Source organism: Nicotiana tabacum, chromosome 20 (genome assembly GCF_000715075.1).
Source record: "Nicotiana tabacum cultivar K326 chromosome 20, ASM71507v2, whole genome shotgun sequence".
NCBI classification, from domain to species: Eukaryota; Viridiplantae; Streptophyta; class Magnoliopsida; order Solanales; family Solanaceae; genus Nicotiana; species Nicotiana tabacum.
In genome coordinates, this window is record NC_134099.1 from 41,806,454 (window position 1) to 41,878,542 (window position 72,089).

Sequence of the window (72,089 nt, forward strand, 5' to 3'; positions counted from 1 at the left end):
TATGAATTGTTCCATGGAATACCACCTCCTCTCACCTACCTGAAGATATTTGGATACTTGTGTTATGCCACCAAGCCCAGTTGTTCTGATAAATTCTTTTCCAAATTATCCCAGCAGTTTTTATGGGTTATTCAGAAACTCAGAAAGGGTACAAACTGTACAACATTGCAACAGGCGCCTTCTTTGTGAATAGGTTTGTCATCTGTAGGGACTTAGTGTTTCCCTTCAAACATCCTAAATCCACTTTTCTTGAACCACAAGCATCCCCTTCTACGCCATTTGTTTCACCTTCCTCTATGGATGACATCTTTCCTGCTGCAGGATCTAGTCCTGCTCTTATTGATCAGGTCATTCCTTCATCCTCAACCAATGAATCCCTAACTTCTTCTCCTATTCCTCATCCTTTATTTGCTCCTTCTCTTCCATCTACCTTGTTATCTCCTTTTGTATCTTTCATTGATCCTTCCCTTCCTCTAAGAAAATCCACTAGAACATGCAAATCTCCTTTGTGGTTAACAGACTATGTTTACTCTTCTTCCACTACTTCATTCCCTTTATCAAACTCCTTGTACTATTCCTTTGTCTCCTTTTCTTACCATGTTTATCTAGCTGCCTTCTCTGCTATTTTTGAACCTACTTCATTTGCCAAAGTTGTCTACGATCCTGGCTAGATTCAGGCTATGAAATTAGAAATTACTGCCCTTTCCTAATAATCATACCTGAGATGTAATTGATCTACCTGTAGGTAAGACATATATTGGGTGCAAACGGGTGTACAAGGTGAAGTATAAAGTTAATGGTAATGTAGAAAGGTATAAATCTAGACTAGTGGCCAAGGATTTCACTCAATAAATGGGATTAGACTATCATGATACCTTCTCCCCAGTGGTCAAAATGGTCACTGTTAGGTGTATTTTTTCTCTAGCTGCTCAGTTTGGCTGGCCTCTCTACCAAATGGATGTCTACAATGCCTTCCTCCAGGGGAACTTATTTAAAAAGGTCTATATATCTCTACCTCAAGGATTTGGTGGCCAGGGGGAGAACAAAGTGTGTAGGTTCCTCAAATCCTTGTATGGGCTGAAACAAGCTAGCAGGCAATAGAATCTTAAACTTACTACAGCTTTAATGCAATCAGATTTCACACAGAGTAAGCTGGACTATTTCTTGTTCACAAAAAGCCAAAATGCTAATCTTGTGATCATTTTAGTATATGTGGATGAATTATTAATCACTGGCAATGACACCAAACTAATAGAAAAAGCTAAGGACATTATGAATAGCAATATTAAAATGAAAGACTTAGGAGAATTGAGATATCTTTTGGGGGTTGAATTTGCAAGATCATCTAAGGGTATACTTATGAATCAAAGAAAGTATGCCTTAGAGTTGCTTTAACAATGTGGCCTCGGGGGAGCAAGGCCACTTGCAACACCTCTAGAACAAAATCAGAAGTTCACTAGTCTTGAATATGACAAGTTGTTTGAATCTAATAAAGGTGCAAGTCCAGAATTAGAAGATAGAAGGCCATATCAAATACTGTTGGGAAGGTTGCTATATTTGGCTATCACTAGGCCAGATATTTCTTTTGTAGTCCAAACATTGATTCAATACATGCATGCTCCAACATAGTTGCATTATGAAGCAGCTTTAAGAGTGGTTAGATATATAAAAGACCAACCAGGATTGAGGGTCATTGATGAGTAGCAGAAAATCTGGAAGGATCACTGCCTTTTGTGATGCAGACTGGGCATCATATGTGGTGTCCAGGAAGTCTGTGACATGGTATTGTATTCAGCTGGGTGATTAACTAATCTCCTGGAAATCAAAAAATAGAGTACATTCTCAAGGAGCTTAGCTGAAGCTGAGTACAGGAGTATGACAACTACAGTGGTAGAACTTGTTTGGCTATAGGGACTGTTGCAGGAATTAGGCATGAAGATTGAACGGCCCATGGAGTTGTTTTGTGACAGCAAGGCAGCATTGCAGAAATCAATTGCTCCACATTATCCTACTTTCTAAAATTGTCAACCCTACAATAGCGAGAGGCTTTATAGACCTATTGACTGCTGTATACTGTTTTAGAAATTAATTTCTAAAGTCCTTGCTTCTAAGAATGCAGAGGATAATGCATTATATTATATCTGAGTCTCAAACTGGATTTATAGAAATGTTAAGTCCTAGTAGTAGTGATACATTGTGTATATAATGAAGTACATTAGTTGTAACTATAGTTAGTTAGTTAGACACAAGTTAGTATTGGCTCAAAAAGAAAATATCTGAGAGACAGTTGCTCTTACAATTCTTTTTAGTTTAATAAGAAAATATCTGAGAGACAGTTGCTCTCACAACTGACCTTCTCTCTCTTTAGCTCTCCTTCACTCTCCAGCTCTTATTCTTCTCTCAATAGGATTTGTTCCTGGAAGAAAATTTTCTGATAATGTTATTCTATGACATGAGTTTGTCAAAGCTTATACTTCCTCCGTTCCAATTTATGTGAACTTGTTTGATTGGGCACGGAGTTTAAGAACAAATAAAGACTTTTAGAATTTGTGGTCTTAAACAAGTGAAAAAGGGGCCCAAAGTATTTGTGTGGTTATAAAAGCTTCTCAGTAAGGATAAAAATGTAAGTTTAAGCCAAATTGTTTCCAAATTTAGAAAGAGGTCATTCTTTTTTGAACGGACCAAAAAAAAAATAGGTTCACATAAACTGGAACAGAAGGAGTAGCAGTTATGTTCTCCCTTTATCAAATAACCCCTTTTAGAAATTCTTGCAGAATCGATTATGGAAGTGCTCTAACACCCTCCCGCTAGTGTAACTCGATTCTTGAATAAATTTGTGGCTCGATGGGCTGAATTGAAAAGAAGAAGCCCAACAATAGACGATTGTGAACAGACTTGTCAAATGTTGGCTTTAACATCATGTAAAATAATTTGTCGAACCCAAAACCTTAAGGCAATGAATGAAATAGCCTACATTCATTTAAACCCTGTTTAAAATTATGCTCCAACAAAATATATCAAAATAGCAAATAATAACAAGAAATTGAAACTATTCAAACAATTCTTCCTTAAACAACAGTAACTTTGCAAATTAAGAACACCTAATCAAAATCCAAGGGGAGGAGAATAACATTAATCAATATTCTGAAGTTCAAATATGTGTTTTTAAATTTTTTTTCACTTTTATTAGCTTTTACTATAAGAAAAAACAAGAAAAATACCATTTATTGGAAAAGAAAAAGAAATTATATTTTACTTTTGTTTGATATTTAGGTCTTTCCATAAGGTTAATTGTAAGTATGTTATTTCCTCTCGTCCTTCTTAATTATCTTGTTTAAGCTTTTGATACATCCGTTTAAAGAATTATTTATTAACATTAATTATAAAAGGTATCTGACTAAATTACTCTTTCCAATCGCGTGGTGTATTCAATTATATTTACTCCTAGAAACTATCAAAACGTGTCATGTTCATGTCCAAACAAATAAAATGATAAATTTTTTTACTACATGAAGATTCAACTTGTTTTGAACATTTCTCCCATTCCTCTAATCTTAATAAAACAAATTTAACTCGTTCTTGTCCATGTTTTTCTCCGGCAAGCGCCTCGTGATATATGTTTCATAGGTAGAACTGCATTGAGAATCAATTAGGAATATTTTCAAATTAGTTGAGATCAGCTACACGAAGCATTTATAGTCATTTCGTTTTATTAAGATCCATTTGCTCGAAGATATTCTATAGTATTGTTGAAATGAAGGGCGTAAAATGGGACGAGGCAAAATTGGAGGAAATAGAGGCAAACAAACCCGAGAGAATGAAGATAACTGAGCCAAAGACACCATTTCATCATGTCAAGATTGATGATGAGAACAATTTTGATGAGGATGGCAATGGTAGCGATGTGGATGATGAGATGGCATCATGTTCAAGTAAAAGTAGTAAATCTCCTAATTATAAGGATGATCATGAATATCATGTCATGGATCATAATGATGACGACGACGACGACGATGATGATGAGGAATCAGAAAGGAAAAGGAGTTTCATAGAGCATAGGAGAGGGCACTATGATGAATATAAGAGAATCAAAGAGCTACAACGAAATGGTTCATTTCTTGCAGAACCTTCTGATGATGAAGAGGATGATTTATTATTGGAAGATGGTGTTAAGGGCATAGAAATTGAGAAAGAAAAAGCAGACACTTCTGCATAGTGATCATCTAATCTTGATTCAATGAATGTTGTCGTCTTTCTCTTTTTCTGGTTTAACCATTCAATATAGACAGCCCACATGATCTAAATTTGTGCTAGGTAGGACTAATGTTTGGTAGAATGCGATTTATCGTCTTAGTCGCCTACTGGTGCGAAGATCTTAAGCTCATTCTGGTCGGATTAATCTAGATTTGTGACAGATAAGTCCACAAAGAAGGTAAAATGCTTTCTACCGAAACGTTTTCCATTCTCAAATTTCGATCCCAAAGACATGAGTGTTGATGAACATGACACCGTTGTTGGTGAAACTGCTGTTTTCGTGTTTTGTTTTTCTTTTTTCCTTTTCATGTGTATATTTTTCTTGCAAGTTGTATGGCATAGATGTCAATGGCTGCCATCACTTTTTGCTAGAGAAATGAATTATTAATGTTATGAGATCACTATAGTGCAAAATGATGTGTCAAGTTCTTTCATTAGATGATTTTTCATAGTTTGGCATTGTTGTTTCAGTGACAGATTATACTGTTTGGAATTGTGATACGTTTTCCCTGGTTTCAGCTTTAATCTTAGGACAAATGATGAGAAGCTACTTCATTCCTATATTTTCTCGGGAGAATGACACAGTTACCCTCAAAAACAAAATTATTTATCCGTGTCTATCCATCAAACTAATTACATTTTTTACTCATTGTAGTTTTTGTGGGGAATTTTCTCTTTTTTTTTTCAATTTTTTTTATTTCTATGCTTCTTTTCTTTTTTCCCTTTTTTTCTTTCTTTTCTCCTTTTCTTTTTTCTCGTTTTCTTCTTATTTATTTTCTTTTTTCCTTCTCTAATTTCATTTAACTTCTTTTTTTCATATTCTTTTTCTCTTCGTAATCTAATTTCATTTACTGTTTTCACTATTTTTTATTTTTTTTATATAATAAGAAAAAATAACTATATAGTAAATATTTCTTCACCTTTTTTTTAAATATAACTAGTATAATATACCTTTTGTCTTTTTTTTCTTTTTTAAATATTCAATTATTAAACTGAAATAATATGAGTTGTCACTTGATCTAATTCACTAAATATCAGTAAAAATGATAATAAAATATTAAAAAATGCAATAAAAGTATAAGTAACAAAAAAGACTTCTAGTACCATATGATACCAATATGGTATACACGTATACCAATATGGTATACATGATTGCTTTAGAATATTGCTACAATTATCTGCGATTATACTACTGTACCAAAACATTAAAGGATGCAATAAAAGTATGAGAAAATTACATGCTGGCATTGCAAGCTAAATATTCACAAAGCAACTTGCTCATTCCGTATACTAACAGGGTATATAGTTGTATGAAGTTATTCCAACAATTGCCTATAACTATAGAAACTATAACATAATACACGTAATCTATATCCATCGGCACAAAAAAATTCCAGCACTACAAATCATGTTCATATAAATAATTTCAGAATAGTAATCACTTAAAAATGCAGCTAAAACAACCAAAAAAAATATTTAAACTACAATATGATACCAATATGGCATATAACTATACCAACATGGTGTACAACTTTACTGGTTAATTTCCGGCAACTATATAACTATACTACTATTACATAATACGCATGCATAAAGAAAAAAAATAAAGTGTACCACATATTAATATAATAAAGTTTTCAAGATATTGTATTATATACTATTATTAAAAGAAAATCAAATAGTGTACCAATTAAATACAGGTAATACAACCAAAAAATGATTCAACTAGCATATGATATCAATATAGTATATAACTATACTAATAGGGTATATAGTTGTACGGGTTCGTTCCAACAACTGCATATACCTATAAAAACTATTACATAATATACAAAATATATATCCATAGGTAAAAAAAAATCCAACACAGCAAAACATGATCATATAAGTAATTTCATTATAGAATTCACTTAAAAATGTAGCTAAATTAACCAAAAAAATATTTTAACTACCATATGATATCAATATGACATATAATTATACCAATAGGGTATACAATTCTACTAAATAATTTCAGGCAACTATATATGACTATACTACTATTACATAATACACATGCATAAAGAGAAAAATCAAAAAATAGTATACCACATATTAATATAAGAAAGTATTTCAAGATATTATCGTAGTGAGCATATTTCACTTCAAAAACTATGTAACTTTTCGCAATTCACATAAAAAATAATATACAAACATACTCAAAAATATGCCTTTTTCATCATTTATCACTGATATAACAATTAGTCTTTGGTATATCAAACGTGAAAAGAGCAAGGCTGGTGACATCAAGGACCTCCAAAGAACGAATTCATATAAGTATGGTTGTCGAAAAACGTGTGCACCTGATTACTAGTTGGGAGTCCAAAAAGAAGCACATTAGGATTGGGGTGTTTAAAAGTTAAAATTAGGAAGGAAAAGCCATTCGAATTGATGAAAAAACGTCTATAGCTGTCGTTTATAGCGACTTAGCGAGTGTAGGCCGGATAATTATTTTGAACAAAATGGGTAGAAATTGAAATAATTTTCAAATGGGTACAATGCGGGTAATTAATTTGATTCTCATAGGTATATCGCATAAATTTCCCTATTTTCTTTAGTTTGTTATTAGTAACTATATTGTTATTTCTGTCTTTCTTTTTAAATTTTTCTTAGGATCTGGTTCTTAATTTGCTTCTATGTTTCCTTTAATTACATGACTCTCAAAAGTTACGTGCCTTTGAGAGAAAGCTAGAAAGGGTTGTGTTCGAATGGTTATATCTATCTATATTATTATAAAAGTGGGAAGCCCTTAGTTAAAAAGTTAAATTATTTAAATATTCTAAATATTCTTACTTATAATTTTTTTTTAAAACCCCTCATCCGAAAAGGCGCCTTTTCCTTCCAAAACAGGCGTCATTTAAGAAATGACTGTGGCTTTTTAAAAATGAAACAAAGGAAAAAAATGGAAAAAAGGCTGAAAATTTGAGAAAAGGATAACTGTGGTATATGGCCGAAGAGAGGACGTGCCACTTCACCTTCTTAATTTCCAGATTTTATATTTTTTAAAGTTTTTGAAAGGTACAAACATGCGGCTAAAAACCAATGATGAAGGCTAAATTCATTTGCAAGTCTGTGTATTATTCTAACCAAACAAATAATGGTCCTATGAGATTGTGGTATTCTTTGAGGCTTAGAAGTTTTGAAAATCATATTGCTTCCATACAATATGACAAATGGTATAGAGATCCAAAATTAGGATGAATAATTTTTTGAAGAAAGCTAAGTCAACAAGCATATGTGTGCAGTAATATCTTTAATTTAGATTTTCCTTTTCTTCTTTTTCACTCCTTGATCTTTTGGTTCCTTCTCTTAAAATATGGAGATAAAAAAGCAAATAAATGGAGGAGTCCATCACACATCAAATATTTTTCTTCGATCGGTAAGTTAATGCCCTCCGTATAAAACTCTTATTTTCTTGTACCTTACATATATATTGATTTTGTTTAGTATCTATTACCATAATATTAAGTTTTTGGTTTAGTTTATTTCCTTGATTTATATTAGAGATTAAAAAAGAGAAACTATAATAATTTATGTGGGGTATTTTTTTTCATGCATTTGTTAAAGATCAAAATTATTGTTTTGTATTAAATATATTTACGAATGAAAATTTACAAACTATAAAAAGGCAATATGAAAAAGTTACAAACTTTAGAAAGATATGCTCAACTTGCATTGTTTATTAAGGGTAAAGGCATGATAAAACACCTTAATAAATAGTATGTAGCATATCTTTATTAAGCAATTCTTCCTGCAAGAGAGTTTATGTAACTATATTTGTTTATTATTCTACAAATGTACTTTATTAAAAGATAAAGCTAAGTTATTACGAAGAAAGGAACTGAATGTATAGTTTTACGAAGGTGCTTATAAGTGACTGAAATTTAGAATATATGAGTGATCCTCAAGTAAAGAAACCGTAATAAAAATTTAAAAATAATTTAAAAGTGAATTGATTAGCAAGCTATTATATTATATTTTAGTGCAGAAATCTAAATAATATTAAAGCACTTGCTATTTTAAGTGAAAATAAAATAGTAAAAGAAATATAATATGAAAGAAAAAATAAAAAAGAGATAGGCAGAGTATTTTTGTAATATATTTCTCTTTAAAATATCTATAGAAAATATAAACACTTAAAATATTTTTTTGCATCGAACTAAGCTTATTTTTAAAAAGTCCAAATTTAAATAATAATTAATTGTATATAGACACACACGAAAACTTAAACATTTATATTGTAATATGATATTAACATGTTTTTCATATTTTCACTGTTTCTCGGATAATATTAACAATCATAGACTCTTGCCTTCATAAAAAACAATATTCAGATGCATGGTTGTGTGTATCGACGGAGAAAGAATATTCTCCTCAAAATGTAAAAAGAGTAAACTAATCAAGATGTAACAGTTAGACTTTATTTTGCAATAATGCTTTATTCTTCAATATATTGGAAATAACTTTTTATAGATTAAAAAAAAGGACAATTTGTATTTTATGTATTTTGCTTGTGAGAAAGAAAAAAAAGACTATCTTTCAGTTAGCTGACCATTTGTGTATGTAACGACCCGAACCGTTGTTTCCTGTATTTTCGTCTCGTATTCCCCGTTAAATGCTTATTCATGTTTCAATATGTGTACTTGGTGAATTTGAGTCAATTCGGATTGAGTTTGGTATGAAATGGGACAATTAGTCTCTTTAAGGAAGAATTAGTTTAGAAAAGTCAACCGAACGTTGACTTGTGAGTTAGAGGGCTCGGAATTGAATTCCGATGATTCGGTTAGTTTCGGGGGATGATTTAAGGCCTAGGAGCGCAATCGAAATTAATTTTGGAGGTCCGGTGAAGAAATTAGCTCATTTTGGCGAAGTTAGTATTTTGGCGATTTCCGGTTGATAGGTGAAATTTTGATCCGACGGTCAGAATGTAATTCCGAGAATTTATGTAGCTTCGTTATGCCATTTTGGATATGTGTGCAAAATTTCAAGTTATTCGGACATATTTTGGTCGAGTTTTTGATCGAATGCTCGTTTTGGAAGTTTTAAAGGAACTTAGACTTGAATTCGATGTAATTCGATAATTTTGGTGTTAGTCGAAGTGTTTTGATAATTGGAACAAGTTTGAATAATATTATAAGATGTATTGGTATTTTTGGTTGAGGTCCCGAGGACCTCGGGGTGATTTCGGATGGCTAATGGGAACTTTTGAAGTGTGCACAAGACCTCACTTTAAACGACCATATCTCTAGTTATATAAAGATTTGTGTGAGGATCTACCTATCATATTAAAGTCCTTTGAGTCTAGTTTCCAACGCAACAAACCATTCATAATTTGGAGTTGTATACAGAAAGTTATGATTATTTTACTAGGCATGTGTCAGTAGCGCGGCCTTAGCGCGGGAGCGCGTAGCCAGCACTAATTGAGTTTTCTTCTACCTCACTAGCGCGGGATTAGCGCGGGCGCGCTAGTGTCAGGCCTCTAAATACACCTAAGGACGGGAAATGACGGACTTTGAGTCATTTCTCAAGCCTAGGGCTTCCTCAACACCCCCAATTCAACCAAGGCACCCAATTGCACTCCTAAGGTAAGATTTTTGGAGTATTTTGAGTTGATTACTACTCCCAAACACTTATATTAACATGGATTGATCTTAAAAATCCTTAGATTTTCAAGAAATTCCTTCAAGAACTCAAAAGAGGGTTTTGCAAGATTTCTTCCAAAAGGTAATCCTACACCCTTAGACTCACATATATGAATATATTATGGGAATATGAGTATGAATCAAGTATTACAACTTATTGTATGTTGGTTGGAAGCCATAAATTCCCAATTTAAATACATGAACATGGTAGGGATTTAAAGGTGTTTATTTGATGGAATTTTTGTTGGTTTGGGTGTGAATGGTTGATCACACATGTGATGTTAGGAGTATAAATTGTTAAAGAATAATAGTGGGATGAATTGTTGGTTAATGGTGGTTAGAGGAAACAATGCTATAGTTAAGAGGTGAAAATATTTATGCCTACAAGATGTTTGATAATATGCCTAAATGGCATAATTTATGGGATCTAGTACTAATATTGGCCCTATTGAGTGTTGTATTATAGATTGAAGTTACATAACTGTATGGGATCATTATAGTATCATTAAGGGGAGAATTTCAGATATGTATGGTTAAAACCCCGTCTTTTAGAAATCGAACTTCATCGATGTTTGTGTGATTTTTGGCAGATTCGTCACACGAGGAGGCCAATTAGAGAGGCAGGGGCATAGCGAGCTAGAGGTGAGTAATGATTTTAAATGATGCACTGAGGGTTTGAAACCTCGGATTGCACAACATACTGCTATGTTGAGATGAGACACGCGTTGTATGACGAGCGCGAGGTCATTTACTATTGGGGATTGTGACTTGGTCCATCTCAGTTGATATTTTTACCGCGTAATTGATAAAGATTTATTGTTTTTCACTGTGATTGGGCTTATTGCCATATTTGGGCTTCGTGCCAATTATCTGAAATCTTTTGTGAATTTACATCACTATTTTCCTCACGAATTGAAATATTATTTGAACTCAGTCCAATTGAATTATATTATTTTGTTAACTCAGCTACATTTATACTCAACTCGAGATCTAATGATATTTATAATGCTGTTGAGCTGAGCACTATTGTTTTACTGATACCCAAGAGGCTTATGATTATTTTCTAGACTGATTGAGGCCGAGGGCCATACGTGAGGATATGTCGAGTGTTATATGAGGAGGCTTTCGGGCCTCGAGTGTTATATGAGGAGGCTTTCAGCCTCGAGTGTTATATGAGGAGGCTTTCAGGCCTCGAGTGTTATATGAGGAGGCTTTCAGGCCTCGTGTGTGATGTGTGAAGGCTTTCAGTCCTATTGATATTGCGCTTGGGCTGTAGGAGCCCCTCCGGAGTCTGTACACACCCCCAGTGAGCGCAGGGTACCCAGGTGAGTTGGGAGTGGGCCCGAGAGGCCGATGTTTGTGTTCTAGTGAGTTGGGAGTGAGCCCGGGGGGCTGATATTGTGTGCTGGTGAGTTGGGAGTGAGCCCGCGGGGCTGATTCTGTATTAAGAATTTGATATTGAGCCCGAGGGGCAAGTTTCTAATTATTCCTTACTTGTTGAAATTTAATTGTCTTCACTGTTTTAAAAGAGAATTATCTGATATTCCACGATTTTATTGTATAATTGATTTTACTGCTTGAGATAGCATTATATTGTGCCTTTATGAGATTTCATGCTTTCAGTAGTTATTTATTTTGATTACTCACTGAGTTGGAGTACTCACATTACTCCCTACACCATGTGTGCAGGTACAGGTATTCCTGAGGCGTAGAGCGAGTTTTCTACTGTTCAGTTTTCATCGGAGTTATCGAGGTAGCTGCATAGCATTCGTAGCCCCGTTTTCTCCCTTATCTTTGTTATTTATAATAATTCCAGACTTTGTAAAATATTAGTAAACTCTGTAGTAGCTCATAACTTGTGACACCCCGATTTCGGGCTGAGTTGGGAGGGTTTTCCTTGTTCTATCACGTTTATTTCGCATTTAAGATTATATTGCCCATGATTTAGACTTATTCCTGCTAAGTAATTATAAAGAGATGTATTGTTTTGTTGATTGAACTGGCCTTGTCCTCACGAGAGATGCCATCATGACCGGGTTGGGATTTTGGGTCGTGACAAGTTGGTATCAGAGCCTAGGTTACTAGGTCTCGCGAGTCATGAGAAGGTTTAGTAGAGTCTCGCGGATCGGTACGGAGACGTCTGTATTTTTCCTCGAGAGGCTATAGAACCTTTAGGAAAAACTTCATATTCTTGAATTCTTATCGTGCGTCCTTGATTCAGCTTGAAAAAGTAACTTTTACAATTCCTTCCACGTATTCGTATGCGCAAACGAATGCTCAGTATTAAATGTGCCTTGATGGCTTGTAATTCCCCGATCGAAGGGCGAGACGTGGTCGTTTTGAGTTTGATGTTAGGCCAGTCTGGAGGACTTGAGGCCGGATCTGTGCCAATGGCTTTAACACCGAGGTGCTTATTGTGTGAGCAAGTATTTTGAACTTATATGTTCGGTATTGCCTCTATTAGTGGGAATCATGGCTGGATAGCTACGTGAGGAGTATGATAGTACTGCGATATGTATCTATATGACTTGGAAGTGACGAGGAAGGTCTACTGGATGATAGATGAACTATTGAGTGTATGATTTCCATTGTGATAGGATGTGTAGTCCCAAGTTATGGGTGCGTGAAGGATCTTTTTATGTCTCCTATTTGAAGTGAAGTAAATTTCATGTTACGGTATGAGTTTAGACTCAGGAAGATTAAGTGATGGTGTAATGTGTATGGCAGTGGAGGTATACAAAAATATTAACTAAAGGTAAAGCTAGTGGGTAATTGGCTTATGAGGGGAAGCTATTTGTCATACTAGTTAGATAAGTCTGGGAGCTGAGATCGCTTCTGTAAATGTATTATGACGAAATCATTAAGTCAAGGAGACCACCTTGAAGGTCTAAAACATTAAAGAAAGAATATGTTCTTACTTGGTTGAATAGCCCAATAATGGAGGATTGAAAGGTATTTTCTATGTGTTATGATTCAAATAGGTGCAACACATGTCCATGTATCAATTTTGATAGTATAATACATGTAATATTGATATTAATGTAATTTGATATACGTTGTGATGCTTTGTCAAGTTGTGGATGTGTTGTTAGGATGGTTTTGGTGATTCTCTGGCAGGTGGATAGGCCCAATTACAAAGGAGACTCTGCCGAAATTTTTGAAAAATTTGGGACTTAGTAAAAATTTGGTCCCCTAGAGAGTAGGCTAAACTATTATGTGAGTGAATGCAAGAAAACGCGGAAGAGTTAAAATTTCAGATGAATTGTGTTTCCACAAGCTTATGAAGGAGTGAGTTTAATCTCACTATGGTATTATCTCAGTCTGCCACACAGATGCCTCTGTCTTATTTGATCCGGGATCCACCTATTCTTATGTGTCTTCATATTTTTCCCGTCATTTGAGTATGCCCCGGGAGTCTCTTACTTTACCTGTTCATGTGTCTACCCCGGTGGGCGATACTATTGTTGTGGACCGTGTGTATCGGTCATGTGCTGTGATTATTGGGGGTCTGGAGACCCGAGTTGATCTACTGCTGTTGAGCATGGTAGATTTTGATATTATTCTGGGCATGGATTGGTTATCTCCATATCATGCTATTCTAGACTGTCATGCTAAGACAGTTACTTTGGCTATTCCGGGTGTTCCGAGGATCGAGTGGCGTGGCATGACTGATTATGTCTCTAGTAGAGTAATTTCTTTCTTGAAAGCCCAGTGTATGGTTGGGAAGGGTTATCTATCATATCTGGCTTTTGTGCGGGATGTTAGAGCTGAGACTCCTAGTATTGATTCTGTCTCAGTTGTGAGGGACTCTCCTGATGTATTTCCTGTAGACCTGTCGAGCATGCCGCCGGACAGGGATATTGATTTTGGCATTGACTTAGTGCCGGGCACTCAGCCCATTTCTATTCCGCCATATCGTATGGCACCAGCAGAGCTGAAAGAATTGAAGGAGCAGCTTTAGGAATTCCTAGATAAGGGGTTCATTCGGCCTAGCGTGTCCCCGTGGGGTGCACCTGTTTTATTTGTGAAGAAGAAAGATGGCACAATGAGAATGTGCATTGATTATAGGCAGTTGAATAAGGTAACAGTGAAGAACAAGTATCCTTTGCCTCGCATTGATGACTTATTTGATCAGCTTCAGGGAGCGAGGGTATTTTCTAAGATTGATCTCCGTTCGGGCTATCACTAGTTGAAAATCAGGGAGTCGGATATTCCCAAGACTGCTTTCAGGACTAGATATGGTCACTATGAATTTTTGGTTATGTCTTTCGGGCTGACCAATGCCCCAACAACGTTCATGCATTTGATGAACAGTGTACTTCAGCCTTATCTGGATGCATTTGTTATTGTATTCATTGATGATATCCTGGTGTATTCGCGTAGCCAGGAGGAGCATGCCCAGCATTTGCGTGTGGTGTTGCAGAGATTGAGAGAGAAGAAGCTTTATGCAAAATTCTCCAAATGTGAATTTTGGCTAAGTTCTGTGGCATTTTTGGGACACATAATGTCCAGCGAGGGTATACAGGTTGATCCAAGGAAGATAGAAGCAGTGCAGAGTTGGTCTAGACCGTCCTCAGTCACAGAGATTCGGAGTTTTCTTGGGCTAGCAGGCTATTATCGCCGATTTGTTCCGGGGTTTTATTCTATTGCATCGCCTTTGACCAAGTTGACTCAGAAAGGTGCCCCATTTGTATGGTCCGGCGAGTGTGAGGAGAGCTTCCAGAAGCTCAAAGCACTTCTGACCACAGCTCCAGTGTTGGTGTTACCATCAGCTACAGGTTCGTACATGGTATATTGTGATGCTTCCAGAGTTGGGATTGGTTGTGTGCTAATGCAGGAGGGTAGAGTTATTTCTTATGCTTCTCGTCAGTTGAAGCCCCATGAGAATAACTACCCTGTTCATGATTTGGAGTTGGCTGCTATAGTTCATGCCTTAAAAATTTGGAGACACTATTTATATGGCGTATCTTGTGAGGTATTCACTGATCATCGCAGTCTTCAGCATTTACTTAAATAAAAAGATCTTAATTTGAGACAGCGGAGATGGCTTGAGTTACTTAAAGACTATGATATTACCATTCTATATCATCCGGGAAAGGCCAATGTAGTGGCCGATGCGTTGAGCCGAAAGGCAGTCAGTATGGGGAGTTTGGCTTACATCCCAGTTGGGGAGAGGCCTCTTGCAGTTGATGTTCAGACCTTGGCCAATCAGTTGGTGCGGTTAGATATTTCTGAGCCTAGCCGGGTATTGGCTAGTGTGGTTTCTCGATCTTCCTTATATGATCGCATCAGAGAGCACCAGTATGAGGATCCACATTTGCTTGTCCTTAAGGACAGAGTTCAACATGATAATGCCAAAGATGTGACTATAGGTTATGATGGCGTATTGAGGATGTAGGGCCGTATTGGTGTGCCCGACGTTGATGGGCTTAGAGATTTGATTCTTGAGGAGGCCCACAGTTCGCGGTATTCCATCCATCCGGGTGCTGCGAAGATGTATCAGGACTTGAGACAGCATTACTGGTGGAGGAGAATGAGGAAAGACATTGTGGGATATGTGGCTCGGTGTCTCAACTGTCAGCAGGTGAAATATGAGCATCAGAGACCGGGCGGTTTGCTTCAGCAGATGATTATTCTTGAGTGGAAATGGGAGAGAGTTACTATGGATTTCGTGAGTGGCCTTCCTCGGACTTTGAAGAATTTTGATTCGATTTGGGTCGTTGTGGATAGGCTGACCAAGTCAGCGCATTTCATTCCGGTGTGTACCACATATTCTGCGGAGCGGCTGGCTAGGATCTTTATTCAGGAGATTGTGCGGTTGCATGGTGTTCCAGTTACTATTATTTCGGATAGAGGTACTCAGTTCACTTCTCAGTTTTGGAGGACTTTTCAGCACGAGTTGGGCACTCAGGTGGAGTTGAGTTCAGCATTTCATCCTCAGACGGACGGACAGTCCGAGCATACTATTCAGATATTGGAGGATATGTTGCGTGCCTGCGTGATTGATTTTGGAGGTTCTTGGGTTGAATTTTTACCACTTGCAGAGTTTGCCTATAACAACAGCTATCAGTCCAGTATTCAGATGGCACCGTATGAGGCCTTATATGGGAGGCGGTGTAGAACTTCAGTGGGTTGGTTTGAGCCCGGTGAGGCTAGGTTGTTGGGGACAGATTTGGTCCAGGATGCCTTAGAAAAGGTGAAGGTAATTCAGGAAAGACTTCGCACAGCTCAGTCGCGTCAGAAGAGTTATGCGGATCGGAAGGTCCGAGATGTGTCATTTATGGAGGGCGAGAAGGTTTTGCTGAAGGTTTCGCCGATGAAGGGTGTTATGAGGTTCGGAAAGAAAGAGAAGTTGAGTCTGCGGTTTATTGGACCATTTGAGATACTTAGGAGGATTGGAGAAGTGGCTTACGAGCTTGCTTTGCCGCCTAGATTGTCGGGTGTTCATCCGGTATTCCATGTGTCCATGCTCCGGAAGTACATTGGGGACCCGTCTCATATTTTAGATTTCAGTACAGTACAGTTAGATGAAAATTTGACTTATAATGTGGAGCCAGTGGCTATTTTGAGTCGACAGGTTCAAAAATTGAGATCAAAAGATATAGCATCAGTGAAAGTACAGTAGAGAGGTCGGCCCGTAGAGGAGGCTACTTGGGAGACCGAGCAGGAGATGCGGAGCAGGTACCCGCACTTATTTGAAATTCCAGGTATGTTTCTTAACTCGCTCGAGGACAAGCGTTTGTTTTAGTTGGGGAGAATGTAACGACCCGAACCGTTGTTTCCTGTATTTTCGTCTCATATTCCCCGTTAAATGCTTATTCATGTTCAATATGTGTACTTGGTGAATTTGAGTCAATTCGGATCGAGTTTGGTATGAAATGGGACAATTAGTCTCTTTAAGGAAGAATTAGTTTGGAAAAGTCAACCGGACGTTGACTTGTAAGTTGGAGGGCTCGGAATTGAATTCCGATGATTCGGTTAGTTTTGGGGGATGATTTAAGGCATAGGAGCGCAATCGGAATTAATTTTGGAGGTCCGATGAAGAAATTAGCTCATTTTGGCGAAGTTAGTATTTTGGCGATTTCCGGTTGATAGGTGAAATTTTGATCCGATGGTCGGAATGCAATTTCGAGAATTTCTGTAGCTTCGTTATGCCATTTTGGATATGTGTGCAAAATTTCAAGTCATTCGGACATATTTTGGTCGAGTTTTTGATCGAATGCTCGTTTTGGAAGTTTTAAAGGAACTTAGACTTGAATTCGATGTAATTCGATAATTTTAGTGTTAGTCGAGGTGTTTTGATAATTGGAACAAGTTTGAATAATATTATAAGATGTATTGGTATTTTTGGTTGTGGTCCCGAGGACCTCGGGGTGATTTCGGATGGCTAATGGGAACTTTTGAAGTGTGCACAAGACCTCACTTTAAATAACCATATCTCCAGTTATATAAAGAGTTGTGTGAGGATATACCTATCATATTAAAGCCCTTTGAGTCTAGTTTCCAACGCAACAAACCATTTGTAATTTGGAGTTGTATACAGAAAGTTATGATCATTTTACTGGGCATGTGTCAGTAGCGCGGCCTTAGCGCGGGAGCGCGTAGCCAGCGCTAATTGCGTTTTCTTCTGCCTCACTAGCGCAGGATTAGCGCAGGATTAGCGCGGGCGCGCTTGTGTCAGGCCTCTAAATACACCTAAGGACGGGAAATGACGGACTTTGAGTCATTTCTCAAGCCTAGGGCTTCCTCAACACCCCCAATTCAACCAAGGCACCCAATTGCACTCCTAAGGTAAGATTTTTGGAGTATTTTGAGTTGATTACTACTCCCAAACACTTATATTAACATGGATTGATCTTAAAAATCCTTAGATTTTCAAGAAATTCCTTCAAGAACTCAAAGGAGGGTTTTGCAAGATTTCTTCCAAAAGGTAATCCTACACCCTTAGACTCACATATATGAATATATTATGGGAATATGAGTATGAATCAAGTATTACAACTTATTGTATGTTGGTTGGAAGCCATAAATTCCCAATTTAAATACATGAACATGGTAGGGATTTAAAGGTGTTTATTTGATGGAATTTTTGTTGGTTTGGGTGTGAATGGTTGATCACACATGTGATGTTAGGAGTATAAATTGTTAAAGAATAATAGTGGGATGAATTGTTGGTTAATGGTGATAGTTGGAGGAACCAATGCTATAGTTAAGAGGTGTAAATATTTATGCCTATAAGATGTTTGATAATATGCTTAAATGGCATAATTTATGGGATCTAGTACTAATATTGGCCCTATTGAGTGTTGTATTGTAGATTGAAGTTACATAACTGTATGGGATCACTATAGTATCATTAAGGGGCGAATTTCAGATATGTATGGTTAAAACGCCATCTTTTAGAAATCGAACTTCATCGATGTTTGTGTGATTTTTGGAAGATTCGTCACACGAGGAGGCCAATTAGAGAGGCAAGGGCATAGCGAGCTAGAGGTGAGTAATGATTTTAAATGATGCACTGAGGGTTTGAAACCCCGGATTGCACAACATACTGCTATGTTGAGATGAGACACGTGTTGTATGACGAGTGCAGGGTCATTTACTATTGGGGATTGTGACTTGGTCCAATCCCAGTTGATATTTTTACCGCGTAATTGATAAAGATTTATTGTTTTTCACTATGATTGGGCTTATTGCCATATTTGGGCTTCGTGCCAATTATCTGAAATCTTTTGTGAATTTACATCACTATTTTCCTCACGAATTGAAATACTATTTGAACTCAGTCCAATTGAATTATATTATTTTGTGAATTCAGCTACATTTATACTCAACTCGAGATCTAATGATATTTATAATGCTGTTGAGCTGAGCACTATTGTTTTACTGATGCCCAAGAGGATTATGATTATTTTCTGGACTAATTGAGACCGAGGGAAATACGTGAGGATATGTTGAGTGTTATATGAGGAGGCTTTCAGGCCTCGAGTGTTATATGAGGAGGCTTTCAGGCCTCGAGTGTTATATGAGGAGGCTTTAAGGCCTCGAGTGTTATATGAGGAGGCTTTCAGGCCTCGTGTGTGATGTGTGAAGGCTTTCAGGCCTATTGATATTGCGCTTGGGCTGTAGGAGCCCCTCCGGAGTCTGTACACACCCCCAGTGAGCGCAGGGTACCCAGGTGAGTTGGGAGTGGGCTCGAGAGGCCGATGTTTGTTTTCTGGTGAGTTGGGAGTGAGCCCGAGGGGCTGATATTGTGTGCTGGTGAGTTGGGAGTGAGCCCGCTGGGCTGATTCTGTATTGAGAATTTGATATTGAGCCCGAGGGGCAAGTTTCTGATTATTCCTTACTTTTTGAAATTTAATTGTCTTCACTGTTTTAAAAGAGAATTATATTATATTCCACGGTTTTATTGTATAATTGATTTTACTGCTTGAGATAGCGTTATATTGTGCCTTTACTGGATTTTCTTATCTTCGGACTGTAGTTATTTTTATTACTCACTGAGTTGGAGTACTCACATTACTCCCTGCACCATGTGTGCAGGTACAGGTATTCCTGAGGCATAGAGCGAGTTTTCTACTGTTCAGTTTTCATCGGAGTTATCGAGGTAGCTGCATGGCGTTCGCAGCCCCGTTTTCTCCCTTATCTTTGTTATTTATGATAATTCCAGACTTTGTAAAATATTAGTAAACTCTGTAGTAGCTCATGACTTGTGACACCCCGATTTCGGGCTGAGTTGGGAGGGTTTTCCTTGTTCTATCACGTTTATTTCGCATTTAAGATTATACTGCCCATGATTTAGACTTATTCTTGCTAAGTAATTATAAAGAGATGTACTGTTTTGTTGATTGGCTGGCCTTGTCCTCACGAAAGGCGCCATCACGACCGGGTTGGGATTTTGGGTCGTGACAGTGTATTTATGAATAAATACTTTTTCAAGAAAATTCATAAAAACTTGAACAATTTTAAGTTGAATATATCAATTTAGATTTAAGATGATTGAGGACATATCCGGTAAAGTTTCTTCCTTTATTAGGCTGGATAAATAAGAAGCAACAACAACAACAACAACAACAATATAATCCCACAAGTAGGGTCTGGGGAGGGTAATATATACGCAGACCTTACCCCTACCCCGAGGGGCAGAGAGGCTATTTCCAGGAGACCCTCGGCTCAAGAAAACAACAAGAGATGATATATTAGTACTATCAATAGACTCATCATAAAAGAGATAATTGCATAAAAGTACAGTCAGCGTAGGTGCTTTTCATCCACATAGCCATCATTTTAAGTTTTCATTCGTGTAGCTCATAAAAGTTTCACAATATGACATCATCGTCTGGATATAACTTTATAAATCTATATGTGATTTTTTATTTTTTGCACACAATCAACTTAAATCGATCATATACATTCCTATTGCAATTACAACAATGCAAACCAACTATAATACAACTTGAAAAAAATTTAAATTTTCTTCTGTCCTAAGTTCTAAATAGCAGAAACAAAAGAAATAAAAAATAAAATTGAAAAAATGGGTACAAATTCGCAATTTGGCAGAGAAATCAACAAAAAAATTGACTTTATACATCGATTGTTCGAGAAAAAGTAAGAAAAAATTTAATTTCAGTTTTAAGTCCACATATGTTGTACATGTATAAAAATGTATAACTTAGTATAAACTCATATATGGAATGTATAATAATGTATTCTAGTATTTCACCAACACAGAAAAGCAAAATTAGCTTTAACGCACATGTGAAATAGGAACTTACTTCAAAGAGAAAGACCACTGCACCAAAGTCGAACAGAAATCGCGAATAGAAAGAGTAATGTTGTATAACACTACTTACACACCTAATATACAACATTATACAATATTATACACTTATTATAATTTTGTATAATGCTGTATAATATTGTATAATGTTGTATATGAAAACTGAATTTCACCTTCAATTTCCTTTTTCAACTGGTATGATTCTCAAAACCAATGTTAATCATGCTCAATCAATCCAGTACTCTAGATTCTAGTTACTAAAAGCTTTTTTAATATTTTTAGCTTCACCCAAATAATTTCACCGATATTAATCAACACCCATTTGATTTTTTCACTAAAATACATCTTCCCCATGTCTATTAAAAAACTCATAAATTGGAATATGCTTAAAATCTCTGTCTAGAACTTCAATCTTAAAGAAATTTCAACAAAAATAAGAACCCAGTTCGGTCTTTTCAATCCAGAATTTCAATCTTGAAGAAATTTCAATAAAAATCAAGAACCCAGTTCTTTTCCAAATTTTACCTCACCAAATTCGCTCTCAAAGAGTTGCAAAGTAGTCCAACTGAACCAAATCTCTAGGTTGAAGCTTCTAATTTCAATAGTACCCTCTCGAATTTGAGCACGATTCTTTCATAAATTTTCAGATCTGAAAAGCTTCTAACTCCCTCAACCTAATTTTGGTTTGGATATCAAAATCTTGACTTCACAACAAACTTAGGAGAGGTGGCCACTAGAGTGGAGAGAAGAAGAGGAGAAAATCTAGAAGAGATGAGTGAAGATTGTTTGTGTTAAACATTGAAACTTTTATTTCAAGATATATACAATATGGGCCTCAGCGTGTAAAATTCCAAAATATGGGCTCTTTATGGTTATAGAACTGGGTCGGGTGATATACAGTGTAATTGTTCCATAATAAAATAACATAACATAACATAAAATAACATAAAATAACAAAATAACAACAATATAAGAAATATAGGAAATACGAAAAAGATGAAAGGTATAATAATATCCAGCAGATAAAATCCTGCATCAGTAACAACAATTATCATTTTCTTGTACTTGCATACTTTTGTTTTTAACTTTTACTTTATTACTCAAACAAATTTTTTAATACCAACATTTATGTGATTGTTTAAAAACATAATACTTATTGAGATAGAGTACACGCGCAACGCGTGTGCTGAGAAACTAGTATATATATAAATGAGAGTGCTATTAGCGAAGTGCTTCCATTGGTGTTACACTGATGATACTGGAATTTCTTGAATTGATGTTTAAAAAAGGGCTGTTCAATAGACTAAGCTCCTCTTATGCGCAGGGTTTAGAGTTAAACCAATATATAAAAAGCTATTAGCATTTAGCCACTCACAAGAAAAATATTTGGACCAAAAACACCCTCAACACAGACACAAGAAACAACTATAGCAATAGGTACTGGAATTCAAAGACTTGATAAGGTGAACCCTACTATAATATGTTGGGGTTCAAAAATTTGCTGAATTTTTAAACCCCAGGAACATATCATGGGTTCAATCCTTATAGCTTCAAACTCCAGCAATGATTCCTAGAGTTTAAACATTGTCTAGTTTGAACCCCAGCAATTATTCTCCGATTTGAGTTCGCTGATTTTAGAGCAAGCAGGCTAGAGCAATTACAGAGAACTGACAAGCCATAGCCTATAAGAGAACTTGCCCAGGCCAAAGAATGTTTGCCCATGAACAGCAATTATCTGCATTTTCCCACAGAGAAATAGCGCTAATACAAATAGCGTGTCTAATGCAGTGTAGAATTTTTGGCGTTAAATTTTAGAACTTTTGGCACTTGGGAAGAGCACTATTAACTTCAAACACCATAATTAACAGGCTATGTTATTACTTTTCCATGTTCAAGTCAACTTATGCACGCTTCGACTATTCCACCTAGTAATTGTCACCTTCCACGAACAAAAATACCAAATAACGACCGAAGTTACCTCTGTGATCAGCATTGCAAACCTCATTGTTTCAAAACTAAACCTTACGTCCTCATAAGATCAGAATTATATCTGCAACTAATCCAGGATGACAGTTCCTACTGTTAATTTTGTTTATTAGTTCTGGTTGAAGATAATGGAACAAGAGTCAAATAGTGTCCTTTCCTGAGAACCCAAATATGGAAAAAAGTTGGAGCAAAGGGAAAGAAAGAAGTTATAAGCAAATATACTAAAGTTCTATGGTGGCTACAAAAAAACAAAACGATGGCGCATAATACTTCGAAAATCAATCCTCCAAAAAAAAAAAAAGAGCAAGTTGTACTACGGTTTATTGCAGCTACATGACTTGCTATCTACAAAACATTTGGACCAGTCGCCTCAACTACAAAAAGCTTTCTGACAAAACAACTAAGTAGTTTTCGCTCAACTGATATTAGTGCCCCTAAAGAACGAAACTTACTTATATTGCTTCTCTCTAACGGCATTACCGTTGTTATGGCTGCCTCGAATCACTGTTCAACAACAGTCACTTGTTCAAACTCAATAAGGGACAGATTGTTGTCTTCCTTGACAGAGAAACTAGCAGGTTCAGTAACTTCAATACGTCCCCATCTGTCCACTGCAAGTCTCATCGATCCCTTGAACATGTCAATTTTGGCATTGCGCAAAATTACAGTAGCACCTTCTGTCATCATGTCAACTGAAAAAGAAATCCCCAAGTTAATAAAAGGAAAAGGTAAAGAGACACAATGAAATCCAAACACAATCCACGGAAGCAGTGGAAAAAAAATTTAGAGAGATTCAAGATACACTAATTGATTTTAACCTATAATGTGTAAGATACATGTTACTTGACAGCAAAGTCTTGATAATTTCAAAAGTAATCACCAAAATAATTACTAAATAGATACCAGCTTTCCAGAATGAAGGAGCCTATGAATCCAAATTACAGCCATCACATGAAGGTATCAGCTCAAGAAAAGAAAGAGATGGGAAGAAAAACCTAAGTTGATCTGACATGGCAGTTTAGGAACCGCATTCGTGTCGATACGACACTGGATGGGTGTAGATATGGAATTCGTACCGGATATGGTCAAACAATTTTGGGTACTTTGACCATGACGGACGAAACAATTCGAGACAAGATACAGTAACTAAAACTAGGGAAGAAAATAACATACCTTATCTAAATCAATCATTTACTTACCTACAAAGATAATAAAAAATAAATCCACACTTTACAAGTTATACGTAAATATTCCTCAAAATTTCTCATAATATATATATTTTTATATTTTTGTTTTTTGAGTTATTTTTGGCCGGATTCCCGCACCCGTATCCGTACTAGGATCCGTATCCCCAAATCTTAGAAATTACATCCCGAAAGATCCGACTCTAGATCCGCACCCCCCATGGGACTCCCGCACCCTTGTCCAAGCAACTTAGAAAATAACATCATCGCCGAATTGGCCGAGCAAATCAGGAAAGCTGAATATGAAGGCAGTGAAAAGAAGAACCTCCCTGACTAAATATTTAATTTCACAATTCTCCTTCCTTCGAAAATTTATATGATGCTTACAAGATGCAGAAACAGATAGAAAGTCAGCTTCCAGAAGACTGAGCTTAGTTTGCTAAATTTTGAAAGAAGCCAAGCATGGCTGGGATCGCACAGCCAACTACATGAAAGAAACTTAAGCAATGATTCCCTAATATATCTGATAACATACAGTTCATCCAGTAAAGACATGTAACATACCAATAAGTGAATGATATCTGCACTTGGTGGCTTGCCTTGATTACTTATGCAAAGTCATTTGCAGGGAAGATCATCGAGACTTCCTTTTATCTGTTTCTTCCACTATTTGGAAACTGAAAATGAAGATTTTACCTCACAAGACTAGAGACGTAATTAAGGTTTACAGAATAGTGGGATTCTTTTTTTTTAATAATCAGGAAGTTATTTGCTTTTAATGACTCCAAGATTGAGCTATTCAGAAGAATAGCATGTTGAATTACTTGTAAAAAGGAAGAAAAAGAATAACATGTTGAATGCCGACTGATTGCCTGATTGACTCACAGTCCAGTCAGGTAAAATCTCAGCCTCAAAACTGCAACGGCAGCTAAGTTTCAGGTATGTCTCAACTCTCAAATATTCAAAAATATCATAACAAGTTTATCAGTTAAAATCAGTCGAAAATAAAAGAATCAGATTTAATTGCTTTGAATCTAACCAAAATAGCAACGAAAGCAAATGATCCATTAGGGATACCAATTAGTTTGAGTTGCCAATTAGTTGTTGTTACACTTACATCAGATATAGGTAAAGAGAATAAGTTTGAGATATAAAGAACCTCTAGTTTTTCAGAACCCCCAACTTACCTTAGAGAGAGACTAAATTTGGAATGTAGCAGCTCAAATAGAGCAGAATATGTATAGAGGATTCATATTGCCCAACCCCAACTTGTCTGGGCTGGAGGCATAGATTGATTGCTTGAATCAAAATAACAATGGTTTGGATAATTTTCCCATATTTCCAAAGAAAATTGAACTAGGATCAAGAATCAAAATAAGGGATATTGAACTCTATTTTTCTCCTATTTATGTACCGTAGATCGGCAAGATCTGAACCTAATCCAACAGTCATTAAACCGTGGCAGAATAACTAAAGAGCAAAAGTTTCTCCTATTGTTTCCCTTCATGATCCTACTTTTGGAAACGCAAAATGGTAAACACCAGAGAACTTAACTTGTCTAAATTTGACGATCAGCTAGAGCTATGAACTGTATTCCAGCAAACATGTTAGTCCCTAGGGTTCACTCCCCTCGACTCACATAATACATAGTAACAGTCTAACACTAAACATGCTAGACCATGTGTCTAGAGGACAAAAAAATCTTTTACATGAGCAATTCTTGCCAAGTACTAACCATAAAGCTATTCACATATTGGAAGGTGGACCCAGTATCAACAGGTGAGAGAGCAATTAATATGAACATGCTCCTAGGGGCCGTTTCAAAATTTCTCATGACTTTAATAGTTAGCCAAACCTCAAATCATGCCGAGGTCCAGTACCTAATCTGATCAGCTCTTCATCCCAAAGCTAAGATTGTCTCATGAAAAAGCCTTTTGAAGTAGACAAAACTAGAAAATAGCAATCTGATTCTGTTTTGCTGCTTTGACCGGTATCAATCCGGCCTAATATACCAGAAGTCTTTACAATCATATAATCTTGGATCCTAAAGAGTAAGGAGGGTACAAAAGCTTAAGCATGGACCACAACCAGAGGCGGATCTAGGATTTAGATGTTGCGGGTGCCACATTATTTTGAACATAGACATATTCATTTATATGGTCCAAATAGAATATATTTATACGGTCCAAATAGAGTAAATATTCAGTCTGTTTGATCACCTTTGTGCTTCCGCTCAGACAAATCAATTAAATGAAAAATGTACTAATTATGACAACTTGACGCAATAAGGGTTTTTTTCCTGATGGGAGAGAAGATAATTGGAAGAAGAAAATTAATTTTTTATATATATACACACACACACGAAGTTTCTTTGCAAAATGTTCGTTGGCTTTTTTATCCTTTAAAATAAATTCATATTGAATGAAATTATTATCAATTTTTTTGAATATTTAGAACTTTAAGATTCAATAAAAGTATGGTTATTAAATCTTTCTTCATTTGAGTAGAAAGTCCTAATGTGTAGGACTTTAAGTTCCAATAAGCTTATATAAATTATTTTCTTATTTAAATTATGTAACATAATTATAATACCTTTCATGTTAATTTTTCTAATATCTATATCAATTGTAAGAGAATATAAATTGATAATAAGAAAGAATCATGAACTACCTGATACGGTGATACTCCTACTAATAAATATGAAGGAGTCCTTGAGTAACTCAAATTAAAACTTTTAAAAAAAAACAAGAAAGAAAGAAAGCAGTGAAGTGTAGTTTAGGGTACTCTAATAATTGTAGTCAAACTGTTGTCTATTTGATACAGCAAGCCAAAACATTAAAATTAACACAAGACTGATTCGATCTCTCGCCGTAAGGAGGACACTTTGAGCTTCTACCACTGGCACCTTAGGGACTTTTGTTACTCCGGGTGGCAACTCTTTTATTTAACTTATTTCGGCCATACATATATACATGGAATTTCTACCGAAGCTTGAGGGTGGCGTACCACCCCCTCGGGCCTCAATAGATCCGACCCTGACCACAGCGTAGATCACAGAAATATGTGCCTCTAGAACAACTCCAAGGAAGATTATAGAAGAACACAGATATTATCACCCTAAGAGATTTTCTGATTTTTACCAAGTGCTAGTATCTTAGACAGTAGACACCATAAGAGCTGACAGTCTGAGACTTCGACAACATGGCCTTAAAAACAAACGCAAAAGCGTGGTGATTGGAAAATTACCAACTATTATTCCCTACGCTTAGCATTAAGCATTAGATCACACCCTATTCAAGTACCTGTTCTCCCCCCCCCCCCAAAACAGCATTAGCACATCAAGTTCCCAGCAGGAATGTATGATAAGACCATAAAAAGCACGAAAACTTAGACCAATTAGATCCCTTACTTAGTTAATTAATATTAAAGGTACAATCTTTACTACCCTTATCCCCTTATTATCCAGATTAATCTTTTATTTTACAACCAATGAATCCCTGAGAGCAAGCTAATGCACGTCTGGAAATTTGGGGGATACCCTTCTGGCCTTCTCCATATTATACAGATTAATCTCAAAGGGACATAATAGGCAATAGGATTCTCTCCTTTTACAGGTAAATACTAAATTCAATACCTTGATCATTTCTAGCAGTGAAAATGATCATTCCAGTTTCATCACCAACCAAGCATTCAGCTAATCGCATCTGGCGGCTTTGATTTCCCCTTGGCACTACCGTTTTTGTATTAACCACCTTCACCGTAAGATTTAGGCCTGTAGCCATTGGTCTAAGCTGATCAACCTTAGTGAAAACTGGCTGCTGCTTCTTTGGTTCACCCATTTTTTTATTTTATACCTAACAAAAACTCAAAAAGATCAAATTTTTACGCATACCCAATCAAGAAATTGAAAAATAGACTCGAACACATTCAAAAAATACAACAGGTCAAAGAAAAACCAAATCTCGGTCAATAAACCACCGCAGAAAGATGCCGAGAAAACAGAAAAAATGCGAAGAAATTTTATTATTTTGAAGAAATAATAGAAGAGATTTGAGTTTTGGTTTACCTGAATTGCAGAGGAAATTGAGATCTGAGTATTCTTCTGGAGATTCAGAATGGAAGTAGGAAAACACAATGGAGACCTCAGGCTTGGGACTTTGGTTTTGACGAGAGGACTAAATATCAGTTTGCTCCCGGAAATTGTTGAAAAGTTCTAATATGCCCCCTAAGAAAATAGTGTTCTACAATTAGTCCTCAACAAATAGTTTTAATATACCCGCTTTGGAGGCCGACTAGATCTTGATTCGTGCCGAAAAGTTTCACATTAGGGGTAAATTGTTACCTAATAAAGGCGATTTCATACAGCAACTCTTTTTTTTTGCATTTATTAAATTCCAAATTAATTGGTCTGACTCTGCCATTTGGTATCAGAGTCCGATTCTGAAACTTGTGGGCACGATAATGGCGGAAGGCGCACGAATGAAGTTGGTGGATGAAAAGCTTGCAAAACACGATAAAGCGATGGAGGAACTGACAGCCACCTGTAAGGGACTGAATGAAACACGGATGGATATACGTAGAGCTCTTAGGCAGATCATGGATCGACTGACTGCGCTTGAGGAAGCACCTGCTAGAGTAGCTGACAATGCAAATTCTCTAGGCTATAGACTATTACCCAGGCCTGTGAGAGCAGCAGAAAATGTCAATCCACTTGGCAATAGATTGCTACCAGCACCTGGCTATGACACTACAACTAAAAGGATTCTAGGTTGGCCAATACCTCTTCCCAAATGGGAACTTCCGTGTTCGAAGGTGATGAACCTAAGGTTGGGCTTAGAAAATGTGAAAGGCATTTTAAATTTTATAGAACTGCTGAAAATATGAAGGTAGATGTTGTTGCTTTATACTTGAATTGTGTAGCTGAAATTTTGTATAATTCCCTCATTTTAAGTAGGGGAATAATAACTTGGGGGAAATTTAAAGATGAACTATGTATTAACTTTGGTGAAACCTTAATGGAAGACACTATAGAGGAATTCAATAAATTAAATCAAACTATATCAGTAAGAGAAGTTTCGGGAAAATTCGAAGACCTTAAGGCACAAATGATAATGAGGAACCATGTCTTAAATGAGTCTCACTTCTTATCTAGCTTTATGTGGTCCTTTAAGGAAAAAATCAAATAGACAATGAAACTGTCTAAACCTGCTTGAATGAAGCCATTGAGCAGGCTAGAATGCAAGGAAAAGCTATTGAGGTTGTGCATAGAAAGGACAGCTCGACTGGGATGGGTGCTTCACAAACTAGAGTTATAAATGCGAACAGAACCTTAAATACAATACCCAACAGAACTAGAGTCTATAGACTGAGCCCTGAGGTATATGAATATAGAAAGTCCAATCATTTGTGTTTTAAATATGGCGAAAAATATGCTCTTAGTCACCAGTACAAAACTAGACAACTAGAATATATAGTGAGTGAAGATTAAGATAGTCCTGCAACAGTGCTAATAGAATGTCACGACCCAAACTGGAGGGCCATGACTAACACCCGACCATACTTGCCGAGCACCAACGTACATTTCATCTAACCTTCATTATTATCTTTTAGGGCTGACGAGATCAATATAAATGGTAGACCTGAATCATGGACAACAAGCAACAAAATATGACGGCATGAACATACATAGCAGAGGATGACTAGACAATCAAGAAACTACATATAAGGTATGAGCTACCATGCTACCATGAAAGACTATATAACAAAAATCAACCGACAAGGCATACCAAACTATACATGAGTCGACACTTGTCTATGAGCCTCTAAAGGAACATAAGTGCTGCAACATAGCCGGAATAGGGCCCCGACATACCCATAATGTCTATAATAAAAATGCATACCAAGACCAAGGCAAGTCCGGAGAAGGGATCTCGCCAATCACCGCTGAACTGGACAGCCTACTGTGGTGGGGGAGCTGCACCTGCTTGTCTATCAGGACCTGCAGCACGACATGCAGCGTCCACAAATAAAAGGACGTAGTACAAATAAAGTACTGAGTATGTAAGGCAGGGAACCATAAATACGATCAATAATGTAAGCAAGGATAGAGAATATACAACCTGTAACATCTTAGTACCTCTGAGGGCTACTGACATGAAATGCATGATACATATGTATAAATACATAAACCTTTAAAACATTCGCCTTTGTAGGCATCATCATCATCATATCGTACTCGGCCATAATAGGCTCGGTAAAAAACGTACCCGACCATCATAAGGCTCGGTAGAATCGTACCCAGTCACGTGGAGCTCGGTAAAACCCAACTGATCAGTGGTTGCACAATAGGTGCCGTACCCGGCCAACTATAGCGTGGCTCGATAGAGTAAAATAGATACATATATATAATGCATGCTCGACTCATGGAATCACATTCTAAACCTTTCGGAGTGACGTAAGGTCGGTATCCTCTGTACACGTTATTAGGACTAACTCTTCACTATGAACCTTATAAGAATCAGGAAGTACCAACAACATTGATAACATAAGAATAAGAGAAGCAACATTAACATCAATCGTTCCATAAGAGGGAAAACAATATAAGTACTGCTAGCTTCTAAGAGTAGAGTATCTTGGAAGCTCGTTCATTACATTATGTACAATCGGAGTCGTGCAAAAGAAGGAAAGGGATAGCCTCACATACCTTGTATATACTTCCCCAATCTCAAGCTATGCAATTGTCAAAACCCCTTAGTCTACAATAAGAGAAACGATACTATCGTTATCATTTAAGCGTCATAACTATTATGTATCGACCACAACCTATTTTACGATGAAACGGACAGCACCTCCCCTATATATATGACCTCACACCATTCAAAACAATAACCAAACAGACCAAACAACATCAATAATAAACATATTGAGCCTTCTAAAATAGTCCACGCACAGCCTAATCACTCCATACATACGACGACCACCGTAGTTGTGTCAAATGACCCGGAAATGTTACGAATAACTATCATCCCACAACCCTAAATATATATGGTATTTCTCCACACCCTTCCTCCTCCAAAACTCCACAAAACAGTAGTAAAATACACAGCCCAACAGCAACGCAAAACAGTCCACAAAACAATAACATTACTACCAAGCCTTTCGATATATATTTCACAAGTTCTAGCTTCAATGGCTTAGCCGCAACTTGGATAATCTTAAATACATATAGAGTAAGAGGTTCCTTACCTTTATACAGAAAGAACAACTCCAATTTGACCTTAACTTTCCATGAAATATCCCTCCAATGCTGCCACAACAACAAAAAGCGAAACTAGCGATCAATTAGTGTTTTTTGGCACTAGAATCACATTAGAAGGCTTGAAATTACCTAGGATTGATATTAAGAATATGAGGGAGTATTTACAGAACATAAACCCTTTAAAACAACCTCCCACACGAGCTGGAACGACACAAAAATGAGCAACAACAAGAAGAACAAGAGACTTACTAGCGCCACAGAATTCCCAACACTTGATTTGTGTTGTTTGCCCTTTCTTTGGGTCTTGAATATTGAGAGAACCTTGAGAGGATGTTACTAGGGTTCTAAGGTCTGAAAATAGTGAGAAGAAATGACTTAAAACGGGTTGGAGGCATCCTATATAGGTCCAAATATCTTAAACCGCCTTAGTGGGCCCATAGAGAGGTGCTTGGCGCAGTCTCGCGAAAATACGAATATCTCTCTATTCCGAGATCGTATCGATGAACGGTTTAATGCGTTGGAAACTAAACTCATATATATTTAATTTGGTTGGTAGATCACCCCGTAATTCCTTGTAAATTAGGAGAAAAGATTAGAAACATTTGACCTAATGTTTAAGTAAAATTATGAACCTAAGTTGTGACAACTTTTGTCGACTTTTGTTTCATAACTCGTTTGACTTCAAGACTTATGATACGGATATTATATGATTAAAATACCTTAATACATGACATCTTGAGTGTATTAAGCACCGCTAGATTTACCTGAAAATACGAGTTACAACATCCTTGATTCATTTAACTTCTAATACTTGTTAATCACCCTTATACACTCTTGTATCACTTAAGACCAATAGGATTGACTTCTTATCATTTCAAAGATAATTCTTTCTTGGATTTATGTTAACTAATATATGGCATGAACTAACACATATGGATATGGGTTGTAACACCCTCCCCCCTTAGGAACATTTGTCCTCGAATGTAAAGGTTCATGGGGAGTTTAAATCATTGTGGATTCCAATGGAAATTTCCGATCAATTTTCTCCTATAAAATGGTCACTAGCAAAACTTGCAAGCAATTAAGCCCAACATATGGCTTCACAAGGCTACACAAAGAATTATGCATATTTATATTATCTACATATCACCATTTTGTATTAATGAGGAGTATTCTCAAATTATTGCTTACCTCATAGAGCCGTTTCACCTTCCAATGTATCATGTCTTCCACCAGCATCCTTGTTATCTTCATTCTGGAATAGGTAAGGGTATTTAGACTTCATCTCCTCTTCTGCTTCCCATGTCATTTCTTCCATATTTTTGTTCCTCCACAATACTTTGACGGAAGCTACATCTTTCGTTCTCAGCTTGCGGACTTGTCGATCTAATATCGCCACTGGCACTTCTTCATATGATAGGTCCTCTGTAACTTGTACATCTTTGATAGGGACAACTCGATAAGGGTCTCTAATACATTTCCTCAACATAGATACATGGAATACCGAGTGGACAAATTCCAATTCGGATGGCAATTCTAACTCATAAGCAACCTGTCCAATCCGTCGAAGAATTTTATATGGCCCGATATACCTTGGACTCAGCTTACGTTTCTTCCCAAAACGCAAATACCCTTCATTGGTGAGATCCTCAGGAAAACCCAATCACCAACCTCAAACTCCAGATCACGACGTCGGACATCGGAATAAGATTTTTGCCCGCTTTGTGCCGTCCTCAATCGCTCCTATATCACTTTCACCTTCTCAATAGCTTGGTGAATCAAATCTGGACCATATAATTTTGTTTCACCGACTTCGAACCATCTAACTGGTGATCTACATCTTCTCCCGTATAGTGCCTCGTATGGGGCCATTTTAATACTGGAATGGTAGCTATTATTGTAGGCGAATTCTATGAGTGGAAGATGGTCATCCCAATTCCCCTTAAAATCTAGAACACATGCTCGTAGCATATCTTCCAGTGTCTGAATGGTACGTTCAGCCTGTCCGTCAGTCTGCAGATGAAATGCAGTGTTGAGATTTACTTGTGTGCCTAAACCCTTCTAGAAAGACCTCCAAAAGTTAGCCATAAATTGAGCTCCTCGGTCTGATATAATAGATACCGGCACACCATGAAGCCTAACAATCTCTTTGATATACAACTTCGCATAATCTTCAGTCGTGTAAGTTGTCTTAACTGGTAGAAAATGGGCACATTTTGTAAGTCGATCAATTATCACCCAGATGGAGTCAAACTTATGATAAGAGCGAGTAATCCAATAATGAAGTCCATATTAATCACCTCCCATTTCCAGGTCGGAATCTCTATATTCTGAAGCAATCCACCGGGTTTCTGATATTCTATCTTTACTTGTTGACAATTGGGACACTGGGCTACAAATTCTGCAATAGACTTCTTCATATTATCCCACCAATACTACTCCTTGACATCATGATACATCTTTGTCGAGCCGGGATGGATGGAATATCGGGATTGATGAATCTCATTCATAATCTTCTCTCGCAACCCTGCCACATTAGGCACACACAATCGGCTCTGGTATCTCAGTGCCCCATCTTTTCCGATCCCAAAAGCCATACTTTTACACTGTTGAATGCTTTCTCTTAATCGTACTAAGATAGGATCTTCATATTGTCGTGCTTTTACCTCGGCTACCAAAGATGATTCTGATGTATTCTGTACAGTAACACCTCCGTCATCAGAGTCTAACAATCTGATTCTCATGTTGGCTAGCTGACGAAGCTCTTTAGTCAACCCCTATCTACCTGCCTCAATATGTACTAAACTTCCCATTGATTTACGGCTGAGAGCGTCTGCCACAACATTGGCTTTACCGGGATGATACAATATCTCGACGTCGTAGTCTTTCAATAATTCAAGCCACCTACGCTGCCTCAAATTCAACTCTTTCTGCTTGAAGATGTATTGTAAACTCTTGTGATCTATGTAGATGTCAACATGGACGTCGTATAAGTAGTGCCGCCATATCTTCAAAACATATATTACTGCAGCCAATTCCAAATCATGGGTTGGATAATTCTTTTCATGCTTCTTCAATTGTCTTGATGCATAAGCAATCACCTTCCCACGCTGCATCAATACGCACCCCAAACCTATACCTGAGGCATCACAATATACCACATAACCTTCTATTCCTTCGGGGAGAGTGAGCACTGGTGCGGATGTCAACCGATTTTTTAGCTCCTGAAAACTACGTTCGCAAGTGTCAGACCACTGGAATTTGGTAGCTTTCTGTGTTAACTTAGTCAATGGTGATGATATAGAGGAAAACCCTTCAACAAACCGCCTATAATATCCTGCTAGCCCTAGGAAACTGCGGACTTTTGATGGTGTTGTAGGTCTCGGCCAATTCTTTACTGCATCGATCTTCTGAGTGTCGACACTAATACCCTCATCAGATATCACATGGCCAAGGAATACTACTGAGTTCAGCCAGAATTCACATTTGGAGAGCTTAGCATATAACTTACTATCCTGAAGCGTCTGTAATACTATCCGCAAGTGGCCCGCATGTTCCGCCTCCGAACGAGAATATACTAGAATGTCATCAATTAATACAATCACGAACACATCAAGATAGGGCCTAAATATAGTATTCATGAGATCCATAAAAGCTGCTGGGGCATTTGTTAGCCCGAACGACATCACCAAGAACTCAAAGTGCCCATATCTTGTCCGGAAGGCCATCTTTGGAATATCCTTCTCCTTAACCCTCACCTGATGATACCTTGAACGTAAATCAATCTTAGAGAAATACTTGGCACCCTGGAGTTGGTCAAACAGGTCATCAATTCTTGGAAGTGGATACTTGTTCTTTATAGTAAACTTATTCAACTGTCGATAGTCGATACACATCCGTAACGACCCGTCTTTCTTCCGCACGAATAGGACTGGCACACCCCAAGGTGAAGTGCTAGGCCTAATGAAGCCCTTATACAGCAAGTCCTTCAACTGCACCTTCAACTCTCACAACTCTGCCGGGGCCATTCTGTATGGAGGGATAGAGATCGGTTGAGTGTCAGGCAACACATCAATGCTAAACTCAATCTCCCTTTCAGGAGGAAGGCCTGGGAGTTCATCTGGGAAAACATCGGGAAATTTGTTGACCACGGGGATTGATTGTAGAGTAGGCGGCTTCGCCTCCGCATACCTAACGTGAACGAGATTATAAATGTAACCTTTTGAGATCATTTTCCTTGCCTTAAGATAGGAAATAAACCTACATTTCGGTGTAGCAATGTTCCCTTTCCATTCAATGACGGGTTCACCCGAAAATTGGAACCTAACCATCTTCGTACGACAATCAACATTTGCATAGCATGAGGCCATCCAATCTATTCCCATTATCATATCAAAATCAACCATTTCTAACTCAAATAAATTTGCCGAGGTTTGACGACTACAAATCATCACAATGTAACCTCTATATACCCTTCTAGCAATCACAGAATCTCCTATCGGAGTAGATACCGCAAGGGGTTTACTTATCAATTCAGGTTTAATGCCAAACTTATTAGCCACAAAGGGTGTAACATATGATAATGTAGATCCCGGATCAATCAGCGCATATACATCATAAGAAAACACAGATATAATACCTGTAACAACATCTGGAGACAACTCGAGATCCTGTCGACCTACTAGAGCATAGGTTCAATTTTGAGCACCACTCGAACTCGACACTGCACCTCTACCCCTACCACGACCTGTCGACTGCTGAAAACCCCGTGCTGGAGGTCGAACTGATGAGGAAGAACCAGACATAGATCTAGTCGGCTGAGCCACACCATCACCTCCTCTGTTAGGACAATCCCGCATCATATGGCCAGGCTGTCCGCACGAATAGCACGCATCAGAACCTCGACGACACAGTCCAAAGTGGGTCTTTCCGCACTGATCACAATGTGGTGTTGGGGGTCTCATCTGACTAGTATCCCTATGATGTTGCGAGCTAGATGCCCGCGAACTCTGACCTGGACCAGAATAGGATCGATCATATCGAGGCCTCTGAAACTATGGAGGAGCACTATCTACAGGTGGCGCCGAACTCCTCGAAAATTGTGGCTTGACGCTGCCTCTGAAGTCATCAGAATACCCTGCAAATCTTGCCCTCTTATGCTGGCCCCTATCCTGCTCCCTAACTGCCCTCTGCTGGCGCTTACGATCCTCTAGGGTCTGGGCATAAGCTTGAATACAGGAAATATCCATGCCCTCCACTAAAGAGGCTATCGTACACTCATTTATCAGATGTGGTCCCAACCCATTCACGAACATATGCACCCTATCACTCATCTCGGCCACCATATGGGGAGCATACCTTTCCAAAGAATCAAACTGCATACTGTACTCTCGCCACTCATATTACCTTGTCTAAGTTTCAAGAACTTATTAGCTCTAGCTCGTCGTATCTCAACTGGCAAGTAGTGATGAAGAAAGGCCTCAGAAAATTCCTTCCACACAGTTGGAGGAGCGTTCGGACCCCTGGATCTCTCCCAACTATCATACCAGAGAACCGCTAAATCCTGTAGCCGATAAGAAGCCAACTCTAATGCATCTATATCACTAACATGCATAACCCGCAGTGTACGATGAACCTGGTCAATAAAAGTCTGTGGGTCCTCCTTGGGGTCTGATCCGGTAAACACCAGAGGGTCTAAATTAATAAAATCACGAACTCTCGTACTAACTGGTTTCTCAACAGCGCCTGTATTTTGCCTCTGAGCTTGAGCAGCTACCAAGCTAGTCAATAACTGTAAAGCACTCTGCATATCCTGGTCTGTAGTGCTAGACGGAGGAACTGGAGGTGCTGGGTGCCTCCTAATATCCTTTGGAGGAGACGGGGTAGATGAGGTATGAGACGGCATCTCACTCTGAGCCTCACTTTGGCCTGCTCTGGCTTAGGGCACCTGACTGGTACCCTCTCCCGCACCTGTATCAAGCCGTCTACTAATTGTTTGCTTCCTAGTCGAAGGCATCACTAAAAGAAAACAAGGTGAATATTAGAGACGAACACTTACGACTCAACTCTATACACGATCTAGATTCAGGAAGAAGGTAACAACCCTAGATGTCATGTAGCCTCCTGATTATAAATATGGCGCGCTACACATCCATAATCAAGACTCTACTAGACATGGCTCATAGACAATCCCTAGGACAGACTTGCTCTGATATCAAGTTTGTCACGACCCAAACTGGAGGGCCATGACTAGCACCCGACCATACTTGCCGAGCACCAACGTACATTTCATCTAACCTTCATTATTATCTTTTAGGGCTGACAAGATCAATATAAATGGTAGACCTGGATCATGGACAACCAGCAACAAAATATGACGGCATGAACATACATAGCAGGGGATGACCAGACAATCAAGAAACTACATATAAGGTATGAGCTACCATGCTACCATGAAAGACTATATAACAAAAACCAGCCGACAAGGCATACCAAACTATACATGAGTCGACACTTGTCTATTGAGCCTCTAAAGGAACATAAGTGCTGCAACATAGCCGGAACAGGGCCCCGACATACCCATAATGTCTATAACAAAAATGCATACCAAGACCAAGGCAAGTCCGGAGAAGGGATCTCGCCAATCACCGCTGAACTGGACAGCCTACTGTGGTGGGGGAGCTGCACCTGCCTGTCTATCAGGACATGCAGCACGACATGCAGCATCCACAAATAAAAAGACGTCAGTACGAATAAAGTACTGAGTATGTAAGGCAGGGAACCATAAATACGATCAATAATGTAAGCAAGGATAGAGAATATACAACCTGTAACATCTTAGTACCTCTGAGGGTTACTGACATGAAATGCATGATACATATGTATAAATACATAAACCTTTAAAACATTCGCCTTTGTGGGCATCATCATCATCATATCGTACCCGGCCATAACAAGATCGGTAAAAAATGTACCCGACCATCATAAGGCTCGGTAGAATCGTACCCGGCCACGTGGAGCTCGGTAAAACCTAACTGATCAGTGGTTGCACAATAGGTGCCGTACCCGGCCAACTATAGCGTGGCTCGGTAGAGTAAAATAGATATATATATATATAATGCATGCTCGACTCATGGAATCACATTCTAAACCTTTCGGAGTGACGTAAGGTCGGTATCCTCTGTACACGTTATTATGACTAACTCTTCACTATGAACCTTATAAGAATCAGGAAGTACCAACAACATTGATAACATAAGAATAAGAGAAGTAACATTAACATCAATCGTTCCATAAGAGGGAAAACAATGTAAGTACTGCTAGCTTCTAAGAGTAGAGTATCTTGGAAGCTCGTTCATTACATTATGTACAATCGGAGTCGTGCAAAAGAAGGAAAGGGATAGCCTCACATACCTTGTATATACTGCCCCAATCTCAAGCTATGCAATTGTCAAAACTCCTTTGTCTACAATAAGAGAAACGATACTATCGTTATCATTTAAGCGTCATAACTATTATGTATCGACCATAACATATTTTACGATGAAACGGACAGCACCTCCCCTATATATATGACTTCACACCATTCAAAACAATCACCAAACAGCCCAAACAACATCAATAGTAAACATATTGAGCCTTCCAAAATAGTCCACGCACAACCTAATCACTCCATACATACGACGACCACCGTAGTCGTGTCAAACGACCCGGAAATGTTATGAATAACTATCATCCCACAACCCTACATATATATGGTGTTTATCCACCCACAACCCTACATATATATGGTGTTTCTCCACACCCTTCCTCCTCCAAAACTCCACAAAACAGTAGTAAAATACACAGCCCAACAGCAACGCAAAACAGTCCACAAAACAATAACATTACTACCAAGCCTTTCGATATATATTTCACAAGTTCTAGCTTCAATGGCTTAGCCGCAACTTGGATAATCTTAAATACATACATATTAAGAGGTTCCTTACCATTATACAAAAATAACAACTCCAATTTGACCTTAACATTCCATGAAATATCCCTCTAATGCTGCCACAACAACAAAAAAGCGAAACTAGCGATCAATTAGTGTTTTTCGACACTAGAATCACTTTAGAAGGCTTGAAATCACCTAGGATTGATATTAAGAACATGAGGGAGTATTTACAGAACATAAACCCTTTAAAACAACCTCCCACACGAGCTGGAACGACACAAAAATGAGCAACAACAAGAAGAACAAGAGACTTACTAGCGCCACGGAATTCCCGACACTTGATTTGTGTTGTTTGCCCTTTTTTTGGGTCTTGAATCTTGAGAGAACCTTGAGAGGATGTTCCTAGGGTTCTAAGGTCTGAAAATAGTGAGAAGAAATGACTTAAAATGGGTTGGAGGCATCTTATATAGGTCCAAATATCTTAAACCACCTTAGTGGGCCCCATAGAGAGGTGCTTAGCGCAGTCTCGCAAAAATGCGAATATCTTTCTACTCCGAGATCGTATCGATGAACGGTTTAATGCGTTGGAGACTAGACTCATAGATCTTTAATTTTATTGGTAGATCACCCCGTAATTCCTTGTAAATTAGGAGAAAAGATTAGAAACATTTGATCTAATATTTAAGTAAAATTATGAACCTAAGTTGTGACAACTTTTGTCGACTTTTGTTTCATAACTCGTTTGACTTCAAGACTTATGATACGGATATTATATGATTAAAATACCTTAATACATGACCTCTTGAGTGTATTAAGAACCGCTAGATTTACCTGAAAATACGAGTTACAACATCCTTGATTCATTTAACTTCTAATACTTGTTAATCACCCTTATACACTCTTGTATCACTTAAGACCAATAGGATTGACTTCTTATCATTTCAAAGAAAATTGCTTCTTGGATTTATGTTAACTAATATATGGCATGAACTAACACATGTGGATATGGGTTGTAACATAAAACCACAGACTCAAGAGGAAGATTCTGCAATGGACAATATTGTCATTGAAGGTGAGATCCAATAGGAGGTTATAGAGGTTATATGCCTCAACACATTAGCTGGTAACAACTTAGGAGTAAACTTAATATTATTCAAAGGGGTTATCAAAAACAAAACTCTAGCAATTCTAGTGGTTTCTGGGAGCACTCTCAGCTTCATTCATGAACAAGCTGTGAAGAAAACTGGATATGCACCAGTTTATAGTCCACCAATAAGGGTGATTGTTGTAGATGGAAAATATGTGTTGTGCAATGCTTGTTGCATGGTATTCAGTTGGAAGGTGAGAGGAAATCATTTCAAGAAGACTTGAGGATCATCAACTTAGGTGGTTGTGGCTTGGTATTAGACAATGATTGGATGAAAAAGTACAACCCCACCAAGTTTGATCATGAGAAGAATACTGTGACAATTGGAAGAAAGGGCAACAAGAGTGTCTTACATTCCATTATTGAAGAAGGCAGACTAAATATGATCAATAATAGCTCCATAGTGATATTATTGATGAAGGGACACACACTTATGGCACATCTGTTTATGGTCAGTATAAGTCCATCACATGAGGAAGAAATATTTACCCTTATATAAAAGGTACTGAGTGACTATCAAGAAATTTGTGCAGAACCCAAAGGCGTACCTCTTGACAGGTCATTGGATAATCAAATTCCATTAAAACCTAGGGAAACTCCTGTCAGTTTGAGCCCTTACATATACAACTATTATCAAAAGGAAGTGTTGGAGAGACAAGTAACATATATGCTATTGAGTGGGATCATTCGGCCCAACCAATCACCATTCTCATCTCCAACCTTATTAGTGAAGAAAAAATATGGAACCTGGAGATTTTGTATGAATTATAGAGGGTTGAATGCCATTACAGTCAAATACAAATACCATATACTCATTATGGATGACTTGTTAGATGAATTATATGGGTTTGTGATTTTCTCTAAGGTGGATCTGAGGGCTGGATACCACCAAATCAAAATGAAGGAAGAAGATGTTTTCAAGATTGCATTCAGGACACATTGTAAGCACGTGATTTTTGCTTCACGGACAATCGCTCCAAAAGAAAATAAAAATAGTGGCAAAAGGCTTCGCTATACAATTTTTCGATCTTTCCATGACATGTGTTGTTAGTCGTTTGTGAGTCTGCCCATTTTGCATCCAGTCACTATCAAACAAAATACAAAACTATGTGTCGGTAAAAGAAAATTCAAAATATATATATATATGTGTGCATCGTTCGTTCTAGGTTTTTAGTTAACTTACTTAAATATTTTTTGTGATAATGGTGTTAAAATGTTACATTGTTGTTTAGTTTTAATTTCGTTGTTTTATTATCTATTATTTTTTTTTGTTTTAAAAGAAAAATGAAAAAAAAAATAAAGAAAGCAAAAGAGTGAAAGAAAACCGGTTTGGGCCAAAGAAGAAATGAAACAAAGCAGGCCCAAACCAGTACCAAAACCCAGTCCAAATCAGGCTGCCCCAACAGGACCCCCAAACGACGTCGCATCAGTACCCCTGATTAGAACCATTGATCTGACTCAAACGAACGGTCCCGATCAGGCCACTCGTTCGACCCCAAACGACGTCGTCTAAGGAAGGTGATCTGAGCCGTCCAACCCCTTGATCCAACGGACCTAGGCCATTCCCCTAAACCCGCCCAGTTTTGACCCGATCCAACCTTACCCGTTCTCACCCACTACCAAAACACAAACGACACCGTTTTCCCTAAGTGAATAGATCCTGGCCATAGGTCTCGTTTGATCCAACGGCCAGGATCTAAGCCCCTAGATCGTATATAAGCCTAACCCCTTACCCCCACGCCCCAAACCAAACCCCCTAGCCCCACTGTTCACCTTCGTCCCCGAACCCCCCTCCTCTCAAAACCTAAGAAACCTTAGGTTCCTCCTCTGTAACCCCGGCCACTCGGATTCCGATGACCACCAAAATAACATCCCCGATGCACCCAGCCACCCTGAACACGAATCCGTTAACCGCTCACCTCGAATCAACCCGTAGCCTCTCGAATCTTCAAACGAAGATTCGAGCAAAAACTAGATCTACACCGATTGACCCCAAACTCACACCACAGCCCCTACTGACCTCCCTCACCCCCTGAGTGGCTTTGGTTCCGTTCGAATCTGACTAGAATTGAACGGTTCCCAAATCGAACCTCAAGAGCCCTAGGATTCAGATCTATGGGTTTTGTTCGAATCAGTGGCAGGATCAGGGTCTAGCAGACTTTTACCAAAGTGTTCTCAGTTGAGAACACTTCGGTTAAAGTCCATTAGACCCCAAAATCACCTGGCCCGAGTTCGAATTTGAATCGATCTTAGTTTCATTTTTCTGAGGTATTTTTCCTTTTTCTTTTGCCCTCCTAAAATCTATCTGTCGTTCGTGTTCTAGTTTGTTTGTTCCGCGACTCATCTGTCCATGTGTGTACGTTTTAAGTTAATAATGAGTTGGTTGTTGGTTTATTGGTTGCTTGCTGTGTATTATAGCTTGTATAGTCATCTAAATAAGCGTCGTCAACTGAATTCACTTGAAAGGTGTTATAGCTTGTGTAGTCATCTAAATGAGTCTACATTTCAGTATTGGTTACTATGCCTGTTTCTTGTTGGCGCTACTTGTATCGGCATGACCAACTTGTACCCTTTAATTGACACCCTGTTTGCTTAAAGTTTGAATCATTGCCTGAATTTGGGCAGAGAATTGGCAATTAGCTTCAGAAATCTAACAAATCAGCCTGAAAACAGTTTGAGTTTAATTAGCTAGTAGTCAGGTATTGGCTGAAATTAGTGAGGTCTATATACTAACTATTAAGAGTTAGGGTAATACAGTAATATGCAAAGTGTAAGGGTAATCTTGGCATAAGGCAGGGTCTGATTAGGGGATAATTTCAGAATGTGTCAAGTGGTAATTAAAATAGGATTAAATTAATGCTAATGGGGGACCAGACCTAAGAGTATGGGAATTAATTGAATACTTAACTAAACCCATAACCCTTGATTAGAGTAATATAGACAGGGCATGGGGGCTGTTTAAGGATTCCAAGAAAGATGCCTTTAGACATGGGGAGTTAAGGGGTATGGGCAGTCTGCAAGTAGGAGGGAGGCAACTTAGCTGCCCTTGGTCATGTGGCTTATAAATAGGCCATTTGATAACTTAAACGAGGCTGGACATTTTCTTAGTCTTCAGAAAAGAAAAACAAGAAACAGAAAGTCTCAGAATATTGTAATCAAACACTGTCTGAAAATTACATAAGAGTTTATGTTGGTTTAGCTGTTTTGGCCAATCACTGTTAGTTGCCTGTTTGAGCTGCTTGTGGTTGTTGAATTGCTGGGGTGTTTACATTGAATACTCTGCTGTCTCTGCTGGTTCATACTCTGTTTCTGGGATTGTTGTTTGTTGCTCGACTACTCGGGAGCTTCATTTTTTGTTGGTTGATTTTGTTGCTGTGTTGTTGCTGTGTATCTGCTGTTGCTGTGTTTGTGGCATACTGCCCGACTGACTATTACTTTCTTCTGTTGTTCTCCATACCAGGTACACACCTAATACACTGTCAGATGTAATCGGAAAATTGAGGATGAATACAAAATGAGAAACTTGAAGAATGTCTTTTTATACATAGATTGTTGCATTAAATATCATGTAGTGTAGAAAAATGTTATTCTTGTTTGGATGCTGGAAGTAGTTTGCAAGCCTAGTTGATGTCAATGTAGGGTCTCGAATGATATTCGTATATGTATGCTGTTAGATAAAAGTGGTCTCAATGAATTAGTTTGCATCTCAGATTTAGTTTACTTTGCCATAGATGCTGTAACGTATGCCAAACATGAAACTGTACACAAGGGGTTAAGTTCGTCTTTTCTGATCAATGGTCCTATATAACTAACAAACCATCTGTTAAGACAAAAACATAAAATTTGTAACATAAATCTCATGAAGGTCGAGCCCAAACCGAAGCAAACCCAGTAGGCCCATATCGAACAAGCAGAGGCCCAGGTCTGGCCTATCACGCATGGGCTGGATTTGGGCCCGGGATTATTTGTTCGGCTGGCTGTATGTGCAGCCTCATTTCTGATTTTTTTTGCTTTTTTGAATGTCATTACAAACAACTTGCAAGCACCTAATTAATTAGGATTATCTACTATTTTCAATTGATAAAGACAAACACGACAAGAAACGTAGTTGTTATAGGATATCCTTTTAAAAATAAGAACGAGATGAGCCTCGATGAAAATAAACAAAACACGCAGATGCGGGGCCCTTGTTTAAATGTATATTATCAAAGCATTTAGGTTCCAGGACGGATTGTTTAGCAAATTTCACAACCCTCCTAAAATAATAATACGTTAGACTCTTTAGGACGCGCCTTAATAAATCTTACCTTCTCAAACTCGGGTGCGTATTTATGCGACCCAAATCCAATTCTCAACGGAGTCGAAAGGTGTTTCTAATCACGGGTACATTGATTGTGACGTGGTTCGAGATGCATGTCCATGACGTTGCAAATTCATTAAAAATAAGAACGAGACGAGCCTCGCCCAATAAACATACAAACTGCGGGGCCCTCAGCAAATATTTGCTTATTTGGACTTCGGGATGGACCGTTTAGTAAAATTCCACGGTCTTACCCAAAATAAATACGCTAGTTGCTTTAGGCGCGTCTTAAATAATTTATTTTTCATAAATGCGGGTGCACATTTATGTGATCCAAATCCAAATCTCAACCAAGTCGAAATATATCAATAACCACGGGTGCATTGATGTAACGTGGTTCGAGATATGTTTTCATGACGTTGCAAGTCCTATAAAAATAACAGTGAATGATAAAAGCGGTTAAAAGACAAAATTGGCACATAAGTTCATACTTGTATAAAACCAGATAATCAAGCCGAATATAACAATTGAGCGACCGTGCTAGAACCACGGAACTCGGGAATGCCTAACACCTTCTCCTGGGTTAACAGAATTCCTTATCCGAATTTCTGGTGCGCAGATTGTAATATGGAGTCATTATTTTCCTCGATTCGGGATTAAAATTGGTGACTTGGGACACCCTAAACCTCCCAAGTGGCGACTCTAAAATAAATAAACCAATCCCGTTTCGATTGTCCTTTAATTGGAAAAACTCCCCCACCCTCTCGGGCGCGGCAAAAGGAGGTGTGACAGCTCTGGCGACTCTGCTGGGGACCGTAACCCAGAACCACTGGTTCAGGGTTAAGAATTCGAGCTTGAAATAATTGTTATTATTTGGCTTTATTTATTATCTGGTTTTCTTTTTACGTGTTTGATCCTAATGTACTAAATGCTGCTTTTACTGCTTTGATATTATTTGGACTGTATATATAAACTGTGCCGAAACCCTTCTCTTCTCTCTTGAGGAGCGCACGCTGGTCGTGGCTTCTTTCTGTTAGTGTCATATGCCAAAATAGAACGAGGATTCGGAGGAGTTGCAAAATCGGATGGCCTTTTGGTTACCGGTACACAGCTCCCATCCTCGGCTCGAGTTGTCCGCTCGGGTAAGCCAGGTCTAGAACAAACACCTAGGCTTTACAGCTTAGCATAACATAGCTTCATGCCGGATCCCTAGTAGGAACGCTTATTTGAATCATGTGCATTTGACTTAGGGGACTCAGCACAGGGGCTGGGTCCGTCTAGGACAGGCAACCTGAGAATAAAGGCCATCCTGCTACATCCTGTTTGCTTTTACTTGTTTCAAGGCTTGCATGCTGACCGGTTTCTGAATATCGGAAATGTTTGGAAAGGGAAGAGGAATAACGGTTAAGGGGTTACTTATTTATTCTTGAAAAGTCACAAAAATGGTCAAAGCTCTGCCAAAATTTTGAAAAAAGAAAAAAAATGTGTGTCTTATTGATTTGTTTTAAAAGAAAAAAAGGAGTCTTTGATTCATTTTTAAGAGAAAAATAGGGTGTCCCCAAAATTCGATTTATGCCCGAACTACGTCAGTTTGATTCTCGCATGGTGCGGGATACGTAGGCAACCCCCATCGGGCTCAACTTGTTCTTTCAAAATAGAGGTACAAACCAAATAACGAAAGTTTTAAGGTAACATCGTACTTTTCAGAAACAACCAAAATTTCGTTTTTCTAGAAAATAGTGTGTCGATTTGTGTATTTGAGTCTAATGAGTCTGGATCTTCGCTTAATCACCCCAATAAACATGCAGAATGAGCATGAGTCCAAGTTTGCCGATGACAGTTAGAAGCAAAATCCCCCTGGAAGTGCGATTATGGTGGGAGGATTTGGAAAGGCCAGAGCAAGACAAGGTCAAACTGCACCTGGGGGGTTTGGTTGATTTGTTGAAAGTCAGGCCTCGGTGCGACATGATAAAGGCTTTGGTTACATTCTGGGATCCGGCCCACAACGTGTTCCGTTTCTCAGATTTTGAACTCACCCCAACCTTAGAGGAAATGGCGGGTTACATGGACGTCACTGAAGGTTTGAGACACAAATACCTGATCGCTCCAAGGGCTGTGAATTCACACAAATTCATGGATCTGTTGAAGATAAGCAAAGGAGTCCCATACGCTGAACTGGATAGAGGTTTTTCTACCCCACAATTCATATACCAGAGGTACGGGAGCATAGGAGGATTCAATGATCCAGAAAGCGGTGTTTGCAGCAGGGGAAATCTAGTAAAATGGAATGAGCATAGGCGGTTCGCTTTTATGGTGGCATTTTTGGGCCTTGTGGTGTTTCCCCGAAAAGATAGAAATATTGACCTAAAGGTGGCTGGAATCGTCAAAATCCTGATTACCAACGATAAAAGCATCCTTGCTCCCATGATAATGTCAGAAATATACCGAGCCCTCACGGCTTGTAAGGCTGGAGCAGACTTCTTCGAAGGGTGCAACTTGTTGTTACAGATGTGGATGATCGAGCACTTGTGTCACCACCCTCAGTATATGCGCTACATGTCTACAAATGGGGGCTGCATCAAGGGTTATAGCCTAAGGGTTTCAGGTTTCCGATCACCGGGAGGGTTTGAAGAATGGATATCCTATCTCCGGATCATCACCGCAGACCAAATAAACTGGACTTTGGGTTGGCTTTCTGTGGAAGAAATCATATACATGCCCGCCACTGGTCCTCACTTCCTCTTGATGGGACTCAGGGGTATTCAACCTTATGCCCCTTACAGGGTAATGAGGCAGTTAGGAAGATGCCAAGTACTACACCCGGACGAAGATCTCAGCACTTATGCAGTCGAGGTCAGCAGTGACGGCCAATTTCCTGAAAAGACAGTTCGTTGCATATGGAGTGAATGCCAGTACTTAACGGCGAATACCCGAGTAAATGATTTGTCTAGGGGTGAAGTCTCGCCGGCCTATATCACTTGGCAGAACAAGAAGAACATCGTAAAACGGCCAACCAAACGGCCTCACCTCCGAAATTTTGTTGAGTCATCGCAAGAACAATGGGACTGGCTCGCAAAAGAGGAAGGTTACCTGGTTGAAATTAGGAAGCTGAAGCGACAAATGGAAAGGATGGTATTCGAAAACAACATACAAGTCGCCCAAGAGCAGGCTGGAAAAGACAAGTTAGCCCAAGAAAACCAAACCCTGAGGGCCCGGCTTCGCCAAGCCAGTAAGAATAACATCGACCGACAGAGGCGTTGCTCCGACGAAAGATTGATAGCCAGTTTGAGAAATCAGGTCATCCAGAGCCAGGTAGAATTAGACCTATCAGAGGCTTGCATAACAAGGATGAGGGCCAAATGGGCAGAAGGTACAATGGCCCGGAGAAAGCGCCTACAGCAAGTCATGAGGAATTGTGAACTGAGCGTCAAAGCAGCAAAGGAAACAAATTCCGCTTTGCAAAAGCGGATCTTCAAGCAAACACAAGATGCCCAGGCCGACCGGAGACGCTATTACAATGCAATGACAAGGATGGAAAGGCAAATGGATATATTCCAGGATCAGCTCGCCGCCAATGCACAAACGCTAGGGTTAAAGAACCGACAGATAAGGCAATTGTTCGCAGAAAGGGACAACATTCGGGCAAGAATTGACTAAGTCGGGCATTACATATACCTAAAATGTTTGGCATGCGAGCAGACACCTCGGGAAAACCTCATTGCTTCCATCATGGGCTGCGTCCATCGGATTATGAACGAGTTGAAGGGCTTGCAAAGAGACCTTACACCTAGGGCCGCGAAAGGGCCGAAAGATGCCTCGTGGGTCCCTAAGTTGGAAAATTAGTTGTTGATCGAGTCCTGGTTGTTTTGTTTGTTGTTTCCCCAATAACCAAGTTTAAAACCATGGAGTCTGTACTATTGCTATTTTGTTTGAAGTAATGTGTAATAGCAAATTTTGATAATGAAATTAAGTGACTCCGGAAGAATTTCTATGTGTCTTTGCTTTGAGGCAGAACTACGCCTAGTCTGATTCACGCGGGGACGTGATACGTAGGCAATCCCCATAAGATTCGACCGCTTTTAATAAATAAAGAAAAAATGTAAATAAAATAAAACGCGGGGTTTCGCAAAATACTTTAAAAAGAAACGAATGAACAAACCGGGATGACGCATGTGGTTTGAAGCAAAGCATGTAGAAACGGTTAACTGCCTAGGTGCATTGCATCCTGTATGTGTTATGATCAAATCTGTTAAGCTCTAACACTAACAAAGTTTGTTGTTGTCTGATACCAGACAGTTAGTTGTTAAAGAATTCTGGCAACACATTCATACCAAACCAGATCCAAAGGACCGGTAGCAACAAGCATGACTACTTCTGAGAATAGTAATGAGGAAGAAAGGCCGATGAGCCAGTTGCTAAAAGAGGCAATGGAAAAGATTGAAAGGATGGGACTAGAGATGCATGCAATGCAGCTAGCCCTGGCCAAAACGCAAAAGAGCCCTGAGACACTGGGACACGTGCCGGAGTACCCTCACTCTGGCCCTTCCACAAGCCGCCCAAATCCCCTCTATCATCAAGAAAGAAGCCCTCATGATTCCCAAGCTCCACCACCCCATCAACCTCTCTCAACACCCAATATTCCCATTTTTGTGGGACCTGCATCAGCCCCTTTGCAGCGAACGACCAGTGAGCCATTGTTTCAGGCTCATGATACACAATACTATCCCCCTGAGCCTACATTCCATGCACCCGAACCACAGGATTACAATCCCCATTTGGAAGTACCGGCAGAGGTTGAGAAGCCGGTTAAGGCCCCTGAACAGGATGAAGTGTTGAGAAAGTTCAAAAGCCTGGAGCAATCCTTCAGGAACTTACACGGGCTCGGCAACCAAGTCAGCGTGGCATACAAAGATCTGTGCCCTTTCCCAGATGTCCAACACCCGGTAGGGTTCAAGATGCCCAAGTTTGATTTATATGAAGGGCACGGTGATCCCATGGCACATTTGCGGGGATTCTGTAGCAAAATGAGAGGGGCAGGAGGCAAGGATGAGCTTTTGATAGCTTATTTCGGCCAAAGTCTGAGCGAATCTGCACTGGAATGGTATACCAGGCAGGATTTCAGCAGGTGGTACACGTGGGACGATCTGGCACAGGCTTTTGCAGGTCATTTCCAGTACAATCTAGAGATAGTCCCTGACCGTCTCACGTTATTGAGAACTGGGAAGAAACCCGGGGAAAGTTTTCGCGAGTTCGGATTCCACTGGAGAGAACAAGCAGCTAGAGTCGATCCTCCCATGAGAGAGGGAGAAATGGTAGACTACTTTTTGCAGACATTGGATCCAACCTACTTTGGTCACTTGGTGACAACGGTTGGAAAATCTTTCAACGAGGTGGTCAAAATAGGGGTCATGATAGAAGAAGGTTTGAGGTCGGACAAGATCTTAAACTATTCGGCACTTAAGGCCACAACCCAGGCTATTCAAAGCGGCACGGGAGGTGCGCTAAGAAGAAAGAAAGAAGAGGTTGCCACGATCGAGGCAGGCAGTTGGTCCAGGGCTGGCAGGCCGCACTACAACCAACCCAGGCCTCACAGGTCAAACTACCCATACAACCCACCACAAAATTTCTATCCACCTCGAGAACCACATTGTTCCGTACACCAAGCCCAGGTATACACTCAGCCTCCGGTTCGCCCACAATGGCGCGCACCGGCTCCCCAGAACATATATGCACCACCACAAAACACTTACCCTCCACCAAGGGCATATAGAAATCCTTCAGGGGCAGGTTTCCGGGGAAATCCAGATGCCAGAAATGACAGGTTGCGGAAGCAAAGAACCTTCACCGAACTGGGAGAAACCTACACCGCTGTGTTCCACAAGCTGCGGCAATTGGGTTTGGTTAGTCCTGTCCATACTCAGGAACCAAATCCCCCACCTCAGAATTTGGATCGTTCAATCAGTTGTGAATACTGTTCAGGGATGCTCGGGCACGATACCGAGAAGTGTTGGAAGTTAAGGCATGCCATACAGGATCTTATTGACACCAATAAGATCGAGGTCCAGACACCGGAGGCTCCTAACATCAACCAAAACCCACTGCCAGCGCACCACGAAACTCACATGATTGAGTTGGTGTGTGAGGGAGGAGAATTAAGAAAACCCTCACAAACAGTGATGATGATCCAAGCTGCCCCAAAAGAAGTCTTAACTAGTGGAGGAACAAATGTACAGTCGCAGGGAGAAGGCGTCAAGCTGGTAGTGATATGGGGGAAGAGCCCGTCCGTCATAGCAAGCAAACCCGAGCCAAGCAAGTTGGTAATACCAGGGATCCTGCCCACACCGGCAGTCATGTTGAAAGGGGTATGTGGAGAACGGGTGACCATAAAGCCGGTGGTCCAACTGCCGATGCTTGACAGCAGGGCCATGCCCTGGAAATATGAAAAAGCAATGGTGACGTACCAAGGAAAACAGGTGGAAGAAGTCAGTTGTGAAGCGCAAGGGCTGACTCGATCAGGTCGATGTTTTGCTTCGGTGGAGTTAAGAAAAACCAACCCAGTGGCAACCAAGAAGCCAGTGTAAGAAGAGGAGGCTGAAGACTTCCTGAGGAAAATGAAAGTGCAAGACTATTCTGTGGTCGAGCAGCTGAGAAAAACACCCGCCCAGATCTCACTATTGTCATTACTCCTCCATTCCGAGGAACATAGCCGGGCCCTGTTAAAGATATTGAACGAGGCCCATGTACCCAGTGAGATTTCTGTAAACCACCTGGAAACCATTGCCAGCAAGATTTTCGAGGTAAATAGGGTAACATTCTCAGATGATGACCTGCCAGTGGAAGGTACGGAGCATAACAAAGCTCTATACCTAGTTGTCAAATGTGAAGACTCGGTGGTAACTCGAGTATTGGTGGATAACGGCTCAAGCGCCAATATTTGTCCATTGTCCACCCTGGACCAGTTAAAGATTGACCGTGGAAGAATCCAGGAGAATAGCATCTGTGTCCGGGGGTTTGACGGAAACGGAACAACCACTATGGGGGATGTTGTACTTGAACTGACCATTGGTCCGGTCCTGTTTACCATGGAATTCCAGGTATTGGACGCCATGGTATCTTACAACTTGCTGTTAGGACGACCTTGGATTCATGCAGCTAAAGCGGTGCCTTCCACCCTACATCAGACAGTGAAGTTCGAGTGGGAAAGACAAGAGGTCGTGTTGCACGGCGAGGATACAACATGCACCATGGGCGGAACCATCGTGCCTTTCATAGAGACCACTGATGACAAGGGTCCCTGGGTCTACCAGATTCTCGATACAGGGTCGGCCAACAAAATTTCTGAAGGAGAAATCATCCCGCACCCTAGGGTGGCTGCCGCAACAGTCATGATGGTATCAGAAATGCTGGGTAATGGGTTTGTGCCGGGAAAAGGCCTGGGAGTTGAACTTCAAGGGATAGTCCAACCTGTCTCCCTTCCTAAGAATCTGGAAACTTTCGGGTTGGGGTTCAAACCAACCGCAGCAGACAGGAAGCAAGCGCGAAAAATGAAGAAGAGGGTCTGGTCTCTGCCTAAACCAGTGCCACGCCTCTCAAGGTCTTTTGTTAAAGCTAGTGCCAAGGGGTCAGCGATCCCAAAGATTCGAGGACCTTTGATCGGCATAAGTGAAGACCCGAATCAGAGTTTTGAGAGACTATTCGCGGATGTCAGTATGGTGGAAGCTGGAGAGGGTTCCAGCAGAGCAAAGATACAATTTGTGGGGCCTGAGGCCAAGACCAACAATTGGACGGTTACTCCTCTTCCTGTCCGAGGGGAGTCTTGGTAGTAGGCTTTGATTAATGTTTGTTTGTTTGTTTGTTTGATCGGATTATTCAAGGGTGTAATCCCAATTTTACTTTCGTTTCGTAAAAGTGTGAACCCTTTTTATCCTGCAAATTTAATAAAGTTCTTTTCTTTTGTCCCGTTTTAATTTCTTGTTTTGTTCTTTTTCTTTCTGAACAGTTCTCTTTTTACTGGTCCTAATGACATGGCATGCACAGCGGATCTTTGACCTAGTCTAATAAATCAATCTGAATCTGACTCAATGATGCAAGAGGTCGTTTGTGATAATGAATCCGAATGTGACGAAGGGGAAGCCTTCGAAGAAATAAATCGAGAACTGTGCCAATTTGAAGAGAAACCCAAGCCTAACCTAAATGACACTGAGGCTGTGAACCTAGGAGACGCTGATAACATCCAAGAGACCAAAATTAGCATCCACATTGAGCCGAATGTCAAAGCAGAATTGATCGAAACTCTCAGGGAATTCAAAGATGTTTTTGCATGGTCATATGATGATATGCCTGGATTGAGCACCGATTTAGTGGTTCACAAATTGCCCACTGACCCGGCATACCCTCCGGTCAAGCAAAAACTAAGGAAATTTAAAACAGAAATGAGTGTAAAGATCAAAGAAGAAGTGATTAAGCAATTACAATCGAAGGTCATTCGGGTCACTCGGTATCCCGAGTGGTTGGCCAATGTGGTACCAGTCCCAAAGAAGGATGGAAAAATCAGGGTGTGCGTCAACTACCGCAACCTCAACAAAGCAAGTCCCAAGGACAATTTCCCGTTACCCAACATTCATATCCTGATCGATAATTGCGCTGGGCGCGAGATCGGATCCTTTGTGGATTGCTATGCAGGTTATCATCAGATCCTAATGGACGAAGAGGATGTTGAGAAGACAGCATTTATTACGCCATGGGGAACCTACTGCTATCGGGTAATGCCGTTCGGGTTAAAGAACGCTGGGGCAACGTACATGCGAGCAATGACTACTGTGTTTCATGACATGATACACAAAGAAATAGAGGTGTACGTCGATGATGTGATCATCAAATCTTGGCATCAGGAGGACCATGTCGCAGACCTAAGGAGATTTTTCCAAAGACTCCGGAGGTATGATATCAAGCTTAACCCGGCCAAATGCGCATTCGGGGTTCCATCAGGAAAGTTGCTAGGATTCATCGTCAGTCGACGGGGGATTGAGTTAGACCCATCCAAAATTGAATCCATCCGAGACTTGCCACCGCCAAGGAACAAAACAGAGGTAATGAGTTTGCTGGGTAGACTCAATTACATCAGCAGGTTCATCGCTCAACTCACAGCAACTTGTGAGCCCATATTTCGGCTGCTGAGAAAGGACGCTGCAGTAGGTTGGACAGCAGAGTGTCAGGAGGCCTTCGACCAAATCAAAGGGTATCTGTCTAATCCACCCGTATTGGTCCCGCCTAAGCCCGGGAAACCCCTAATCCTTTACCTGACGGTCTTGGAAAATTCATTTGGTTGTGTACTGGGGCAACATGATGACACAGGGAGGAAGGAGCAGGCCATCTACTATCTTAGCAAGAAATTCACAGTGCATGAGGTCAAGTATACTCAACTCGAGAAAACGTGCTGCGCCCTAACTTGGGTAGCTCAGAAGTTGAAGCACTACCTGTCTTCATATACTACTTATCTCATATCCCGCTTGGACCCATTGAAGTATATCTTTCAGAAGCCTATGCCCACGGGAAGGTTGGCAAAATGGCAAATTCTGCTCACAGAGTTTGATATCATCTATGTGACGAGAACGGCCATGAAAGCCCAAGCGCTGGCAGACCATTTGGCTGAGAATCCTGTTGATGAAAAATACGAGCCCTTAAGAACGTATTTTCCTGACGAAGAGGTGATGCATACGAATGAGTTGGAATTACCTGAGGAACCGGGTTGGAAGCTTTTCTTCGATGGAGCTGCGAACGCAAAAGGGGTTGGAATAGGAGCAGTACTCATTTCTGGAACAGGACGGCATTATCCTGTTACGGCTCAACTACGTTTCTATTGCACCAACAATATGGCCGAATATGAGGCTTGCATTCTGGGTCTGCGCCTGGCCGCTGACATGGATGTCCGGGACATCTTGGTCTTGGGAGACTCGGACCTCTTGGTACATCAAATTCAGGGTGAATGGGAAACACGAGATCTAAAGCTCATACCATACCGACAATGCTTGCATGATCTGAGCAAGCAATTTCGATCGGTAAAGTTCAAACACATCCCGAGAGTTCACAATGAGGTTGCGGATGCCTTGGCCACCTTGGCATCAATGCTGCACCACCCTGACAAAATGTATGTTGATCCTCTACACATCCAGGTCCGTGATCAGCACGCCTACTGCAATACCATAGAAGAAGAAACAGATGGCAAACCCTGGTTTCATGATATCAAGGAATACCTCAGGATGGGGATATATCCAGAACATACCTCTGGAGACCAAAAAAGAGCCCTCCGGCGTTTGTCGAATGGTTTCTTCCTCAGTGGGGGAATATTGTACAAAAGAACCCCGGATCTGGGATTGTTGAGATGCATAGATGCCAGGCAGGCAACGACGGTTATGGCAGAAGTACATGCTGGAGTTTGTGGGCCCCACATGAGTGGATATGTATTGGCAAGAAAAATCCTTCGAACAGGGTGTTATTGGCTCACCATGGAACACGACTGTATCACTTTCGTGAGGAAATGCCATCAGTGCCAAATACATGGAGACTTGATTCACTCTCCGCCAATAGAGTTACATACGATGTCAGCACCCTGGCCGTTTGTAGCATGGGGCATGGATGTCATTGGGCCCATTGAGCCAGCAGCGTCCAACGATCATAGGTTCATTCTAGTGACCATTGATTACTTCACCAAATGGGTTGAGGCTAAAACCTTCAAATCAGTAACTAAGAAGGCAGTGGTGGACTTTGTTCACTCCCATATCATCTGTAGATTTGGGATCCCAAAAGTGATCATCACGGATAACGGTGCGAATCTTAATAGCAGCTTGATGAGAGAGGTATGCCAACAATTCAAGATTACACACCGCAATTCCACCCCATATCGTCCTAAGGCAAATGGAGCAGTCGAAGCAGCCAATAAGAATATCAAGAAGATACTGCGAAAAATGGTGGAAGGGTCCAGACAATGGCACGAGAAATTACCCTTTGCTTTGTTGGGTTACCGCACTACCGTCCGGACTTCCATAGGCACAACTCCTTATTTGTTGGTGTATGGAACTGAGGCCGTGATACCAGCGGAGGTCGAAATTCCGTCCCTCCGAATTGTCGCTGAAGCCGGAATTGATGATGATGAATGGATCAAAGCTCGCTTGGAACAGTTGAGCCTTATAGATGAGAAAAGATTGGCAGCAGTGTGCCATGGTCAACTGTATCAGAAGAGAATGGCAAGAGCGTATAATAAGAAGGTGCGCCCCAGGAAGTTTGAAGTAGGACAGTTGGTATTAAAGAAGATCCTCCCACATCAGGTCGAGGCAAAAGGCAAATTCGCCCCAAATTGGCAAGGGCCTTATATCGTGACCAGAATATTGTCCAATGGTGCTTTGTGTTTGACAGATGTCGAAGGTAGATGTGTCAACATGGCTATCAATTCAGATGCAGTCAAGAGATATTATGCGTAATTTCTTTAATTATGGCAATTATTCGGTTTGTTTGTTTGTATTTGGCATTTATTGGATAATGAGATGACGGAGGCAATTCTTTCTTCTACCCAAACACTGTTTAACCCTTGCTTCCCCCTTTGAGCCTTAAGCAAATTCTTTCAATACCCCTCTTTTGGAATCACTAATGGGAAAGATACGAAAAAAAAAAGAAAAAAAAAAGAAAAGAAAAAGAAAAGAAAAGAAAAGAAAAAGACATGAAAAAAGGAAAAGAAAATGAAAAGAAAGAAAAGAAAAATCAAGGAATATAAAACCGTGGGAACTACGTGTGACCTGATTCCTCAAAGAGGATACGTAGGCGCCTCACGGCTCGGTCATAGTGTGCATCATAGCAAATATAGGATGCATAATGTACATAGTGTGCACAATGTAGCACAATGTGCATAACGCACGTAACTCAACATAAGCGTAAAAAATAAATCCCCCAAGCAAGAAAACTGGGGCAGAGGTTATGTTTTAAGTTCCAACAAAGGTTTGATTCCAAAAGTTGTAGCACATCACCCTTCAAGTTGTTTTCATTTTATAGCCTTTCTTCAATCCCACACCAAAACCAACATCGACATCCAAAAGACCTCCCGATCAATGTTCGAGAGATGCCAAATCCGGCAAATAAGGCCGAGAATAATACAGTGATCCCCAGCAAAGAAAAGGATCGTAAGACTGGGAATGAGTTGATAGTCAAAAGAATCCCCGGAAGAGAGGGTCGTATCTACAACACACCGGATTCTCGAAAGAAATAAAATGAGAGAGTCTTATCGGTGAAAACCTTCACAGGCACCGAAAGGCGATGTAAGATGAGGGATATGAAATGAGAGAGTCTTATTGGTGAAAACCTTCACAGGCACCATAAGGCGCCGGGAGATGAGAGAAAAGAGAGAGTCTCATTAGTGAAAACCCCTCGAAGGGCACTATGAGGCGACAAGACGAATCAACAAAAGCTACCACATTTGCAATAGCATGGACAGTCACTTATCATCCCCAGCAAGTCAGACTATTCGGCAAATCGATTGATACAAATAGACTGGGTCGGGAATCTATGGTGCACGTCATGATCACGGGGACCAGTTGTGTCCTCCAGATAAGTTCTTTTGATTGTCTCCTCCCACAAAATATTGGTTCAGAAAGATTTTCTCTTTTCCATATCTTTATTTCTTTTCCTAAAATGTGTCTTTAAAGGATTTGTCAAAGCTTACTACCAGAAACCGAAGGGGAATTCATCCAATGCAGGATAATACAAACAGTCTTAAAGGCCGGCCCCAGGCAATGCAGGGATTGTGCTCGGAAATGTTGGAAGAAGTAAGCTCCAAAAGGGAGTGGTTTCGGGAGTTAGAAGCAGGCTCCCACATCATGTGTTTTAAAAGAAAGCAGAAAAGGGGATAAATTGAAAACCAATCCCCAGCAGGCTAGAGACCCCCAACAGGCAACTTTGCCCGCCAACCAATTATGGGGACAAAGAGCAAGAAAATGGGAAGAGAGAAAAATTGCTCGCCAGAAAGGCATCCTCTACCACCACGATTAAAACTGATTAAATCCTTTTGTCTGCTGCAGGAAAACAAAGGATTGATGATGGCAGCAAGATGCACCGCCATGGAAGTCACCAAAAACCGGGGCAGAAAATTTTCTGCCGATTGTCGAAAATTTTCTCGGAAGAACGGGGAAACAATTTCAATACTTTTAAGTTCTAGGTCGCCCACCAGTATAATGCGGGAATACTTTTAAGTTCTAGGTCGCCCACCAGTATAATGCGGGAATACTTTTAAGTTCTAGGTCGCCCACCAGTATAATGCGGGAATACTTTTAAGTTCTAGGTCGCCCACCAATATAATGCGGGAATACTTTTAAGTTCTAGGTCGCCCACCAGTATAATGCGGGAATACTTTTTAGTTCTAGGTCGCCCACCAGTATAATGCGGGAATACTTTTAAGTTCTAGGTCGCCCACCAGTATAATGCGGGAATACTTTTAAGTTCTAGGTCGCCCACCAGTATAATGCGGGAATACTTTTTAGTTCTAGGTCGCCCACCAGTATAATGCGGGAATACTTTTAAGTTCTAGGTCGCCCACCAGTATAATGCGGGAATACTTTTAAGTTCTAGGTCGCCCACCAGTATAATGCGGGAATACTTTTTAGTTCTAGGTCGCCCACCAGTATAATGCGGGAATACTTTTAAGTTCTAGGTCGCCCACCAGTATAATGCGGGAATACTTTTTAGTTCTAGGTCGCCCACCAGTATAATGCGGGAATACATTTAAGTTCTAGGTCGCCCACCAGTATAATGCGGGAGTACATTTAAGTTCTAGGTCGCCCACCAGTATAATGCGGGAATACATTTAAGTTCTAGGTCGCCCACCAGTATAATGCGGGAATACATTTAAGTTCTAGGTCGCCCACCAGTATAATGCGGGAATACATTTAAGTTCTAGGTCGCCCACCAGTATAATGCGGGAATACATTTAAGTTCTAGGTCGCCCACCAGTATAATGCGGGAATACATCCAGCTCTAGAGTTTGGAATCAGTCACCCCACCTGAAGACAGAAGGTTACAACAGAGACCCCCAAACGGGAAACAATGAAATCCCCAGCACCAAGAAGCAGACAACGGCAGAGGCAAGCGCGCAATTCAAAAGGAAAAAGGAACGCGTCTCAAAAGAAGTAGTTTGGGAACGGTGTAGCATGCCCAGTATAACAACTCTGATGAAAAGCCATACCACTGAAGAAACCATTGGAAGATTTAAAGAAGAAAGCCGTATCCCCAGCAAATCAAGCAAAGTGATGAGAACTGACATTCAGAAAAGGTGAAGGACCAGCATCATCTCCAAGTTCACAAAATAAAGGCGTCAGAGGAAAGCGTTAGCCGACAAGAAAGCAAGGCAGCAAGAACAAGTTGAAGATGGATGAGATTTAAGGATACTCAGTTTAGCTTAGCTTCTTGTTTTCCTTTTAGAGCAATGTAATAGGGAGATCGGTTGAGCAGTAGCATCCTACAGCAGCATACAACAGCGCACAACAACAGCAAACACTGCAGTCACACGGTAGTCCCAGCTACCAAAATTTCCCGAACTACATTGACCTGATTCCTGTTTCAGCCCGGGATATGTAGGAAACCTCTGAGGCAAAGGTTCGGTCAAATCTTTTTCAAAAATGCTTCACACGGAGTATTCGGACGGGCAAAAATCGCTCGCTTTATCTTTGCGCGAAGACCCTTCGTGTCTTCGTGCAAAGAGGGGCAGCTGTAAGCACGTGATTTTTGCTTTACGGACAATCGCTCCAAAAGAAAATAAACATAGTGGCAAAAGGCTTCGCTATACAATTTTTCGATCTTTCCGTGACATGTGTTGTTAGTCGTTTGTGAGTCTGCCCATTTTGCATCCAGTCACTATCAAACAAAATACAAAACTATGTGTCGGTAAAAGAAAATTCAAAATATATATATATATATGTGTGCATCGTTCGTTCTAGGTTTTTAGTTAACTTACTTAAATATTTTTTGTGATAATGGTGTTAAAATGTTACATTGTTGTTTAGTTTTAATTTCGTTGTTTTATTATCTATTTTTTTTTGTTTTAAAAGAAAAATGAAAAAAAATAAATAAAGAAAGCAAAAGAGTGAAAGAAAACCGGTTTGGGCCAAAGAAGAAATGAAACAAAGCAGGCCCAAACCAGCACCAAAACCCAGTCCAAATCAGGCTGCCTCAACAGGACCCCCAAACGACGTCGCATCAGTACCCCTGATTAGAACCATTGATCTGACTCAAACGAACGGTCCCGATCAGGCCACTCGTTCGACCCCAAACGACGTCGTCTAAGGAAGATGATCTGAGCCGTCCAACCCCTTGATCCAACGGACCTAGGCCATTCCCCTAAACCCGCCCAGTTTTGACCCGATCCAACCTTACCCGTTCTCACCCACTACCAAAACACAAACGACACCGTTTTCCCTAAGTGAATAGATCCTGGCCATAGGTCTCGTTTGATCCAACGGCCAGGATCTAAGCCCCTAGATCGTATATAAGCCTAACCCCTTACCCCCACGCCCCAAACCAAACCCCCTAGCCCCACTGTTCACCTTCGTCCCCGAACCCCCCTCCTCTCAAAACCTAAGAAACCTTAGGTTCCTCCTCTGTAACCCCGGCCACTCGGATTCCGATGACCACCAAAATAACATCCCCGATGCACCCAGCCACCCTGAACACGAATCCGTTAACCGCTCACCTCGAATCAACCCGTAGCCTCTCGAATCTTCAAACGAAGATTCGAGCAAAAACTAGATCTACACCGATTGACCCCAAACTCACACCACAGCCCCTCCTGACCTCCCTCACCCCCTGAGTGGCTTTGGTTCTGTTCGAATCTGACTAGAATTGAACGGTTCCCAAATCGAACCTCAAGAGCCCTAGGATTCAGATCTATGGGTTTTGTTCGAATCAGTGGCAGGATCAGGGTCTAGCAGACTTTTACCAAAGTGTTCTCAGTTGAGAACACTTCGGTTAAAGTCCATTAGACCCCAAAATCACCTGGCCCGAGTTCGAATTTGAATCGATCTTAGTTTCATTTTTCTGAGGTATTTTTCCTTTTTCTTTTGCCCTCCTAAAATCTATCTGTCGTTCGTGTTCTAGTTTGTTTGTTCCGCGACTCATCTGTCCATGTGTGTACGTTTTAAGTTAATAATGAGTTGGTTGTTGGTTTATTGGTTGCTTGCTGTGTATTATAGCTTGTATAGTCATCTAAATAAGCGTCGTCAACTGAATTCACTTGAAAGGTGTTATAGCTTGTGTAGTCATCTAAATGAGTCTACATTTCAGTATTGGTTACTATGCCTGTTTCTTGTTGGCGCTACTTGTATCGGCATGACCAACTTGTACCCTTTAATTGACACCCTGTTTGCTTAAAGTTTGAATCATTGCCTGAATTTGGGCAGAGAATTGGCAATTAGCTTCAGAAATCTAACAAATCAGCCTGAAAACAGTTTGAGTTTAATTAGCTAGTAGTCAGGTATTGGCTGAAATTAGTGAGGTCTATATACTAACTATTAAGAGTTAGGGTAATACAGTAATATGCAAAGTGTAAGGGTAATCTTGGCATAAGGCAGGGTCTGATTAGGGGATAATTTCAGAATGTGTCAAGTGGTAATTAAAATAGGATTAAATTAATGCTAATGGGGGACCAGACCTAAGAGTATGGGAATTAATTGAATACTTAACTAAACCCATAACCCTTGATTAGAGTAATATAGACAGGGCATGGGGGCTGTTTAAGGATTCCAAGAAAGATGCCTTTAGGCATGGGGAGTTAAGGGGTATGGGCAGTCTGCAAGTAGGAGGGAGGCAGCTTAGCTGCCCTTGGTCATGTGGCTTATAAATAGGCCATTTGATAACTTAAACGAGGCTGGACATTTTCTTAGTCTTCAGAAAAGAAAAACAAGAAACAGAAAGTCTCAGAATATTGTAATCAAACACTGTCTGAAAATTACATAAGAGTTTATGTTGGTTTAGCTGTTTTGGCCAATCACTGTTAGTTGCCTGTTTGAGCTGCTTGTGGTTGTTGAATTGCTGGGGTGTTTACATTGAATACTCTGCTGTCTCTGCTGGTTCATACTCTGTTTCTGGGATTGTTGTTTGTTGCTCGACTACTCGGGAGCTTCATTTTTTGTTGGTTGATTTTGTTGCTGTGTTGTTGCTGTGTATCTGCTGTTGCTGTGTTTGTGGCATACTGCCCGACTGACTATTACTTTCTTCTGTTGTTCTCCATACCAGGTACACACCTAATACACTGTCAGATGTAATCGGAAAATTGAGGATGAATACAAAATGAGAAACTTGAAGAATGTCTTTTTATACATAGATTGTTGCATTAAATATCATGTAGTGTAGAAAAATGTTATTATTGTTTGGATGCTGGAAGTAGTTTGCAAGCCTAGTTGATGTCAATGTAGGGTCTCGAATGATATTCGTATATGTATGCTGTTAGATAAAAGTGGTCTCAATGAATTAGTTTGCATCTCAGATTTAGTTTACTTTGCCATAGATGCTGTAACGTATGCCAAACATGAAACTGTACACAAGGGGTTAAGTTCGTCTTTTCTGATCAATGGTCCTATATAACTAACAAACCATCTGTTAAGACAAAAACATAAAATTTGTAACATAAATCTCATGAAGGTCGAGCCCAAACCGAAGCAAACCCAGTAGGCCCATATCGAACAAGCAGAGGCCCAGGTCTGGCCTATCACGCATGGGCTGGATTTGGGCCCGGGATTATTTGTTCGGCTGGCTGTATGTGCAGCCTCATTTCTGATTTTTTTTGCTTTTTTGAATGTCATTACAAACAACTTGCAAGCATCTAATTAATTAGGATTATCTACTATTTTCAATTGATAAAGACAAACACGACAAGAAACGTAGTTGTTATAGGATATCCTTTTAAAAATAAGAACGAGATGAGCCTCGATGAAAATAAACAAAACGCGCAGATGCGGGGCCCTTGTTTAAATGTATATTATCAAAGCATTTAGGTTCCAGGACGGATTGTTTAGCAAATTTCACAACCCTCCTAAAATAATAATACGTTAGACTCTTTAGGACGCGCCTTAATAAATCTTACCTTCTCAAATTCGGGTGCGCATTTATGCGACCCAAATCCAATTCTCAACGGAGTCGAAAGGTGTTTCTAATCACGGGTACATTGATTGTGACGTGGTTCGAGATGCATGTCCATGACGTTGCAAATTCATTAAAAATAAGAACGAGACGAGCCTTGCCCAATAAACATACAAACTGCGGGGCCCTCAGCAAATATTTGCTTTAAAAATTATTTGGACTTCGGGATGGACCGTTTAGTAAAATTCCACGGTCTTACCCAAAATAAATACGCTAGTTGCTTTAGGCGCGTCTTAAATAATTTATTTTTCATAAATGCGGGTGCACATTTATGTGATCCAAATCCAAATCTCAACCAAGTCGAAATATATCAATAACCACGGGTGCATTGATGTAACGTGGTTCGAGATATGTTTTCATGACGTTGCAAGTCCTATAAAAATAACAGTGAATGATAAAAGCGGTTAAAAGACAAAATTGGCACATAAGTTCATACTTGTATAAAACCAGATAATCAAGCCGAATATAACAATTGAGCGACCGTGCTAGAACCACGGAACTCGGGAATGCCTAACACCTTCTCCCGGGTTAACAGAATTCCTTATCCGGATTTCTGGTGCGCAGACTGTAATATGGAGTCATTATTTTCCTCGATTCGGGATTAAAATTGGTGACTTGGGACACCCTAAACCTCCCAAGTGGCGACTCTGAAATAAATAAACCAATCCCGTTTCGATTGTCCTTTAATTGGAAAAACTCCCCCACCCTCTCGGGCGCGGCAAAAGGAGGTGTGACACACATCTGGGCCACTATGAGTTTAGAGTAATGACCTTTGGGCTTACAAATGCTTCTGCATTTTTTCAAGCCTTAATGAACCAGGTTTTTCAGCCTTTCCTCAGAAAATTTGTGCTAATGTTCTTTGAGGACATATTGATTTATAACAAATCCTTGTATGAACATGTGAGCGATTTATCCATGGTTTTTGACATTCTAAAAAGAACACTCTCTATGCTAAGAGATCTAAGTGTTCATTTGGCCAACCTCAAGTTGAATACCTTGGTCATGTCATCAATGTTCTTGGAGTAGCAACTGATCCTAGCAAGGTGGAATCCATGGTTAACTGGCCCATACCAACCACTCTCAAAGCTCTTAGAGGTTCTTAGGCCTAACAGGTTATTACAGGAAATATGTGGCTCATTATGGAATTATTTTTAGACCACTAATAGACCTCTTTAAAAATGATGCATTCAAGTAGAATGAATAGGTACAACAAGCTTTCATAACACTTAAGAAAACCATGTTAACTACACCAGTACTTGCTTTGCCAAATTACACTTAGGAACTCATAGTCGATATAGATGCTAGCTACTCAGGTATTGATGTTGTCCTAATACAAAAAGGAAGGCCAATAGCATTTTTAGCAAGGTACTGGCACTCGGTCATAAGGAAAAATCCATTTATGAAAAAGAATATATGAAATTACTCATTGCCATATACAAATGGAGACACTATCTCCAATATAAGAACTTTGTAGTAAGGACAGATCACCATAGTTTAAAGTACCTGCTTGACCAGAAAGTCATTTCAGCTTTCCAATAAAAGGGATTGGCCAAGTTATTGGGACTGAACTATGAGGTCCAATACAAGAGAGGGTCCGAGAATAGAGTGGCTGATGCCTTTTCAAGACAATAAGAAGGCTTGCATGTTCTAGATGACACATACCCTCAAGCTTCAGTTCATGTTATAAGCATGATAGTCCCAAACTAGATGCAAGAATTAGTGATAGCTACATTGGTGATGCTCTTGCTTCTGACTTGATAGCACAACTCTCAGTAAATGGACAAGGACCGCAAATTTAACAATTCATTTCTGGCGTTGTCACGATCCAAATTCACTAGTCGTGATGGCACCTAATCTAACCTAACCCATTTCAGCCAATTAACAGTTAACACAATTCTCATAAAATAAAGGTGACCATCAACTGATATATCTGGATTTCATACAATATCCCAAAGACTGATAATACAAGAAATGACCTACTAAGATTGAATTATTGCAAAAATGGATATGAAATAAATATAATTTCTCTTAGAAATGTACATAAATAGAATTCAACTCTAGAACTACCAAAACAAGTGGTAGCAAGACCCGGAAGGCACGAACATCTTCAGAATCAGCCCTTATTATCCACCGCAACTCCACGCCAAAATCTGCACGCAAGGTGTAGAAGTATAGTATGAGTACAATCTATCCCATGTACTCGGTAAGTATCTTGACTAACCTCGTTGAAGTAGTGATGAGGCTTTTTAGTTAAAAGATACTTACTGATATAACCTGTGCAGTAGACTAACAATAGAAGAATACTAGAACATAACAGAACAGGGTACAAGGAAACATGTATGTGAAGCAGTAAATGATTACTAGAAGAAATAATGATTAATATTCCTCAATATCATGACCAGTCCTTTCCTTAGAGTGATAACCGACAAATCACTGTAGTAAATTCATACTTTCATAGTGTGGGAAATATACTCCAGACAGCAAGTCAAATGACACGACAACACCCTTCGTGCATTTATCTCATCATCGCCAAATATGTGTATAAAGTACCAACTATGTGGTAGAAATGCCGATAACAGTAATGACAAAGTAAGAAATACACAAGTAGCTATAATGAATAAGGCAAGACATATGGACAATGGTAATAGACTAGGTTGGAGGCACGAAAGCAATGACATTAATTAGGAAAGAGGAACATAAACTTCACCTAACTAGCATTACTAAAGTGCGACAAAGTAGAAATGATATAGATGTAGATATATCAGCAAGAAGTGAGGCATGATATTTGCAAGTTAAACAAGTAGAAGACATGAGCAACACAAAAACAATTGAGATAAAGAACAAAGATAGAATAACAACGACAAGTCACATAGAAAACATAGGCACAACAGTAACAACTCAAGATAAAGGCATGAACGTACACACAAGGAAAAAATATCACAACATAATGCATGTCCCTCGTCCTCGCCTGCACGAAAACGCCCGTCGTGCCATAAACTCGTGATAATATAAAAGCACGATAATGTAAATGAAATGGCAAGACATCACCCTTCTTGCTTTTACTTTCATCCTCACATGATAATATAAATAAAATGGCACGGCATCACCCTTCGTGTTTTACACTATTCCTCACATAATAATGTATATATAATGGCACGGCATCACCCTTCGTGCTTTACACTCTTCCTCACCAAGCATATGTATATCAATGACAAGCAAGGTAAGAAGCATAAATAATATCAAGGAGAGTGATTAAATAAATATTCCAAATGAATCTCAATTACAACTTTCAAACCAATATAGTTTATAAACCCTCAAGAACCTTATTGTTCAACTATCTCAAAAAGTCTCAAAATGATCTTCTACTCAAGTATAGAATCTAATATCTCAAGCATAACGGTCATAGCGATGTATTAATGATTAAGCATAATGATGACTGAATTAGACACATCAATTGTTTCTCAAAAAATCCGTCAAATTTTAATCAAAAGTTATAATAAGATAAATCTTGGTTTCTAACATTTAATTTCATATTCTTAGTAATCTAGAAGTCTAGTAAGATATGAAGCAATAAGGTCACGAAATTCTACAAGGCACAATTAATTGTATAATTTACCCTCGAGCATGATTAACCTTGGAACATGCATATACGCTCGTCACTTTATATATGCATCAACCCTACATGTATCAAACAATAGCAATTAGTAAGAAAAATTTCTCTAACAAAGTTAGGCAAGACACTTACCTCAAACAAGCCAAATCGATACACTAGAAGCGCCATCTTGCTCAAATCATCCTCCGAATGGTTCGAAGCTAGCTAAAAGCAACTCAAAATCATAAAATAATGCTATAGGAAGCAAACTCAATCGATAATGGTCGAATCTTTACACATTTACTCAAAATCAACCAAAAGTCAAGCTCAGGCCCGCAACTCGGAACCCGACAAATCTCATAAAATCTGTAACTCATTCAATTACGAGTCCAACCATACTAATTTTACTCAATTCTCACTCAGAATTGATGTTCATAACTCAAATTTTGCTTTAGTAAAGTTTAGACAAAAACCTTCAATTTCTCTTTTGTAATCATCAATCAAATGTTAAAAATGAAGATAGATTCATGAAATATAATCAAAACCGAGTAGAAAAAAGTTACTTCACTATATGCAGTAAAATTCTCTCCAAAATTGCCAAAATCTGAGCTTCAAAACTATGTGAGAAAAAGTGACTAAATTTCAGAATGAGTAAAAAATGTGGCAGTTATTATAGCTCGAATTAGATCCAAGATCTAAACTCATATTTGATAAGCATAACATAAACTTTGCGAGATTACACCCAAGATAACCTTTTAAATCATTAAAATGAAGGAGATATGATGTTTTGAAGTTTTAAAGGAAATCTGAAAATTTAAGGGATAAAAATGATATTTTTGTAATTATTTTTGTGATGACCTTTGGGTTATCACTTGATTTACGAGTAAATTCTGCGTTCCGAGGCCTTAGAAGCCTCTTTTTCCTTACCTCAATTTGCGTGCGCAGTCTGGGCACATTTTCGGAGCGCTTTTATATGGAAATGTGATAAAAATGTTAATTTGGTCTTTAAAATTGAATTTAAGTTGACTTTGGTCAACATTTTGGGTAAACGGACCCAGACCTGTGATTTGACGATCCCTGAGGGTCCGTAGGAAAATATAGGACTTGGGCGTATACCCAGAATCGAATTCCGAGGTCCCAAGCCCGAGAAATGAATTTTTGAAAGAAATTATTTTGCTAAATTATTTATGAAATAAAGAAAAGAATTTATGTTTGAAACCATTGGTATCAGGCCCGTATTTTGGTTCTAGAGCCCGGTACAAGTCTTATATATGATTTAAGTTGAGCATGTAAAATTTGGTAAGAAACGGACTTGAAATGACGTGATTCGGAACTTTAGTTGAAAAATTTCGAACTTTGAAAGTTCATGGATTTCCTTTGATTTTGGTGGTAAATTCATGTTTATTGATGTTATTTTGAGGATTTGATTGCACGAGCAAGTCCATATGATATTTTTAGGTTGGTGTGCATGTTTGGTTTGGAGCACCGAGGGTTCGGGTGAGTTTTGGATAGGCCACGGAGTGAAATTTGAACTTAGGAAGTTGCAGGATTTAGCTGGTATGTTGCAGTCTACAGGCTTCGCAAATGCGACAAAGCATCGCAAATGCGATAGTGGACCTGGGCTGCCTTAGTCGCAAATGCGACCGTTCTATCGCAAATGCGATATCGTATTTGTGAAAGGTCCCTCACAAATGTGAAGGTGACCAGAAATTGAACTTGGTCACAGGCGACATGATATTCGCAAATGCAAAGGGGTCAGTTTTCTGAGGGGTTCGTAATTGCGAACCTTGGTCACAATTGCGACACCTGCAACCTGCAAATTTATAACTTTTCCGAAAATCTTCTATTTTTCAAATCCTTTCAAAACCAAAACACTCGTGGGCGATTTTTCAAAGACAATTCTCTTCCAAATCGATTGTAAGTCATTTCTAACTTGTTTTCTTTAATCTTTAACATTTTTTCACATAATTTCAACTCAAAATCAATGATTTTCATGGGGGAAATTGGGTGTTTTGGGTAGGACCTGGGGGTTTTCAAATTTGGGGATTTGGACCTCGATTTGGGGTCTGATTTCAAAATAAATTATATATTTGGGTTCGTAGGAGAATGGGTAATCGGGTTTTGGTTTGAACCTCGGGTTTTGACCATGTACGTCAGGGGGAGATTTTTGACCTTTTGGGAATAACTTTAGAAAACCTATTTTCATGCATTGGAATTGATTTATTTAGCATTTATTGACATAGTTAAGTAACTTGTGGCTAGATACGAGCGAATTGGTGGTGGAATCAAGAGGTAAAACGATAGTTGAGACGTGACTTGCGTCCGTGGCATCGAGGTATGTGTTTGGTCTAACCTTAGCTTGAGGGATTAGGAGTAGTGTCCTATTTGCTATATGTTATTTGTTGAGTATGACGTATAGGCATGGTGATGAGTATCTATACATTGGTGTCAAGCATGCCCGTGAGTTTTGTATTATGATTTTTATGACTCCGTTTGTATTGTTCATGCCTTTTGTGATGATTTCTATCGTTGAGTAAAGTTTGTGGAAGTAATAGTGATATTTGAACATTGAAGAGCATTGGCTCAAGTTGTATAATGAATTGTGGAAGTATAATTGGCAATTGAACCTTATAGAGTATTGGCTAAAGTTGTGTAGTGAGTTGTAAAGTAAATGTGAAAAAGAAAAGAGGATTATAATGTTGTCTCCCTTGACGGGATGTTGTTGCTTTTAATGCTATCTCCCTTGTCGGGATGTTGATGTTTTGATATTGTTCCCTTGCCGGGATATTGTTATTGCCTTATTTGTTCCCTTTTCGGGACTCTTTCATGATTTGTGTTGAATTGTATATTGGGATCGGGTTGCATGCCGCAACAATATATTTGGATTTGCTTGCACGCCGCAACAATATTATATTTGGATCAGGTTGCATGCCGCAACAATAATATATTTGGATCGGGTTGCACGCCGCAACAATAATATATTTGGATCGTGTTGCATGCTGTAACAATAATATATTTGGATCGGGTTGCATGCCACAATAGTGATATATGAATTGGATCGGGTTGCACGACGCAACAGTGTTTTTATGAATTGGATCGGGTTGCGCGCCGCAACAATGTTTTTATGAATTGGATCGGGTTGCGTGCCGCAACAGTAAAGGATAAAAGTGGATATTAATTTGTTACTGTTTCCTTATTCTTTCTGCTGCAAATTTTAAATTGATCTTTATGCTTTTCTCATGAGTTACTATTGGTAAATGATATCCCCCTACATCATGTCCCCTTCCCATCTTTAACTGCTAGTTTCCTTTATTATTACTTGCTAAGTATATATACTTTAACTGCACAGGTTGTTTGGTAGTCTGGTCCTTGCCTTGTCACTACTTTGTCGAGGTTAGGCTAGGCAATTACCAGCACATGGGGTCAGTTGTGCTGATACTACACTTTGCAATGTGTGCAGATCCCGGAGCAGTAGCTTTCAGACCATAGCTTTGGGTGGCTGCCTTCAGTCCAGTCAGAGATTCCGAGGTAGTCCTGCAGGCGTCCGCAGGCCTTGGCGTATTCTCCTATCCTCTTAGTCTGTTCTTTCACATATTTCAGAGATAGTGTTGTAATAAATCTTTCAGACTTTTATTTGTAGTATTCCTAGATAGTCTGTAGAATTGTGACACCAGTCTTGGGTAGTCGTTGTATAGATTGGCATTGATATATTTCTTAAATTATTACAAATCAATCTTCCGCTTATTAGATTTCTGTTGTTTATCAATTATTGGTTATTAATAGTAAAAGGACTAAAATGGGATAAAGGTAAATAATTCAAATTATCGGCTTGCCTAGCTTTTACTAGTAGGCGCCATCACGACTTCCGAGGGTGGGAAATCCAGGTTGTGACAATTTGGTATTAGAGCTCTATGTTACATGGGTCTCAGAATTCATAGACAAGCTTAGTAGAGTTTGAGGGATAGGTACAGAGACATTTGTATTTATCCCCAGAGGCTACATGGTTAGGAAAGGCTTCACATCTATTCTTTCATGTCGTGCAGTTTGGTTTCTTAATGCTAATTGAATTTCTACTCTACTCTTTCGCAGATGGAGAGAACACGCGCTTCCTCATTCACCGATCAATATCCCGAGTCCCCAGCAGCAGCTCCCACGAGGGGTAGAGGGCGAGGTCGAGGTCGTGCTAGAGGGCGAGGAAGGGGCAGAGCTCAGCTCAAAGCAGCAACACCAACAACAGAGCCTCAGGTTGAGTTTGATGATGAGGTTTCGGCCCAGACAGTTTCGGTGGGCCCAGCTCAGATCCCAGAGGGGTTTATTGCTACCCTGGTAATCCAGGATGCTCTGGTCTGTCTAGTGGGCCTTATGGAGAATGTCATCCGGGCAGGCTTGCTTCTAGTAGCACTAGTCGTCTCTCAGGCTGGAGGAGGAGCCCAGACTCTTGCTACTTGCACTCCGAAGCAGATAGCTCCCCAGTTTCAGACTCCAGTAGCTCAGCCAGTTGGAGTAGTTCAGTCGGGTGTGGTAGCTCAGACTGGTGATGGAGCAGCTATGTTTGCCGATGCTTTGTGGAGGTTGGACAAATTCACCAAGCTCTTCACTACTACTTTCAGTGGTGCATCTTCTGAGGATCCCCGGGATTATCTAGATAGCTGTCATGAGGTTCTCAGGAACATGGGGATAGTGGAGACCAATGGGGTCGATTTTGCTACTTTTCATTTATCTGGATCCGCCAAGACTTGGTGGAGAGATTATTGTTTGACTAGACCAGCCGGATCACCAGTTTTGACTTGGGAGCAGTTTACTCAGCTATTTCTGGAGAAGTTTCTCCCTATCACTTAGAAAGAGATCTATCGGAGGCAGTTTGAGCGTCTCCAGCAAGGTTTTATGACTGTTACTCAATACGAGACCAGATTCATCGACTTGGCTCGTCATGCTCTTATCATACTTCCCACCGAGAGAGAGAGAGAGAGAGAGGGTAAGGAGGTTTATTGAGGGACTCATTCAGCCGATTCGACTTCAGATGGCTAAGGAGACGGGGAGTGAGATTTCTTTTTAGGAGGCGACTAATGTGTCCAAGAGAGTTAAGATGGTTCTATAAAAGGGGATGGACAGGGGTCTGATAAGAGGCCTCGTCATTCAGGCAGATTCAGTGGTGTCTCGTCTTGAGGAAGGGATTCGTATGGTAGAGGCCATCCTCCTAGGCCTTTTCAGTCAGCACTTCAGGTTTCTCACGGTGCTTCAGGCGGCCGTGGTTCTTATATGCAGTATTCTGATTAGCAGCCCTATAATGCACCACTAGCTCCTATCAGTGCACTGTCGCTCCAGGGTTTTCGGGGTGGTCATTTAGGTCGCTAGGGGTCAGTCTCAATTTCCTCAGCCGCAACACTTAGATGGATGCTTTAAGTGCGGTGAGTATGGTCATATTCGGAGGGCTTGTCCAAGATTAGTGGGTACTCAGTTGCAGCAACAGGGTTCTCGTACTATGGTTCAAGCACCAGGTGTTCCACCGCCCGCTCCGCCAACTAGGGGTGGGGGTAGAGGTGCTAGAGGTGGAGGTAGAGGTATTAGAGGTGGAGGCCAGCTAGCAGCAGGCCATCCCAAAGATGTAGTTCAGGGTGGTGGGGCCCAGCCCCGATGTTATGCTCTTCAAGCCATGCCTGAGGCTGAGGCTTCCGATGCAGTTATCACAAGTAATGTTCTGGTTTGTAGTAGAGATGCTTCAATTCTATTTGATCCAGGGTCTACATACTCTTATGTGTCATCTTATTTTGCACTGTATCTGGTCATGCCTAGTGATTCC

At 39.7% G+C, this 72,089-nt stretch overlaps 2 protein-coding genes across 2 annotated transcripts; one reads left to right on the forward strand and one right to left on the reverse strand.

The window, feature by feature from the left end:
* Nucleotides 1–3,448: 3,448 nt before the first annotated feature.
* LOC107779173 (protein phosphatase inhibitor 2-like) lies at nucleotides 3,449–4,681 on the forward strand. The gene has a single exon (XM_016599540.2). The coding sequence runs from the start codon at nucleotides 3,755–3,757 to the stop codon at nucleotides 4,214–4,216; it is 462 nt and encodes a 153-aa protein (XP_016455026.1). The 5' UTR covers nucleotides 3,449–3,754; the 3' UTR covers nucleotides 4,217–4,681.
* An 18,214-nt stretch (nucleotides 4,682–22,895) lies between these two features.
* LOC107779172 (uncharacterized protein At4g28440-like) lies at nucleotides 22,896–28,102 on the reverse strand. Its single transcript, XM_016599539.2, has 3 exons — nucleotides 27,952–28,102; nucleotides 27,520–27,739; nucleotides 22,896–23,393 (listed from the first exon to the last, which is right to left on the reverse strand). Exons 2-3 carry the CDS (start codon nucleotides 27,722–27,724, stop codon nucleotides 23,203–23,205), a joined length of 396 nt encoding a protein of 131 aa, XP_016455025.1. The 5' UTR covers nucleotides 27,725–27,739; nucleotides 27,952–28,102; the 3' UTR covers nucleotides 22,896–23,202.
* Nucleotides 28,103–72,089: the final 43,987 nt, after the last annotated feature.

What these genes read in the sequence shown, in the direction of transcription:
- LOC107779173 (XM_016599540.2), top strand. Translation starts at nt 3,755, where the DNA reads ATGAAGGGCGTAAAATGGGACGAGGCAAAATTGGAGGAAATAGAGGCA.
- LOC107779172 (XM_016599539.2), bottom strand. Translation starts at nt 27,724, where the DNA reads ATGGGTGAACCAAAGAAGCAGCAGCCAGTTTTCACTAAGGTTGATCAG. An exon ending in CACTGCTAGAAATGATCAAG is followed by an intron (nt 23,394 to 27,519) that starts GTATTGAATTTA and finishes TTTCTTTTTCAG; the next exon opens with TTGACATGATGACAGAAGGT.